The sequence below is a fragment of the Triticum urartu genome, chromosome 3, assembly GCF_003073215.2.
Source record: "Triticum urartu cultivar G1812 chromosome 3, Tu2.1, whole genome shotgun sequence".
NCBI lineage: Eukaryota > Viridiplantae > Streptophyta > Magnoliopsida > Poales > Poaceae > Triticum > Triticum urartu.
This window is the reverse complement of record NC_053024.1, coordinates 210,235,481-210,306,235: the sequence shown is the minus strand read 5'-3', so window position 1 is coordinate 210,306,235 and position 70,755 is coordinate 210,235,481. Positions and strand designations below refer to the sequence as shown.

The window sequence follows — 70,755 nt, the reverse complement described above, 5'->3', positions numbered from 1 at the left end:
CTTGTAATAATAACTATTTCCTTGATATAATATCATTTGGTATCAGTGAATTGATCCTTTGCAATCGTGGTTTCGACCATGTTCTTCTTTGATCCCATTTCTCGGACAAGTTAAAGCACTTGTCTTTTGCAAGTCATTACACCAGTCCAACCTCTACTTTGATCTACTGTCGAGTATTACCCTCTGGTATCTCGAGAATATCTAAGAACTGTGTTGCATCTTATGAGTCTTCATCAGCTATTATTTCTCACTGATTCCAATTTTTCATGGGTTCTGGGTTGTCGTCAACCGAGAACACTGATATGTGAACAGATTCCGCATTCTGGTTCGATAACCCTAAGTAATTTTTGTTGCCTATGAGTTTAATAATCCTTCAAGTCATTCCTAGCCCAATCGGCTATATCATTATCGTGCTGATTTTAACTGTGCTACCTGGTCCTTCTTCCTAGAGCACAAATTTCGACGGTGAGCTAATCTTATGTAGATTTTCCTTGTCATATAATTTCTCCTTGAAAAACAAACTCAATTTCGAGTTTGTGCCGTACTCATGGTTCCAATAGCCATTCGCTTCATCATTCCTTTGACTTGATGCCATCGCCGATCGATTACATCTTCATGAAATCTCTCGACAAATGTGTCATGATCATCATCGGCATTCTGAGCTCTTCCAGGATATCAATTGAATGCATGATGAGAAATACCATCCTTGCCCTCAATTATTTGTGTTATCATCGACCGCTTTATTGCCTTCCGTTCAACACAAACTTGTTCATGTTTTGTGTTATACCTTGAGATCCTTGCTATCTAGCATTTGTTCTTCTTTACCTTGGAGTATTACCATCTTTTATGTCAAGAATGTCGTGAGAATTTCACCACCTCTTAAAAATTCTTGATACAAGTGATACTTCTTCCCATCTCCCTTCATTCCTTAGTCCCGGCATTATTTCTAACCAGAATACTGACAATGGACTGTGATGTGAAATTTTCAAAACTTCTAGCAACCCTATTGCTTGTAAGTTAATGAATGATAGTTTCATTCTTTGTGTATTGGTTATCAAATCACCATACTAACATTGATCATGCTACCTAAGCCCATATTTCGGGTGCACCTTTCAACCAATGTTTGCTCTTGGATGTTCTCCTCGAGCATACATCATTATATCATTTGATCTGACAAATGTTATCTCCTTGTTCACATAATCGTGGAAATCCATATTTTTGGAAATCTCAATGAATTTTTGCTGAGTCCATCAGCCATCTCATCCTCTCCTTGGTTTAATGATGAACTCATGATTAAGAACTTGCTTCCATAGTTCATTTCCCGAGAATCTCGCAATGCCATCTCGTCAAACTGTGTTGCACCCATTCCTTCTGAGGCATCATGAGTCTGAGGTATCCTAACACCAATCAGATTTGAATCTTGGTCAGATATGATGGTTGGAACATATTTCCAAGAGTTATAATAATTGGTCTTTATATGAACCAGTAAGGTGAGGTCATGCCTAGCACACCTGGCCGAAGGACCTATTGTTATAGTTTCCTTTTTAGCAAGGTTATCCATTATTCCCCGAGGAAATTGTAACGCTTATTCTATACGTTGTTCCTGATGGATCCTTTGTGTTTCCAAAGTCTAATCTTCACCTAATGACCATGTTAATGCTATCTCGAAGCATGTCTGTGGTACTATGATTTTCAATAAGAACATTTGAAGCACAATGCTAAAATTTCTTTATCAATTATCCAAAATTATCCAAACACCGTTGTATGGGGGCTACCTCTTGAGCACTGCGTTGGTTTTCCCTTGAAGAGGAAAGGGTGATGCAGCAAAGTAGCGTAAGTATTTCCCTCAGTTTTTTAGAACCAAGGTATCAATCCAGTAGGGGACTACACGCAAGTCCCTCGTACCTACACAAACAAATAAGAACCTCGCAACCAACGCGATAAAGGGGTTGTCAATCCCTTCATGGTCACTTACGAGAGTGAGATCTGATAGAGATAATAAGATAAATATTTTTGGTATTTTTATGATATAGATTGAAAGTAAAGATTGCAAAGTAAATTGGAAACTTATATGATAAAAGATAGACCCGGGGGCCATAGGTTTCACTACTGGCTTCTCTCAAGATAGCATAAGTATTACGGTGGGTGAACAAATTACTATCGAGCAATTGATAGAAAAGTGCATAATTATGAGAATATATAGGCATGATCATGTATATAGTCATCACGTTCGTGACAAGTAGACCGAAACGATTCTGCATTTACTACTATTACTCCACACAGGGACCGCTATCCAGCATGCATCTAGAGTATTAAGTTCATAAGAACAGAGTAGCGCATTAGGCAAGATGACATGATGTAGAGGGATAAACTCAAGCAATATGATATAAACCCCATATTTTTATCCTCGATGGCAACAATACAATACGTGCCTTGATGCCCCTGCTGTCACTGGGAAAGGACACCGCAAGATTGAACCAAAAGCTAAGCACTTCTCCCATTGCAAGAAAGATCAATGTAGTAGACCAAACCAAACTGATAATTCGAAGAGACTTGCAAAGATAACCAATTATACATAAAAGATTTTAGAGAAGAATCAAATATTCTTCATAGATAAACTTGATCATAAACCCACAATTCATCAGATCTCGACAAACACACCGCAAGAGTTAGATCAAACAGATCTCCAAGAAGATCGAAGAGAACTTTGTATTGAGATCCAAAGAGAGAGAAGAAGCCATCTAGCTAATAACTATGGACCCAAAGGTCTGTGGTAAACTACTCACCCATCATCGGAGAGGCTATGGTGTTGACGTAGAAGCCCTCCGTGATCGATTCCCCCTCCGTCGGAGCTCCGAAAAAGGCCCCAAGATGGGATCTCTTGGGTACAGAAGGTTGCGGCGGTGGAAATAGGGTTTCATGGTGCTCCTGGATGTTTTCGGGGTATATGGATATATATATAGGAGGAAGAAGTAGGTCGGTGGAGCTGCGAGGGGCCCATGAGGGTGGGGGCGCGCCCAGGGGGGGCAAGCGTGCCTCCTTGCCTCGTGGCCGCCTCGCTTCTTTCTTGACGTCTACTCCAAGTCTCCTGGATCACGTTTGTTCCAAAAATAACTCTCCCAAAGGTTTCATTCCGTTTGGCTTCTGTTTGATATTCCTTTTCTGCGAAACACTGAAATAGGCAAAAAATAGCAATTTGCACTGGGCCTTGGGTTAGTAGGTTAGTCCCAAAAATAATATAAAAGTGTATAATGAAGCCCATTAAACATCCAAAACAGATAATATAATAGCATGGAACAATAAAAAATTATAGATACGTTGGAGACGTATCAATGGGTAATGTCATGAAATTCCTCTCCCCTTTCCTAAAGGGTTTTCTACGTTATATCCTGTCATGGATACCATTCTTTGCTTGTCCTTGTGAAGGATATACCCCTGAAAAATGTGTTTAAACACATTTTCCTTTCCATTGTTTTGTTTAATCTGATGGTCACCTTTTCCTTTTCATTGATTTGTTTAACCTTTCTGGTGATCTATATGATCTAAGCAGTAATATTCTCCTGCTTATGTAAACACCTTGGTGTACAACTCTGTCAGTAAGGACCTGTTACTATTGTTGATGACATTCCGGTAACCACCGACGGATGAGAACTTTGCCTATTGGTCTGCCTCGTTCAACGAGTAGGAAAATGGTTCTCTTCGTCCCTCGCCCTTGGTACCAACGATGTTGCCAACATAACTGACCGGATATTCTCTGACATGCCTTGCTATCATGGTCGTGCAAGCTGTTGCTACCTCTTGAGCACTGCGTTGGATTTCCCCGAAGAGGAGAGGATGATGTAGTAAAGTAGCGTAAGTATTACCCTCAATTTTTGAGAACCAAGGTATCAATCCAGTAGGAGGCTACGCGCGAGTTCCTCGTACCTACACAAAAACAATAGCTCAACGCAACCAACATGCTTAGGGGTTGTCAATCCCTTCACGGTCACTTACGAAAGTGAGATCTGATAGAGATGATAAATAATATTTTTGGTATTTTTGGTATAGAGACGCAAAGTGAAAAGTAAAAGGCAAAGTAAAAAAGCAAAGCAATAATAAAGTGATGGAGAATGCTATGATGAGAAAGAGACCCGGGGGCCATAGGTTTCACTAGTGGCTTCTCTCAAGAGCATAAGTATTCTACGGTGGGTGAACAAATTACTGTTGAGCAATTGACAGAATTGAGCATAGTTATGAGAATATCTAGGTATGATCATGTATATAGGCATCACGTCCGAGACAAGTAGACCGACTCCTGCCTGCGTCTACTACTATTACTCCACTCATCGATCGCTATCCAGCATGCATCTAGAGTATTAAGTTAAAAACAGAGTAACGCCTTAAGCAAGATGACATGATGTAGAGGGATAGTTTCATGCAATATGATAAAAAACCCATCTTGTTATCCTCGATGGCAACAATACAATACGTGCCTTGATGCCCCTTCTGTCACTGGGAAAGGACACCGCAAGATCGAACCCAAAGCTAAGCACTTCTCCCATGGTAAGAAAAACCAATCTAGTAGGCCAAACCAAACTAATAATTTGAAGAGACTTACAAAGATAACAAATGATACATAAAAGAATTCAGAGAAGATTCAAATATTATTCATAGATAGACTGGATCATAAACCCACAATTCATCGGTCTCAACAAACACACCGCAAAAAGAAGATTACATCGAATAGATCTCCACGAGAGAGGGGGAGAACATTGTATTGAGATCCAAAAAGAGAGAAGAAGCCATCTAGCTACTAACTATGGACCCGTAGGTCTGAAGTAAACTACTCACACTTCATCGGAGGGGCTTGGATGATGATGTAGAAGCCCTCCGTGATCGATGCCCCCTCCCTCGGAGCTCCGGAACAGACCCCAAGATGGGATCTCGTGGATACAGAAAGTTGCGGCGGTGGAATTAGGTTTTTGGCTCCATATCTGATCGTTTGGGGGTACGTAGGTATATATAGGAGGAAGGAATACGTCGGTGGAGCTTCGAGGGGCCCACGAGGCAGGGGGCGCGCCCTAGGGGGGGCGCCCTCCACCCTCGTGACCGCCTCGTGGCTTTCTTGACGGAGGGTCCAAGTCTCCTGGGTCTTATCTGATGAGAAAATCGCGCTCCCAAAGGTTTCATTCCGTTTGGACCCCGTTTAGTATTCTGTTTCTCCGAAACACTGAAATAGGCAAAAAAACAACAATTCTGGGCTGGGCCTCTGGTTAATAGGTTAGTCCCAAAAATAATATAGAAGTGGAAAATAAAGCCCAATATAGTCCAAAACAGTAGGTAATATAGCATGGAGCAATCAAAAATTATAGATACGTTGGAGACGTATCAGCTGTCAACGCCCTTCCTTGTTTTAACCCACATGGTGGGCCCATAACCCATAAGTTCCACATGATCGAAACCTGACTCTCTGTTGGGAAACGTAGTAATTTCAAAAAAATTCCTACGCGCACGCAAGATCATGGTGATGCATAGCAACGAGAGGGGAGAGTATGATCTACGTACCCTTGTAGATTGACAACGGAAGCGTTTGGTTGATGTAGTTGTACGTCTCCATGGCCCGACCTATCAAGCACCGAAACTACGGCACCGCCGAGTTCTAGCACATGTTCAGCTCGATGACGATCCCCGGACTCCGATCCAGCAAAGTGTCGGGGAAGAGTTCCGTCAGCACGACGGCGTGGTGACGATCTTGATGTACTACCGTCACAGGGCTTCGCGCCTAAGCACCGCTACAATATTATCGAGGACTATGGTGGAAGGGGGCACCGCACACGGCTAAGAATATGATCACGTGGATCAACTTGTGTCTCTAGGGGGTGCCCCTACCTCCGTATATAAAGGTTCAAGGGAGGGGGGCCGGCCGGCCAGGAGAGGCGCGCCAGGAGGAGTCCTACTCCCTCTGGGAGTTGGACTCCCCCCCCTTTCCTAGTTGGAATAGGATTCGTGGAGGGGGGGAAAGAGGAGAGAGAGGAGGAAGGGGGGCCGGGCCCCTCTCCTTGTCCAATTCGGACCAAGGGGGGAGGGGCACGCGTCCCATCTCTGGCCACCTCTCCTCTCTTCCACTAAGGCCCATATACCTCCCGGGGGGTTCCGGTAACCTCCCGGTACTCCGGTAAAATCCCGATTTCACCCGGAACACTTCTGATATCCAAACATAGGCTTCCAATATATCAATCTTTATGTCTTGACCATTTCGAGACTCCTCATCATGTCCGTGATCACATCCGAGACTCCGAACAACCTTCGGTACATCAAAATTCATAAACTCATAATATAACTGTCATCGTAACCTTAAGCGTGCGGACCCTACGGGTTCGAGAACAATGTAGACATGACCGAGACACGTCTCCGATCAATAACCAATAGCGGAACCTGGATGCTCATATTGGCTCCTACATATTCTACAAAGATCTTTTATCGGTCAGACCGCATAACAACATACGTTGTTCCCTTTGTCATCGGTATGTTACTTGCCCGAGATTCGATCGTCGGTATCCCATACCTAGTTCAATCTTGTTACCGGCAAGTCTCTTTACTCGTTCTGTAATACATCATCCCGCAACTAACTCATTAGTTGCAATGCTTGCAAGGCTTAAGTGATGTGCATTACCGAGAGGGCCCAGAGATACCTCTCCGACAATCGGAGTGAGAAATCCTAATCTCGAAATACGCCAACCCAACATGTTCCTTTGGAGACACCTGTAGAGCACCTTTATAATCACCCAGTTATGTTGTGACGTTTGGTTGCACACAAAGTGTTCCTCCGGTAAACGGGAGTTGCATAATCTCATAGTCATAGGAACATGTATAAGTTATGAAGAAAGCAATAGCAACATACTAAACGATCGGGTGCTAAGCTAATGGAATGGGTCATGTCAATCAGATCATTCACCTAATGATGTGATCCCATTAATCAAATAACAACTCTCTGTCCATGGTTAGGAAACATAACCATCTTTGATTAACGAGCTAGTCTAGTAGAGGCATACTAGCGACACTCTGTTTGTCTATGTATTCACACATGTATTATGTTTCCGGTTAATACAATTCTAGCATGAATAATAAACATTTATCATGATATAAGGAAATAAATAATAACTTTATTATTGCCTCTAGGGCATATTTCCTTCAGTCTCCCACTTGCACTAGAGTCAATAATCTAGATTACACAGTAATGATTCTAACACCCATGGAGCCTTGGTGTTGATCATGTTTTGCTCGTGGAAGAGGCTTAGTCAACGGGTCTGCTACATTCAGATCCGTATGTATCTTGCAAATCTGTATGTCTCACACCTGGACTAGATCCCGGATGGAATTGAAGCGTCTCTTGATGTGCTTGGTTCTCTTGTGAAATCTGGATTCCTTTGCCAAGGCAATTGCACCAGTATTGTCACAAAAGATTTTCATTGGACCCGATGCACTAGGTATGACACCTAGATCGGATATGAACTCCTTCATCCAGACTCCTTCGTTCGCTGCTTCCGAAACAGCTATGTATTCCGCTTCACACGTAGATCCCGCCACGACGCTCTGTTTAGAACTGCACCAACTGACAGCTCCACCGTTTAATGTAAACACGTATCCGGTTTGCGATTTAGAATCGTCCGGATCAGTGTCAAAGCTTGCATCAACGTAACCGTTTATGATGAGCTCTTTGTCACCTCCATATACGAGAAACATATCCTTAGTCCTTTTCAGGTACTTCAGGATGTTCTTGACCGCTGTCCAGTCATCCACTCCTGGATTACTTTGGTACCTTCCTGCTAGACTTATAGCAAGGCACACATCAGGTCTGGTACACAGCATTGCATACATGATAGAGCCTATGGCTGAAGCATACGGAACATCTTTCATTTTCTCTCTATCTTCTGCAGTGGTCGGGCATTGAGTCTGACTCAACTTCACACCTTGTAACACAGGCAAGAACCCTTTCTTTGCTTGATCCATTTTGAACTTCTTCAAAATCTTGTCAAGGTATGTGCTTTGTGAAAGTCCAATTAAACGTCTTGATCTATCTCTATAGATCTTTATGCCTAATATGTAAGCAGCTTCACTGAGGTCTTTCATTGAAAAACTCTTATTCAAGTATCCCTTTATGCTATCCAGAAATTCTATATCATTTCCAATCAGTAATATGTCATCCACATATAATATCAGAAATGCTACTGAGCTCCCACTCACTTTCTTGTAAATACATGCTTCTCCAAAAGTCTGTATAAAACCAAATGCTTTGATCACACTATCAAAGCGCTTATTCCAACTCCGAGAGGCTTGCACCAGTCCATAAATGGATCGCTGGAGCTTACACACTTTGTTAGCTCCCTTTGGATCGACAAAACCTTCCGGTTGCATCATATACAACTCTTCTTCCAGAAATCCATTCAGGAATGCAGTTTTGACATCCATCTACCAAATTTCATAATCATAAAATGCGGCAATTGCTAACATGATTCAGACAGACTTAAGCATCGCTACGGGTGAGAAGGTCTCATCGTAGTCAACCCCTTGAACTTGTCGAAAACCTTTTGCGACAAGTCGAGCTTTGTAGACAGTAATATTACCGTCAGCGTCAGTCTTCTTCTTGAAGATCCATTTATTCTCAATTGCTTGCCGATCATCGGGCAAGTCAACCAAAGTCCATACTTTGTTCTCATAAATGGATCCCATCTCAGATTTCATGGCTTCAAGCCATTTTACGGAATCTGGGCTCACCATCGCTTCTTCATAGTTCGTAGGTTCATCATGATCTAGTAGCATGATTTCCAGAACAGGATTACCGTACCACTCTGGTGCGGATCTCACTCTGGTTGATCTACGAGGTTCAGTAGTATCTTGTTCTGAAGTTTCATGATCATTATCATTAGCTTCCTCACTAATTGGTGTAGGTGTCACAGAAACAGTTTTCTGTGATGCACCACTTTCCAATAAGGGAGCAGGTACAGTTACCTCGTCAAGTTCTACTTTCCTCCCACTCACTTCTTTCAAGAGAAACTCCTTCTCTAGAAAGGATCCATTCTTAGCAACGAATGTCTTGCCTTCGGATCTGTGATAGAAGGTGTACTCAACAGTCTCCTTTGGGTATCCTATGAAGACACATTTCCCCGATTTGGGTTCGAGCTTATCAGGTTGAAGCTTTTTCACATAAGCATCGCAGCCCCAAACTTTAAGAAACGACAACTTTGGTTTCTTGCCAAACCACAGTTCATAAGGTGTCGTCTCAACGGATTTTGATGGTGCCCTATTTAAAGTGAACGCGGCCGTCTCTAAAACATAACCCCAAAATGATAGCGGTAAATTTGTAAGAGACATCATAGATCGCACCATATCAAGTAAAGTACGATGACGACGTTCGGACACACCATTACGCTGAGGTGTTCCGGGTGGCGTGAGTTGCGAAACTATTCCGCATTGTTTCAGATGTAGACCAAACTCGTAACTCAAATATTCTCCTCCACGATCAGATCACAGAAACTTTATTTTCTTGTTACGATGATTTTCAACTTCACTCTGAAATTCTTTGAACTTTTCAAATGTTTCAGACTTATACTTCATTAAGTAGATATACCCATATCTGCTTAAATCATCTGTGAAGGTGAGAAAATAACGATATCCGCCACGAGCCTCAACATTCATCGGACCACATACATCTGTATGTATGATTTCTAACAAATCTGTTGCTCTCTCCATTGTACCGGAGAACGGTGTTTTAGTCATCTTGCCCATAAGGCACGGTTCGCAAGTACCAAGTGATTCATAATCAAGAGGTTCCAAAAGTCCATCGGTATGGAGTTTCTTCATGCGCTTTACACCGATATGACCTAAACGGTAGTGCCACAAATAAGTTGCACTATCATTATCAACTCTGCATCTTTTGGCTTCAACATTATGAATATGTGTGTTACTACTATCGAGATTCATCAAAAATAGACCACTCTTCAAAGGTGCATGACCATAAAAGATATTACTCATATAAACAGAACAACCATTATTCTCTGATTTAAATGAATAACCGTCTCGCATTAAACAAGATCCAGATATAATGTTCATGCTCAACGCAGGCACCAAATAACAATTATTTAGGTCTAATATTAATCCCGAAGGTAGATGTAGAGGTAGCGTGCCGACCGCGATCACATCGACTTTAGAACCATTTCCCACGCGCATCGTCACCTCGTCCTTTGCCAGTGTTCACTTAATCCGTAGTCCCTGTTTTGAGTTGCAAATATTAGCAACAGAACCAGTATCAAATACCCAGGTGCTACTGCGAGCTCTAGTAAGGTACACATCAATAACATGTATATCACATATACCTTTGTTCACCTTGCCATCCTTCTTAATCGCCAAATACTTGGGGCAGTTCCGCTTCAAGTGACCAGTCTGCTTGCAGTAGAAGCACTCAGTTTCAGGCTTAGGTCCAGATTTGGGTTTCTTCTCCTGATCAGCAACTTGCTTGCTTTTCTTCTTGAAGTTCCCCTTCTTATTCCCTTTGCCCTTTTTCTTGAAACTAGTGGTCTTGTTGACCATCAACACTTGATGCTCCTTCTTGATTTCTACCTCCGCAGCTTTCAGCATTGCGAAGAGTTCGGGAATAGTCTTGTTCATCCCTTGCATATTATAGTTCATCACAAAGCTCTTGTAGCTTGGTGGCAGTGATTGGAGAATTCTGTCAATGATGCAATCATCTGGAAGATTAACTCCCATCTGAATCAAGTGATTATTATACCCAGACATTTTGAGTATATGCTCACTGACAGAACTGTTCTCCTCCATCTTGCAGCTATAGAATTTATTGGAGACTTCATATCTCTCAATCCGGGCATTTGCTTGAAATATTAACTTCAACTCCTGGAACATCTCATATGCTCCATGACGTTCAAAACGTCGTTGAAGTCCCGATTCTAAGCCGTAAAGCATGGCACACTGAACTATCGAGTAGTCATCAGCTTTGCTCTGCCAGACGTTCACAACATCTGGTGTTGCTCCAGCAGCAGGCCTGGCACCTAGCGGTGCTTTCAGGACATAATTCTTCTGTGCGGCAATGAGGATAATCCTCAAGTTACGGACCCAGTCCGTGTAATTGCTACCATCATTTTTCAACTTTGCTTTCTCAAGGAACGCATTAAAATTCAACGGAACAACACCACGGGCCATTTATCTACAATCATACATAAACAAGCAAGATACTATCAGGTACTAAGTTCATGATAAATTTAGGTTCAATTAATCATATTACTTAAACTCCCACTTAGATAGACATCCCTCTAATCATCTAAGTGATCACGTGATCCAAATCAACTAAACCATAACCGATCATCACGTGAAATGGAGTAGTTTTCAATGGTGAACATCGCTATGTTGATCATATCTACTATATGATTCATGCTCGATCTTTCGATCTCAGTGTTCCAGGCCATATCTTCATATCCTAGGCTCGTCAAGTTTAACCTGACTATTCTGTGTGTGCAAAACTGGTTTGCACCCGTTGTAGATGGACGTGGAGCTTATCACACCCGATCATCACGTGGTGTCTGGGCATGACAAACTTTGGCAATGGTGCATACTCAGGGAGAACACTTTTATCTTGAAATTTAGTGAGAGATCATCTTATAATGCTACCGTCAATCAAAGCAAGATAAGATGCATAAAAGATAAACATCACATGCAATCAATATAAGTGATATGATATGGCCATCATCATCTTGTGCTTGTGATCTCCATCTCCGAAGCACCGTCGTGATCACCATCGTCACCGGCGCGACACCTTGATCTCCATCGTAGTATCGTTGTCGTCTCGCCAATCTTATGCTTCCACGACTATCGCTACCGCTTAGTGATAAAGTAAAGCATTACAGCGCGATTGCATTGCATACAATAAAGCGACAACCATATGGCTCCTGCCAGTTGCCGATAACTCGGTTACAAAACATGATCATCTCATACAATAAAATTTAGCATCATGTCTTGACCATATCACATCACAACATGCCCTGCAAAAACAAGTTAGACGTCCTCTACTTTGTTGTTGCATGTTTTACGTGGCTGCTACGGGCTTTAAGCAAGAACCAATCTTACCTACGCATCAAAACCACAATGATAGTTTGTCAAGTTGGTGTTGTTTTAACCTTCGCAAGGACCGGGCGTAGCCACACTCGGTTCAACTAAAGTTGGAGAAACTGTCACCCGCAAGCCACCTATGTGCAAAGCACGTCGGGAGAACCGGTCTCGCGTAAGCGTACGCGTAATGTCGGTCCGAGCCGCTTCGTCCAACAATACCGCCGAACCAAAGTATGACATGCTGGTAAGCAGTATGACTTATATCGCCCACAACTCACTTGTGTTCTACTCGTACATATAACATCAACATATAAAACCTAGGCTCGGATGCCACCGTTGGGAAACGTAGTAATTTCAACAAAATTCCTACGCACACGCAAGATCATGGTGATGCATAGCAACGAGAGGGGAGAGTATGATCTACGTACCCTTGTAGATCGACAATGGAAGCATTTGGTTGATGTAGTCGTACGTCTCCACGGCCCGACCGATCAAGCACCGAAACTACGGCACCTCCGAGTTCTAGCACACGTTCAGCTCGATGACGATCCCCGGACTCCGATCCAGCAAAGTGTCGGGGAAGAGTTCCGTCAGCACGACGGCGTGGTGACGATCTTGATGTACTACCGTCATAGGGCTTCGCCTAAGCACCGCTACAATATTATCGAGGACTATGGTGGAAAGGGGGCACCGCACACGGCTAAGAATATGATCACGTGGATCAACTTGTGTCTCTAGGGGGTGCCCCTGCCTCCGTATATAAAGGTTCAAGGGAGGGGGGCCGGCCGGCCAGGAGAGGCGCGCCAGGAGGAGTCCTACTCCCTCTGGGAGTAGGACCCCCCCCCCTTTCCTAGTTGGAATAGGATTCGTGGAGGGGGGGAAAGAGGAGAGAGAGGAGGAAGGGGGCCGGCCCCCTCTCCTTGTCCAATTCGGACCAAGGGGGGAGGGGCGCGTGTCCCATCTCTGGCCACCTCTCCTCTCTTCCACTAAGGCCCACTAAGGCCCATATACCTCCCGGGGGGTTCCGGTAACCTCCCGGTACTCCGGTAAAATCCCGATTTCACCCGGAACACTTCCGATATCCAAACACAGGCTTCCAATATATCAATCTTTATGTCTCGACCATTTCGAGACTCCTCGTCATGTCCATGATCACATCCGGGACTCCGAACAACCTTCGGTACATCAAAATGCATAAACTCATAATATAACTGTCATCGTAACCTTAAGCGTGCGGACCCTATGGGTTCGAGAACAATGTAGACATGACCGAGACACATCTCCGGTCAATAACCAATAGCGGAACCTGGATGCTCATATTGGCTCCTACATATTCTACGAAGATCTTTTATCGGTCAGACCGCATAACAACATACGTTGTTCCCTTTGTCATCGGTATGTTACTTGCCCGAGATTCGATCATCGGTATCCCATACCTAGTTCAATCTTGTTACCGGCAAGTCTCTTTACTCGTTCTGTAATACATCATCCCGCAACTAACTCATTAGTTGCAATGCTTGCAAGGCTTAAGTGATGTGCATTACCGAGAGGGCCCAGAGATACCTCTCCGACAATCGGAGTGACAAATCCTAATCTCGAAATACGCCAACCCAACATGTTCCTTTGGAGACACCTGTAGAGCACCTTTATAATCACCCAGTTACGTTGTGACATTTGGTTGCACACAAAGTGTTCCTCCAGTAAACGGGAGTTGCATAATCTCATAGTCATAGGAACATGTATAAGTTATGAAGAAAGCAATAGCAACATACTAAACGATCGAGTGCGAAGCTAATGGAATGGGTCATGTCAATCAGATCATTCACCTAATGATGTGATCCCGTTAATCAAATAACAACTCTTTGTCCATGGTTAGGAAACATAACCATCTTTGATTAACGAGCTAGTCTAGTAGAGGCATACTAGTGACACTGTTTGTCTATGTATTCACACATGTATTATGTTTCCGGTTAATACAATTCTAGCATGAATAATAAACATTTATCATGATATAAGGAAATAAATAATAACTTTATTATTGCCTCTAGGGCATATTTCCTTCACTCTCATGTACCCCCTATTTCCATAGTTATTCCTCGCGTGTGGCCTCATATGTAATTCATGAGCCACCTTCTGAGAGATCATCAATTCTGCTATCAGACACAATACTTATTCCCGTTGCTTTGGGTCCCTTTCGCGCCCTGTTTCAGGCATCGAACGCTTGCCTGCCCGCTCGAAACTTCCCATGATACCTCCTTACTTTGCTCTCAATATTTTCATAAGTTTCAATTCGAGAGTTACTCTCCGCCACCTTCGTCGATGTTCTCGACCAGATAGTCAACCTTGCCGAGGTCTGTTCTCCCGGAATGCTCCTCCTTTATTCTTTTGTAAGTACAGTGAAGATCCTTAAGGAAGGACGACAACTTCATCATGATGACTTGAAGCAGAGAAATGAAGACATGAATGTAATGGATCGACCTCTTCGAGAAGAGAAACTAAGACCGAGAAGAATCGTTAGAATTTAGTAACCACATCTTTCCCCTTACTCGGCCTCTTAAAATCTCGGGACGAGATTTCTTGTAATGGAGGAGAATTGTGACACCCGGATAATTAAGCTACAGTGAACCTTTGCTAATGATGCCACGTCACTGCGATTACTGTTATTAATCTCGCGATGGTTCAAAAATGATTCAAATTCAAATTTAAAATATAGGCAAGCAACAAATGTTTTCAAAAATTAAAACTAAAATGTTCGAGAGATGACATATAATGCATATGTAATTATGCTGATGAAACCACATTTTGATAAAATGTTTAGATGTAAGAAATTAATTGAAATAGGGGCTAAACAATTACTTAAATGCTTTTAAAAAGAATAAACTATTACAAACCATTTTATTTTGGAGAGCTAAATTAATAGTTGCAAAGCCACAATTTGTAACACTAAATTAGGTGTCACTTTTGTATTTTATTAAAACTAAAATAAATAGAAACTAAAATAAATAAATAAATAAATAAAGGATAAATAAAAAGAAAACAAAAAGAAGTAAAATAAAAAGGAAAAGTGCCCCTGGCCCAACTGGGCCACAGCCCAGTTGGTCGCACACCCAGTCGGCCCACCACTGCCCCAATAACCCACTGCAACCGAACCCTAGACCCTCACACCTCTCGCCCCCACTCCCTATCTGCATGATCCCCTCGACCCCCACCCGCCTCGCGCCGCCACGGACGAGCGAGAGCGCTCCCGCTCGACCCCGCAGCTCCTCCCGCCGGCCACGCCCTGCGCCTCCCCCGAGCTCGCCTCATCCTCCCCTGCACCCACCTCCGCCACCACTCCCGCGCCAAAGCCATCCCCTGCCGTCGCCTCGTCGTACACGGCTGCCCGACCGCGCCCCCACCCGAGGAACCGCCGCCGACGCCGCCCGGAGCCACTCTGCCGACGCTCGTCGCCGACCACCGCCCCGTCGCCGGATCTTGCATCCCCGTCCTCCTTCCCAAAGGCCACCTCGAGCCTCGCGGCCCCCTGGTCTCTACATCGCCGGTGAGGGCCTCGCCCTTTCCCCGTCTCTTCCTCTGTCCCGTGTCTGCCGCGGCCCCCTCCACCACCTTCAATGCTGCTCGCCAGCCACTGCGCCCACCTCGCCTTGTAGCCGTCGTTGGCCGCGCCATGGCCCTGCCCGCTGCGCGCAGCGCACCATCACGCGCGCATGCGCTCGCGTCCTCGCGCCCGGATGACGTACCCCGCCCCGCTCCCCCTCTGCTTGACCTCGTCTGCCGGCAGCCGCTCACGCGCCCGCGGCCTCAACTGTTGCGCCGCTTCTGCTGCTACTGTGTGCCACCGTGCCGACCCGCCTTCCCCGCTGACGGCCGCCGTGCCCGCACCTTGCCGAGACCGCGCGCGCACGCCCTCTCACTGCTCCACGCCGGCGTGCTGTCCTGGCCCTGCTGCTCTCTGCGTCCGCCCAACCATGGCCGCCGGCACCCCATAGCCCCCCGCTCGGATGCCCGGTCGGGGCCAGCGCCCGAGACCCGCGCCCGCAGCGCCCGCCCCATTAAGGCCTCTAGGGCCTATGACAAGGGAGCCCCACCCAGAACGATTAGAAAAAAGAATTAAGAATAATAATAAATTAATACAAATATTAATTAATTAATTAACTAAAATAATTAATTAAATTAATTGTGTTTGATTAACCTAATCAATTAGCTAAACTAACTAAACATGTTTAGTTAGCCTTAGTCTATGACAGGTGGGTCCCACTGGACCCACAGGCCAGGTTTGACTCTCGTCAGCTGGGTTTGACCTGTTGATGTCATGGTGATGTCATGCTGACATCACCTTTCACTGTTCTGGATAATGTTTGATTTAAATAATTAAATAAACTTAAAAAATGCCTAAAACTTTGATAAACAATAGAAAATAAACCGTAACTCGGATGAAAATACTTTGTACATGAAAGTTGCTCAGAACGACGAGACGAATCCGAATATGCAGCCTGTTCGTCCGCCACACATCCCTAGCATAGCAAACACACAACTTTCCCCCTCCGGTTCATCTGTTCGAAAACGCGAAACACCGGGAATACTTCCCGGATGCTTTCCTCCTTCACCGGTATCACCTAGTACTACGTTAGGTCAAACCTAGCACCGCGTATTGCCATGTTATACTTTGTGATGCTTTGATTGCTTTGTTATTTATTGTGATTCCCCTCCGTTACTTCTTTTTGGTAGACCCCGAGACTACCGGCGACCCCCAGCTCGACTACGGTGTTGACGACCCTTCCTTCTTGCCAAAGCAACCAGGCAAGCCCCCCCTTGAACACCAGATATCTGATACGTCTCCAACGTATCTATAATTTTTGATTGTTCCATGCTATTATATTATCTGTTTTGGATGTTAATGGGCTTTATTTTACACTTTTATATTATTTTTGGGACTAACCTATTAAACGGAGGCCCAGCCCAAATTGCTGTTTTTTGCCTATTTCAGTGTTTCGTAGAAAAGGAATATCAAACGGAGTCCAGACATAATGAAACCTTCGGGAACGTGATTTTTGGAACAAATGTGATCCAGGGGACTTTGAGTGGACGTCAAGAAACAATCGAGGAGGCCATGAGGCAGGGGGCGCGCCTACCCCCCTGGGCACGCCCTCCACCCTCGTGGGCCCCTCGTTGCTCCACCGACCTACTTCTTCCTCCTATATATATATATATATATATCCATATACCCCGGGAACATCCAGGAGCACCACGAAACCCTATTTCCACCGCCGCAACCTTCTGTACCCAAGAGATCCCATCCTGGGGCCTTTTCCGGAGCTCCGCCGGAGGGGTCATTGATCACGGAGGGCCTCTACATCAACTCCATGGCCCCTCCGATGATGTGTGAGTCATTTACCTCAGACCTTCGGGTCCATAGCTAGTAGCTAGATGGCTTCTTCTCTCTCTTTGGATCTCAATACAAAGTTCTCCTCGATTCTCTTGGAGATCTATTCGATGTAGTCTTCTTTTGCGGTGTGTTTGTCGAGATCCGATGAATTGCGGGTTTATGATCAAGTCTATTTATGAACAATATTTGAATCTTCTCTGAATTCTTTTATGTATGATTGGTTTATCTTTGCAAGTCTCTTCGAATTATCAGTTTGGTTTGGCCTACTAGATTGATCTTTCTTGCCATTGGAGAAGTGCTTAGCTTTGGGTTCAATCTTGCGGTGCTCGATCCCAGTGACAGAAAGGGAAACGACACGTATTGTATTGTTGCCATCGAGGATAAAAAGATGGGGTTTATATCATATTGCATGAGTTTATCCCTCTACATCATGTCATCTTGCTTAAGGCGTTACTCCGTTCTTATGAACTTAATACTCTAGATGCATGCTGGATAGCGGTCGATGTGTGGAGTAATAGTAGTAGATGCATGCTGGATAGCGGTCGATGTGTGGAGTAATAGTAGTAGATGCAGGCAAGAGTCGGTCTACTTGTCACGGATGTGATGCCTATATACATGATCATACCTAGATATTCTCATAATTATTCGCTTTTCTATCAGTTGCTCGATAGTAATTTGTTCACCCACCGTAATACTTATGCTATCTTGAGAGAAGCCAATAGTGAAACCTATGGCCCCCGGGTCTATTCTCCATCATATAAGTTTCCAATCTATTTTATTTTGCAATCTTTACTTTCAATCTATATCATAAAAATACCAAAAATATTTATCTTATTATTATCATCTCTATCAGATCTCACTCTTGCAAGTGGTCGTGAAGGGATTGACAACCCCTTTATCGTGTTGGTTGCGAGGTTCTTATTTGTTTGTGTAGGTACGAGGTGACTCGTGTGTGGTCTCCTACTAGATTGGTACCTTGGTTCTCAAAAACTGAGGGAAATACTTACGCTGCTTTACTGCATCACCCTTTCCTCTTTAAGGGAAAACCAACACAGTGCTCAAGAGGTAGCAAGAAGGATTTCTGGCGCCGTTGCCGGGGAGATCTACGCCAAGTCAAGACATACCAAGTACCCATCACAACTCTTATCCTTTGCATTACATTATTTGCCATTTGCCTCTCGTTTTCCTCTCCCCCACTTCACCCTTGCCGTTTTATTCGCTCTGTCTTTCCCGTTCTCCTCTTTCTCGCTTACGTCTTGTTGCTTGTTGCCCTCATGGCTTTACCAAAAGGAGTTGATCCTCACCTTACAAGGTTGGAAGAAATCGAAAACAACGTTAGAAGTTTTATGTCCTTGCAGTTTGAGCATAATAATTTCTCTAGAAACGAGCTTAAAGAACAAAAAAGTTTTATCGGTTTCATGAATAAAGATCTCAATGATATGTCTAAGGAATTTTATGGTTTGAAATCTCAGCTTGCTCATCTTGAAAAATTAATTGCTGAAATCTCGGATAAGGAGGCCACCTTAGTTAATAAGATGGCCGCTAAACCGCAAAGTTTTCATGATAATAAGGATGAAGATCTAAAAGTGATTGATGTGTCCCCTATTAAATCCTTGTTTTGCAATATGAATCTTGATAATGATGGGACTGGAGATGAGTCAATTTTAGTTAGAAGGCGTCCCAATGATTCAGAGTTTTTAGATCTTGATGCAAAAATTGGTAAAAGTGGGATTGAAGAGGTCAAAACTTTAGATAGCAACGAACCCACTATCTTGGATTTCAAGAATTTAATTATTATAATTTCTCTTTGATAGATTGTATTTCCTTGTTGCAATCCGTGCTAAATTCTCCTCATGCTTATAGTCAAAATAAAGCTTTTACTAAACATATCGTTGATGCTTTGATGCAATCTTACGAAGAAAAACTTGAGTTGAAAGTTTCTATCCCTAGAAAACTTTATGATGAGTGGGAACCTAAAATTAAAATTAAAATTAAAGATCGTGAATGCTATGCTTTGTGTGATTTTGGTGCTAGTGTTTCCACGATCCCAAAAACTTTGTGTGATTTGCTAGGTTTCCGTGAATTTGATGATTGTTCTATAAACTTGCACCTTGCGGATTCCACTATTAAGAAACCTATGGAAAAGATTAATGATGTTCTTATTGTTGCGAATAGGAATTATGTGCCCGTAGATTTCATTGTTCTTGATATAGATTGCAATCCTTCATGTCCTATTATTCTTGGTAGACCTTTCCTTAGAACGATTGGTGCAATTATTGATATGAAGGAAGGGAGATTAAATTCCAATTTCCGTTAAGGAAAGGCATGGAAAACTTCCCTAGAAAGAAAATTAAATTACCATATGAATCTATTATGAGAGCCACTTATGGATTGCCTACCAAAGATGGCAATACCTAGATCTATCTTCGCTTTTATGCCTAGCTAGGGGCGTTAAACGATGGCGCTTGTTGGGAGGCAATCCAACTTTATTTTTATTCCTTGCTTTTTGTTACTATTTAGTAATAAATAATTTATCTAGCCTCTGTTTTGGTTGTGTTTTTTTGTGTTTAATTAGTGTTTGTGCCAAGTAGAACCGTTGGGAAGACTTGGGAAGTCTTTCTGATCTTGCTGTAAAAAACAGAAATTTTAGTGCTCACGAGAATTGCTGCCATTTTTTATTGGAGGGTGATATTTAGTTAATTATTTTTGCAGATGATTAATAGATAAATTCCTCACGTCCAGAAATTACTTTAGAATTTTTGGGATTCCAGAAGTATTCGAAACCTACAGATTACTACAGACTATTCTGTTTTTGACAGATTCTCTTTTTCACATGTTGTTTGCTTATTTTGATGAATCTATGACTAGTAATAGAGTTTATGAACCATACAAAAGTTGGAATACAGTAGGTTTAACACCAATATAAATAAAGAATGAATTCATTACAGTACCTTGAAGTGGTGGGTTGTTTTCTTTTATTAACGGAGCTCACAAAGATTTTCTTTTAAGTTTTGTGTTGTGAAGTTTTCAAGTTTTGGGTAAAGATTTGATGGATTATGGAACAAGGAGTGGCAAGAGCCTAAGCTTGGGGATTCACAAGGCACTCCAAGGTAAAATTCAAGGACACCAAAAATCCTAAGCTTGGGGATGCCCCGGAAGGCATCCCCTCTTTCGTCTTCGTCCATCGATAACTTTACTTGAAGCTATATTTTTATTCGCCACATGATATGTGTTTTGCTTGGAGCGTATTGTATGATTTGAGTCTTTGCCTTTTAGTTTACCACAATCATCCTTGTTGTACACACCTTTTGGGAGGGACTCACATGAATTGAAATTTATTAGAATACTCTATGTGATTCACTTATATCTTTTGAGCTGTACAATTTTTGCTCGATTGCTTCGCTTATATCTTTTAGAGCACGGCGGTGGTTCTATTTTATAGAAATAATTGATCTCTCATGTTTCACTTATATCATTTTGAGAGTCCTTTAGAACAACATGGTAATTCACTTTGGTTATAAATTGTAAATGCTAAGAGAAGTTGGATGCTTGATAGATGGTTTTGAGATATAAAGGTGATAATATTAGAGGTGTGCTAGTTGAGTAATTGTGAAATTGACGAATACTTGTGTTGAAGTTGGCAAGTCCCGTAGCATGCACATATGGTAAACGTTATGTGACAAATTTGAAGCATGGGGTGTTCTTTGATTGCTTTCCTTATGAGTGGCGGTCGGGGACAAGCGATGGTCTTTTCCTACCAATCTATCCCCTAGGAGCATGCGCGTAGTGCTTGGTTTTGATGACTTGTAGATTTTTGCAATAAGTATGTGAGTTCTTTATGACAAATGTTGAGTCCATGGATTATACGCACTCTCACCCTTCCATCATTGCTAGCCTCTTCGGTACCGTGCATTGCCCTTTCTCAGCTTGAGAGTTGGTGCAAACTTCGCCGATGCATCCAAACCCCGTGATATGATACGCTCTATCACGCATAAGCCTCCTGATATCTTCCTCAAAACAGCCACCGTACCTACCTATTATGGCATTTCCATAGCCATTCCGAGATATATTGCCATGCAACTTTTCACCGTTCCATTTATTTTGACACGCATCATCATTGTCATATTGTTTTGCATGATCATGTAGTTGACATCGTATTTGTGGCAAATCCACTGTTCATAATTTTTTCATACATGTCACTCTTACTTCATTGCAATCCTGGTACACCGTTGGAGGCATTCACATAGAGTCATATTTTGTTCTAAGTATCGAGTTGTAATTCTTGAGTTGTAAGAAAATAAAAGTGTAATGATCATCATTAGAACATTGTCCCATGTGAGGAAAGAATGATGGAGACTATAATTCCCTCACAAGTTGAGATGAGACTCCGGACGAAAAAAGGAAAAGAAAAGAGGCCAAAAGAAAAAAAGGAAAAAAGGCCCAAATAAAAAAAGAAAAAAAATAAATGAGAGAAAAAGAGAGAAGGGACAATGTTACTATCCTTTTTCCACACTTGTGCTTCAAAGTACACCATGATCTTCACGATAGAGAGTCTCTTATTTTGTCACTTTCATATACTAGTGGAATTTTTTCATTATTGACCTTGGCTTGTATATTCCAATGACGGGCTTCCCCAAATGCCCTAAGTCTTCGTGAGCAATCGAGTTGGATGCACACCCATTTAGTTTCTTTGATGAGCTTTCATATATTTATAGCTCTAATGCATCTGTTGCATGGCAATCCCTACTCCTTGCATTGACATCAATCGGTGGGCATCTCCATAGCCCATTGATTAGCCGCATTACTCTGTTCTTATGAACTTAATACCCTAGATGCATGCTGGATAGCGGTCGATGTGTGGAGTAATAGTAGTAGATGCAGGCAGGAGTCGGTATACTTGTCACAGACGTGATGCCTATATACATGATCATACCTAGATATTCTCATAATTATTCGCTTTTCTATTAATTGCTCGACAGTAATTTATTCACCCACCGTAATACTTATGCTATCTTGAGAGAAGCCACTAGTGAAACCTATGGCCCCCGGGTCTATTCTCCATCATATAAGTTTCCAATCTATTTTATTTTGTAATCTTTATTTTCAATCTATATCATAAAAATACCAAAAATATTTATCTTATTATTATCATCTCTATCAGATCTCACTCTTACAAGTGGCCGTGAAGGGATTGACAACCCCTTTATCGCGTTGGTTGCGAGGTTCTTATTTGTTTGTGTAGGTACGAGGTGACTCGCGCGTGGTCTCCTACTGGATTGGTACCTTGGTTCTCAAAAACTGAGGGAAATACTTACGCTGCTTTACTGCATCACCCTTTCCTCTTCAAGGGAAAACCAACGCAGTGCTCAAGAGGTAGCAATATCGCCTATTCTTCTCTCTACTGCTTGCATTAGAGTAGTGTATCATGTTACTGCTTTCCGTTAATCCTATTCTGATGCATAGCCTGTCCTTGCTACTACTATTGTTACCTTTACCTGCAATCCTAAATGCTTAGTATAGGATGCTAGTATTTCGTCAGTGGCCCTACATTCTTGTCCGTCTGCCATGCTATACTATTGGGTCGTGATCATTTGGTAGGTGATCGCGGGTATATACTTATATACTGAAAGTGCGTTATATCGACTAGAGGGGGGTGAATAGGCGATTTTTATGAAAGTCTTCAAAACGTGGGAGTTATGAAGACAAACAGTGAAGATTATGCCTATCACTATGCAGCGGAAGTTAGATTACACTAGGCCAGCCATGGTCAAGTATTCAATAGAGTGAAAGCACAATGACAAACAGCTGCAGTGTAATAAGGATCATGTAGGAAGAAGTTATGAAGCCAAACAGATCATACATTCACGTTGTGAAGACAAAAGATAGAGCAGGCATGCAATGGCTTCACAATGAGTAACAGTAAGAAAAAGGAAGTGAAGATGAAACCAGTGACTCGTTGAAGACAATGATGTGTTGGACCAGTTCCAGTTGCTGTGACAATTGTACGTCTGGTTGGAGCGGCTAGGTATTTAAACCTTAGGACACACAGTCCCGGACACCCAGTCCTGAACACGCAGCTCAGGACACCAAGTCCTCACCATATTCTCCTTGAGCTAAGGTCACAAAGTCCTCGCCCAATCACTCTGGTAAGTCTTCAAGGTAGACTCCCAAACCTTCACAAACTTCGTTCACTGGCAATCCACAATGTCTCTTGGATGCTCTGAACGCGACGCCTAACCGTCTGGAGGATTCACAGTCCTCAAGTGTAATAAGTCTTCAGATCACACAGACAAGAAGACTTAAGTGATGCCCAATTTACTCTGGCTCTGGGTGGTTAGGGCTTTTCTCCTCGCTGGGAATTTTCTCTCAAAGGCTTCGAGGTGGGTTGCTCTCAAACGACAAAAGCCGTGCACTGAATTCTGAGAAGCCAACCGTTTATGGTTGTAGGGGGTGGGCTATTTATAGCCACTTGGCAACCCGACCTGATTTGTCCGAAATGACCCTGGGTCATTAAGGAACTGACACGTGTCTCAACGATCAGGTTTCAAACTCTCATGGCAACTTTACTTGGGCTACAAGCAAAGCTGACTTGTCCAGCTCTGGACAAGATTCGCTCTCATTGTCTTCACTCGAAGACATAGGTTTTTAGTTTGGGCATCACTTCAGTCATTCTGACTGGTTCTCTTGGACCCCACTAAACAGTACGGTGGTTCCTATGACTCAACACAAAAGAAAAAGAACTACGAAAGATCTAAGTCTTCGAGCTCCATAGGCTTCATAACGTGTCTTCTTTTGTCATAGTCTTCAAAGTGAATATCTTCATATACCACCTTTAACTTCAATGTCTTCATACATTTTTGGGGGTCATCTCTGGTAGTAAAACCGAATCAATGAGGGACTTCTACCTGTGTTATCCTGCAATTCTTACGAACACATTAGTCCCTCAACTAGGTTTGTCGTCAATACTCCAAAACCAACTAGGGGTGGCACTAGATGCACTTACACATACATAATATGTGATACATGTGGTAACTAAAGTTGGGTCGGCTCGTAGAGTACCCACAAGTGATTCCGACATGGGGGCTGAAAGGACAGGTGGCTCCATCTAGGTAGTGGTGGGCCTGAGTTCCCGATGGCCCCCAACTGTTACTTTGTGGCGGAACGACAGGGCAAGTTGAGACCACGTAGGAGAGAGGTGGGCCTGGCCCTGGTCGGCGTCCGCGGTTATATCAATTAACACGCTTAACGAGATCTTGGTATTTGATCTGAGTCTAGCCACTGGTCTATACACACTAACTAACTACGCGGGAATAGTTATGAGCACTCGACGTCGTGGTATCAGCCGAAGCCTTCTTGATGTCAGCGACTGAGTGGCGCGCGTCGGATTGGACTGGAACACCTGCTCTTGTATTAGGGAGGCTAGGTCTGCTTCCGGCCACGTTCGCAACATGCAGGTGTGCAACGGGTGATGGACCCAGACCCCTGCGCCATATGATTTAGACCGGTGTGCTGACCTCTCTGGTGTGCCTAGGTAGGGCTGCGACGTGTTGATCTTCCGAGGCCGGGCATGACCCAGGAAAGTGTGTCCGACCATAGGGGATCGAGCGTGTTGGGAAATGTGGTGCACCCCTACAGGAAAGTTTATCTATTCTAATAGTCGTGTCCCTCGGTAAAAGGACGACCCGGAGTTATACCTTGACCTTATGACAACTAGAACCGAATACTTAATAAAATACACCCTTCCAAGTGACAGATACAACCCGGTGATCGCTCTCTCCCAGGGCGACAAGGGGAGGATCGCCGGGTAGGATTATGCTATTCGATGATACTTGGTTAACTTACCATCTACTCTCTTCTACTGCTTCAAGATAGAGGCTACCAGAAGCGAAGTCTTCGATAGGACTAGCTATCCCCCTCTTATTCTGGCATTCTGTAGTTCAGTCCACATATACTACCCCTTTCATTGATACCAATGCATATGTAGTGTAGCTCCTTGCTTGCGAGTACTTTGGATGAGTACTCACGGTTGCTTTGCTCCCCCTTTTCCCCTTTCTATACCCGGTTGTTGCGACCAGACGTTGGATTCCAGGAGCCAGACGCCACCGTCGATGACGACTCCTACTATATTGGGGGTGCCTACTACTACGTGCAGGCCGCTGACGACGACCAGGAGTAGTTTAGGAGGATCCCAGGCAGGCCTGCAAGAGGCCTGCGCCTCTTTCAATCTGTATCCCAGTTTGTACTAGCCTTTTTAAGGCAAACTTGTTTAACTTATGTGTGTACTCAGATATTATTGCTTCCGCTGACTCTTGTGTATTCGAGCTTATGTATTCGAGCCCTCGAGGCCCCTGGCTTGTAATATAAAGCTTGTATTATTTTAATTTGTGTCTAGAGTTGTGTTGTGATATCTTCCCGTGAGTCCTTAATCTTTGATCGTACACATTTGCGTGTATGATAGTGTACAGTCAAATCGGGGGCGTCACAACAGGGTCGCTCATTGCAACACTCGCTCACGAAGAAGCGAATCCGCATATTGTATGGGGAATTAGAAAAAAGAAAGAGTTGGGACTGATTGTAAGTTGATTGGTTTTTTCATTGCGTAGATCACTTTTTTTGGGCCGTCAGATCTCCATCCAACGGTCAGGATCACATTTTCAATGTTCATCTTCCTCCTCCCGCACCGCCTCCCAACCCGGCTCTGGAGCTCTAGAGCCTCCATGATTTTTAGCGACCGCCTCCATAATGATTTTGGCGATCTATATTTTGCATGTTCTATTAGAATTGCTCCTATGTGTCATTGTTGGATGCAAATGAGTGAGAGGAGGGAGCTTCCGCATGGGAAGGCATCCATGCCTGTGGCGGAGAGTGGAACAAATTGAAAAACGGGCCAAGAACATTCTCACTGGGCCAACTTCTATTATTGGGCCAAATCCAGACACCAAAGAAAATTCAAAGAATATGACGGGCTATGGCCCGGTTTAGTCCCTACAAGGATCCGCCCATGATCCATGCAACGTGATGAGGACATGACTACCTTGGATATGACCAAAAATATTGCATACATGCATATTTGTCAGGTGATTTCTAATGCAAACTATTCAATAATCTATTTATGTTATCCAGAACAAAAATACTTCACACACTTTTGTGTTTTGTCTAATTGCAGGTGTATGGTACATTTGTACAATCCACATATGAAGACAAGGGAAAAGGAGAAGTTTAGGTTGTGTTCAAAAAGTCCTCCCATGTCACTTTTGGGCCAAGAGAAGATAGAGTCCAAGTCTCTCACGTTTTGAATTCAGATTCGGACTGCACAGACATACCTGACTCAAAACGTCAACAACTTTTTCATACGGACTCCGAATTGGGTGATTCTTTTTTTGTTGGAAACTAGATCTCGTGCTCTTTCCAACCCAATTGGATTCACCTTCAAATTCATCCGGAGCGTTGAGTTACGGACGAAACAATCTGACGTTGCAGCAGAATCCGAGTCAAACTACAAGCCCAAAGGTGTTGCATCACCTCCACTTGGGCCCATGAGCCTTGTACGACCTAGGGTTAGTTTTAGGCTGCCTTGGGACGTCCTCCCACCTCCTTGGCCGCCACCCCTTGCTCCTATATAAGTAGATCCATCTAGTAGCTTTTTCCTTGGGTTTTGTTTAGATTAAAAGTTCGCCATAGCTGCAACTTCGCGTACTTCGTTTGTGTCCAACGACCAGACCAAGACGTCACAGAACCCCACCTTGATCAATAAAGCTTTCATCTTATATTTGCAATATCCAGATTGCAATCTCAGTTTCTTGCTTGTTCTTCGTTTGCTCGCAGGAAACAGGCCCTCGTGGTCAGGTTGATCGTGCTCCGGCGTGGTCAATAACCCCTCGGAAGTTGGTTTAGCGATTGCTAAGGCGCGACGTCTCGCATGTTCGTAGTCGGATCGTCAAGGTCGACTCCCACAGAAAACGATAGCCTCCATCTCATCGAAACATCGGGACACCCTCGCCTCTATCAAGTGGTATCAGTTTTCAGGTTGCTCGGTGAGAATTTCCAGTTTTCCTAGATTAGATTTATTTTCTTACCTATTGTCTAAGAAAAAGCCACAAAAAAAAGTTAGATCTATTCATCCTTGGTCCAAGCCAGTCTGAGCCTTTGCAATTTTCTTTTCATTGCTTGCATAGTTGAATTATCGGTTGCATCGTCGTGTCGAGTTGCTGGTCTTAGTGTCTAGTTCGTTTAGAGTTTCGAGTTCTGTTCACATTAGTCACGCCACCGCTGCATCATTATCTCTTCCGCTGTCCACCACCCATCCATCAATTTCCACCACGTGCTACCCACCATTCATTGTCATAATAATAGTTGAGATCGTTCACATCTTCACTTGATCCAATCTGCATCTTATCTAGTTTGTTTTGGAAAGAGGGAGAAAAAAGAGAGAAAAAAACGAGAGAAAAAAAGAGAAAATAAAGTCAAAAAAAGGAGAGAAAGAAAAAAAGTGTGAGGAAAAACAAGAGAGAAAAAAACAAAAAAATCGGCACAAACTTTTTCAGAGGAAAGTTGGAGACAAAGTTGTTGATATATCCTGCTTGGCTGTTGTTTCACATCATTATCTTTACTACCGTTGTGATCTTCACTTATATCTTGCTGTCCAGAGCTACTTAGTATCCTTCATTGATGCTGGTTGTGCTACGACGTGACCTCATTAGTGTTCTAGGCTCGCGTCTCTAGTTCGGTCTAGCCTAGGACCAGCACAGTACCGTCGTTGAGCGTTTATTCAACATTGCATCTCTGAATTGATTATTGCTAATCTTTTGCTACCATATATAGCCAACCCAGCTCCACATATTTCTACACCGTGTATACGCACGTTCCCCTGGCAATCGCTTTACGCAATCTTCGGAGTTATTTGACACCGCTGGTTGCCTGTCACCACCTGCCGCATGGTAAGAACTTGTAAGATATTGATATTTGCTTTACTGTGAGCACTTTACAACCACATCCTAGTAGTTCATAGGAACATTATTCTCGAATTTTGGTTCTTGTTTCTACTAATCATGACAGGTTCCAGAGATAGAAGTTCTTGGACGACGGACACATCTTCACTATCACAAGAGTTGGGACAACGCACACAAGCATATGGTCAGGTTATCTCTTTACTATCATTTGAGGGTAGATTTAATCCTGCTATTTATCTAGCTTGGGAGCTTGAAGTAGAACAAGTTTTTAGTCACCATGATTTTTCTGAACTTGAGAGAGTACGAGCTACCATTAGAGCATTTACTGGTTTTGCTTCTGTTTGGTGGAGTGTACATTGTAAGAAAAACATTGATAACCAACCCACAACTTGGAAAGTTTTGAAAGCTGTAATGAGACAACAATTTTTTCCTCCCTACTACCGTCGTGAATTGCGTTGCAAATTGGAGCAATTAAAACAAGGCAGTAACACTGTTCATGCTTACTACCAAGAGTTCAAATCTTATATGCATCATTGTGACATAGAAGAATCTGAGGATGATACAATGAATATTTTTTTGGTGGTTTGAACCATGATATTCAGGCAAGATTTCGGTATATTCCTCGTTGCATTACTGGTATGTATGTCCGTGCTTGTACCTTTGAGAGACAGATACAGGAGGATGCATTGGGTGACTACAACAACTACTATTCCAGTTCATGCTCACCATCGCCGGTTGGTTACTCCACTATTGCACCTACTAGAGCAGCCCCACCTCGGATTGTGAGCGCAATATCATCTCAAGAGTATGGTACATTGTCAACGTCCGTACCTACATCAGCTACATCTTTGCGAGGTAACAGTAAAGGTATTGATGATATAACTTCACATGAGAATGAAGCATGCCTAGTTAACTTGAATGCATCATGTGTTGAGTTACCTGTTGATTTGAGCACACCACCTATTTTAGAGACTCTTGTTACTGTCATGAATGCGTCATGTGATCAAACAACTGATATCAACAATTTTGAGTGCACCCATTGAATTAACTGTTGATGCAAAAGAACCAATGTTTAATCATTTTAATATGACCTCTAATCTTGATGATGATTCTGTGTCCAATGACTTATTGCATGTTTGCTTATTTAAGCATGTTGTAGCATGTAAATTTGATGCAAGTAAGGTTTATTCATCGAATTTAGGATGGTTTAATGATGAACATTGCCAATCTTTTGAAGAGAATAAGAGCTTCACTTATATGTGCAAACTGAGTTCCAGTATTTTCATGCCTTCTACTTCCTGTGATAATTTTTTGGCTTTAGATTTTATGAACAATGAAAGTTACTCATGTATACATGTGACATATGTGCAAAAATCAAGGGAAGTTAAAATGGATGACATATACATATACAACATGTACACCTTGTCTCTTTTGTTAGCCACATTTCAGATTAAGCAATGCCGAGGACGGCTTTATTTTCAAAAAGGGGAGGATGATGAGGACATGACTACCTTGGATACGACCAAAAATATTGCATACATGCATATTTGTCAGGTGATTTCTAATGCAAACTATTCAATAATCTATTTATGTTATCCAGAACAAAAATACTTCACACACTTTTGTGTTTTGTCTAATTGCAGGTGTATGGAACATTTGTACAATCCACATATGAAGACAAGGGAAAAGGAGAAGTTTAGGTTGTGTTCAAAAAGTCCTCTCACGTCACTTTTGGGCCAAGAGAAGATAGAGTCCAAGTCTCTCACGTTCTGGATTCAGATTCGGACTGCACAGACATACCTGACTCAAAACGCCAACAACTTTTTCATACGGACTCCGAATTGGGTGATTCTTTTTTTGTTGGAAACTAGATTTCGTGCTCTTTCCAACCCAATTGGATTCACCTTCAAATTCATCCGGAGCGTTGAGTTACGGACGAAACAATCTGACGTTGCAGCAGAATCCGAGTCAAACTACAAGAAGCCCAAAGGTGTTGCATCACCTCCACTTGGGCCCATGAGCCTTGTACGACCTAGGGTTAGTTTTAGGCTGCCTTGGGACGTCCTCCCACCTCCTTGGCCGCCACCCCTTGCTCCTATATAAGTAGATCCATCTAGTAGCTTTTTCCTTGGGTTTTGTTTAGATTAAAAGTTCGCCATAGCTGCAACTTCGCGTACTTCGTTTGTGTCCAACGACCAGACCAAGACGTCACAGAACCCCACCTTGATCAATAAAGCTTTCATCTTATATTCGCAATAATCCCGATTGCAATCTCATTCTTGCTTGTTCTTCGTTGCTCCAGGAAAAATAGGCCCTCGTGGTCAGGTTGATCGTGCTCCGGCGTGGTCAATAACCCCTCAGAAGTTGGTTTAGCGATTGCTAAGGCGCGACGTCTCGCACGTTCGTAGTCGGATCGTCAATGTCGACTCCCACAGAAAACGATAGCCTCCATCTCATCGAAACATCGGGACACCCTCGCCTCTATCACGACGCCCCTATGTAGTGGCGTCCTTGTATCTTATATCCATCAATGATTCCATGTCAATCTATGTAAAGGGCATATGCCTTTTTGATATGTGAATTTGTTTTCTTTACTTCATTTATTTATTCCATATGTATGCATCTTACTTAAACATTGATATGTTGCTCATACTACCATCCTCCATGCTTTATGTTTTGATAATATAGCAACTTGCCTATTCTGTTATATACAGTACAAATTTGTTTAACACCATTTTATTCAGGCCTGCCTGCCTGATTGCAACACTGAAGAAATGTCTCATCCATCTAACAATAATTTCAATAGGAATGTACTTACAAATATTTTTCTCAAGCTAGCTATTGCTACTGGTTACTAGCACGGGAATGAACAAGGCAATCACAATAGGAAACTGAAATGTTTGTCAAATTTGTATCTTATTATCTGCCAATGTCAATAAGTAGTAGGCACCTGACCTGATACGTCTCTACTAATGGTTGTTCACAAGTGAAATTGGAATGCTGAGAATACTATGAAACAACCACAAACACATGCCCATCCAGTTGATTATTGCACAAGAAACGGAACACATCTCCGGTCACTTTACTGGAAAAATAAGGCACAAACCACAAAAATAATGCATAGTTCTCTTGCATGTTACTACTTGTTTTTACAGTTGAACTATAAACTATTCATGCAAAACATAATAAACTTTATATGTAACTACAGTTTTTCACATTATATCATACAAGTACCAGATTATGATTCTAACAACTATTATTAAATGTTTATCCTGCATATTACTATGAATTCCCTCAACAATACACAGGGTATCATCTACTCCCTCCGTTCCTAAATACTTGTCTTTCTAGACATTTCAACAAGTGACTACATACGGAGCAAAATGAGTGAATCTACACTTTAAAATATGTCTACATACATCCATATGTAGTAGTCATTTGAAATGTCTAGAAAGACAAATATTTAGGAACGGAGGGAGTAGTTTGTAACACAACCTTAGCCGTCCCATGCTAAGTTTTCGAAGATAAGCGTATAGCAGTTACCAGCCTACGAACCCAACAGCAACAAGGTAAGGCAATCAATCAAGCCTTAGAAGGCGACATAGTGAACAGGCTATTTGAAACAAGATGCAGCAGGTTCATGACATTTTCTGAAACAAGCAGAGCTAAATAGACGAAACATTCAGCTGACACTTCCATGTTACGGTACAAATTTACACCCCGAAAAGTTGACACCCATTTGTGATCAACAAAAGAGATGGGCATTCTGATTCTCTTTCTCTTGTCACGGAACAATACATGCGTTTAAGCTGTTTCTCTACCAGGTGTCCACCAGCACATGCCATCACGTTGCATAACACACATTCCACAATGGTAGTTGTCAACGGAACAGCCAGGTGTGGGTCAGGTAAGCATAGTGGCTACTGGAACCTCTAGCTGACATCTCATGGAGTCACAGCTTCTGCCTTCCTCCATCTGTATCTGCAGAAACATCTAACTTGTCAACAGAATGAACGCATTCTGTGCAATGGCAACTGAACTTAATTGTAAGGCAAATTGAAAAATACTGCACCTTTAAGAACAGAATAACATATTGTACCTCAAATCCCTACTGATGCTTGTGGGTTAGTTTCATTGCTACCAGCCATTGGCATTCCCCTGTAAAGAAATTTGGCACACAACTCATAAAGAGAGGGAGAGAATGGGGAGGGAGTGCAGGGGAGGGAGGGGAAGGGAGGCAGATCATACTGCTCTTTAGCTTCAAGTTTAAGCAGATCAATTTGATTCTGTAGATCAACACAGGCAGCTTGAATAGCTATGTTTTTCTGACACAGTTCCTGCCATTCTACTGTCAAGGCATGGAGTTGTCCACCAGTGTTTTGCTGATCAAAAACAGAATATCACTTGCCTGTACAGTATGGTCATGCTGATTCACATTAAGGACGGGAGTTGACCAGTATGTTACCTGATGAAATTTCCTCTCACGGTTGACAGTTTCTATCTTTTCATTGTATTCCAGAGTCATTTTTTGTGTCCTACAAAGTACCATGTTATCGCATACTTCCAGCATTATAACTAGTATATCTACTTTTTAGAGACCATGTACACATACACAATAATAAAGCATACGCATGACATGAATACATTTAAGTGCTTCATAATCCAGTGGATGCCTAAGCTACATGAACACTGATTCATCACACACGTGAGACAGCTAGAAACACATTGGTTTTGCGTCACCTTCAATGTAGGATAGTACTGATGACACAGTCCACAAACCGAACAGTGTCAAATGAAATGCAAGGAAAACAGGACAAGATGCAAGTGATACAGCACTGTCAAGGACATATGGACAGAACAAATTACCTAGACAAAACTGATTCCATCTTTCTGTTCTGGAGCTTCCAAACCTCAACACCGTGCTTCAGCATAAGCTCCAGATTCTCAATCCTGTAACACTAACTTCATTTCAAAAAACAATAGAAGTATGTTTGACAATAATAGCAGACCATAGATGATGAGAACCATATGCATATGGTGAAACACAAAAACACCTAAATAAAGTGCATACTACAATTGAGGCTAAGAAATTCAAAGCCTATGCCGATCATATGTATAAAGAAAAATCGAAGAATGCATTGTCTACAATGTGGTTATTATTGTCTACAACTACGAGCAATACGCTACCTCCCATTCTAACGATGATTACTATAGTACGTATAAGAGAATCAGCTCTTGCATAACCGTAACAATTTACTTGTCATTTCAAACAGACTGCGGAACTCTTTGTTAAAGAGTCTGTCCTTTTGAATTTGATTTTTATTTCATCATAAATATTTGGAAACCTATACTCTTCGCGGTATTGAAAGCTTACAGACTATAACGGTGAATGGAACAACATTGGTATAATTACTAAAAAGACAGACAGCAGGACATGCCACAGCAAGACACTGGCCAATGTGATGTTGTCATGATCTGGTGCAGCAAAGTGCAACCTACTGCTTGAACTATGGCAGTCATTCGTAGTTCAGTATCATGTGGGTTTAGCTTATTACTCAATGCAATTTTGAATGGGAAAAGTTTAATGAATGTCCTGACCACAGACCCAAAGAAATCCCTATGGGAGCTATTTTGCTTTAATACAACTTCATAATAACATTCATATTCATAACTTAAAAATGTTACAAACAGACTGCCATAGTGGCCACACAGAGCTATCAATGTGCATGTCTATTATAGCAATGTTGATTCAGAACACATGATTCCTCAAATGCAAATATGCATAAGCAGCCTTACCGCACAATTTGATGCTGCAGCTGGCTCTGGGCATTCCGTAAAGCCTGCCTCCAAGCAACAACATCATTCCTCTTGTTCGCTGGGGGTGGCTCCAAACCATAGCGGGACATCTCTATGGTAGCAGGTGGCTTGCCAGCTCTAACACGTTCGTACTCTTTCGCAAGCATAGGATGATTCTAAAACAAAAATGCTAAATGAGAACATGACATGTTTTACATTCAAACAACAAATCCAAATGATCAAAACAAGCAAGAAGTAGGTCTAATGTTTTACAATATATGCATACAAGAAAAACGCTGACCATTTAAAACGTACATGCAAAAGCATCTATTGTGCAACAAATTTACAGTTTGTCAACACTTGTTTGTGTTAAGTAACATCAGATGTGCAATTTATGTTGGGCATGTCCGTTCATGTATGTATACGAAACACTTGACTACTCAGCTTACTGAACTGCTAACATATATAAGGTGTTGCAAACAAATGAAGAAAAAACCTAACTACACACACTAATAGTTCTGTTCAGAGACACATCCAAACATATCATAACTGCTCAATGAGGTCCAACATAGATGTAGTTCCTAGCTGGTTTTTAGTTTGCAAATACTTCCAGCTGTTCATTAGGCAACAGTAACACCAAATTTGTGTTTTAGTTGCTTACCGGCACTGGCATTAGAGAGTGTGACACATGACTGAAAGAGGAGAAACTTTCTAAAACATGGTACAAACTCCCCATGTTCTATGTGCATGGTGCTAATACAACGTCTATTTTAGATAGTAAGAACTCTGCAATTCAAAGTGAGAATGTCTTTTCAATCTAGCTGTCGTTCAGCTACGTGTGAGGTTTTTCTGTAATAAATTGCTCAGTGTATGCTCCAAGCACTAAAATTTACCACCTCTAGTCATACAATTGAATATCTAAATAGTGTGTTAATCTTGGTGCAGATTACTTGTAATTTTAGCTTCATGCATACAGCAGAAGGCATGAGCTAATGTACAAGATTTTGTAATGGTTGCACCTGCTTATACAATACAATATATAGTACTAGTTTATATAACACCGAGGACAATATGTGCATGCTTTCAGCTTAGTGGACGTGTGCAACTATGAAAAATAATAATATTTTAAGCAGGGTCAGCCTTTTCTCCGGCCATTACAATATGAAAGAAATGAACTTCATACTAGCTAAACAACGTGACAGCCAACACTAGGGTCCGAAAATTCAACAGCATCTTCATCAAACAATACAGAAAAATTACTTTATTTTGTACACAAATCAATTAGAACTAGGCAGCATTCATAGTGTTGTTCTCTAATGTTCAACAGCAAAAGGTGCATATTTCATCTTCAATGGTTCAACGTTGATCCCATTAAAACAGCTATTCACTGTTGATAGGGAAAACATCCAGCGGTAATTTGCTCTTGAAATCAAATTTGTGAAGTACTTTTCAACTAAATTGTCTGATACAGATTTATAGCAATAGCACAGAGTGATTGGTTGAATGAAAAATTGAGAACGTAAGATATCCTTAAGTATACACCAACCATATAAGACTGAACCAACATAGTTGAGTCCTTTCTTCTGGGTAACTAAATGTGGTATTCTGCAATGTTGTTCCCCGAGTACGCATCCGACAGGGAAAATTTATTTCAGACGAGTTCTACCTACAACTCCCAATTCCATATGACAACCTATCAGCCTACAGCTCCCACTTGCATATGACAACGTACTAGCCTACAACTCCCAATTGCATATGGAAACCTCTTAGCCTACAGCTCCCAATTGCATATATAGTCCTCGAAAGAGCTACTCCCTCCGTTTCAAAATAGATGACTCAACTTTCTATTAACTTTAGTACAATGTTAGTATAAAGTTGGGTCATCTATTTTGGAACGGAGGGAGTATTTCCCAGCTAAAGTCGTGATGATGCAGGAATAATTTGTAAATAACCTAAACATTAACTATGTCGAAACTCCAAAAGCTAAAATAAAAAAGAAATAAAACCTCAGTGCATCCCTTCTAAGTAGTATACAAGTATAAATCTTCGACGGCTTGGCCCTAATTGTCTCCTCAGATCGCTAAGCGTTGGATCAGCGTCCTAAAAACAATAGAGAGGGCGCAAGAACTCACCTCGAATCCAATGATGGGAACGGGGGGCAAGTCACGGAGGAAGTCGGCGGGCTTGCGGTGAGCGCGGCGCATCTCCTCCTCGACGAGGCGGTCAACCTCGCGCTTCACCGCCGGGTCGCCGTAGTCCCCGTCGATGTAGGGCAGCGCGTCCACCGTCTCAGCGTCCGGAGGCGGGCGCCAAGGCACACCCGCAGCCTCGGACGGTGGCGCCTCCAGCATAAGCACCTCCCTCGTCGCCGACGAGGCCATCACGGCGGCCGCGCGCGAGCAGGTAGCCGCGAGCCAGAGAGAGGGAGAGAGGGAGCGGGCGCGGTGTAGGTTAGGGCGTCGCGCCGGGGATCAATGGGGCTGGAGGAAGAAGCTCAACGCGCATGGGCCGCTTTGCGTTTTGGGCTACGTAGGTCATAAAATGCTTTCAACAGAGAGCGCGCGTTCGTGGGTACCACTCGGCGGCGTTTAAGGCCCAGTTCTTTGGGCGGCTTTTCCATAAAGCCGTTTCACCCAGCCTCTTAAGCAGCACTTTCATATTTTTTTCGCTTCTCAACTACTAGTAAGGGATAAACTCCACTAAAAAATAGTAAGGGATAAACGACCACGTGACACATGCGGTAAGTAATCCAAACAATTAAAAAATAAGGAATAAACGAGCTTAGATTAAAAGAAAATTCTCGCAGAAAAAGAAATTTTAAAAAATAAAAAATGTTCATATTTTAATAGTTTATAATTATTTAAAATATCATGATTTTAAAAAATGAATGTGATAAAAATAAAAACACAAAAACCAAACAAGACGGAGCAAAACCTAGCGGAAAAACATAGAAAAATAAACACAAACAAAAACTATCCTGGAAAAACCAACCTTCTAGAAGGATCTCGAGACGGCAGGGAAAAATCTACCTATGCCAGCCCATATAGGAGACTATTAGAACATATGCCTGTGCGTTGCAACGGGAGAGATATTTCTTTGCGAGAAGCAATGGAAGAGATAATTGATATGTCCATAAAAACGATCTCCATAGCGGTGCGACAAAGAAAGGAGTTGTGGTCTTCTCGCGGGTCATATTTGTCCCGCGAGATCTTGATAGTGATGGGTTAGTCGGCGTGGCGGCAACCATCAAACTCGTGCCTCTTTTTCCTCCGGGTCCGCCTCTGTCTCGGGGTTTTGTCTACCTCCTCACTTGGTAGCTATGCGCCATTCTCTCTTACGATGGCATAATCGGATGGATTACTAATTCTAGCTCATAAATTCCGTTTTATTAACATATTTAGTGCATAACCAGACATCAATGTCCCTTCTTTATTAGGGTTTTTTTCTCTTTGATTATTTCAACGCTCACGTGCCCATAATATTTTTATTTGAGCCAAACCAAAATATTCTCTTTTATTGGGCCAAGAAAAAAATTGCTCCCTCGGACGACCCACTAGCGGAGTGCGCCTAAGGCCCAATACTGCCTGTGCGACGGAGCAATTTTTTTCTTGGGCCAAATGTGTGGGGGCTACTATATGACGCTAGTTGCATAAAATAGCGCGTGGGATGCACATCAGTTCGTGTATGGACCGGCACACTGGTAGGCTCTAAGACGACTTGTGTTTGTAAGGCGCGAAAAAATCCAAAAATGATGAGTTGAAGGATCGAAATCATGCCCTCAAAGACCTGGCTATGTGTTGCTAGCCACTCGAAGAGACGAGTCCGACCAACGAATGGCCAGCTCAAACATTTAATATCATACTCCAATGTCAGATTGAAAACACTTTTTTTAAAATATAAATTGCTGAATATTCTTGGAAATATGAATAATTTTGAAAATCCCAAACATTTTTCTAAAATTCTTTAAAAAAATAGACAACAAGATTTGAAACATTCAAAATTCCCAATTTTATTTGAAAAAATGAACTTTTTATAATAACTTGAAAATTTGTAATTTATGATTTTTTAAAAAAGCAACATATTTTGAACATTCAGAACAATTTTTTAAAATGTGTTTCTTTAAACTCGGCCATTATTATGAATTTGCAAACATTTCACTAAAACAAGTTTTTTTTTTGTATTTGGAACATTTTTAAATGCAATATTTTGGAAAATCTTGAACAACTTTGGAAAAGACAAAGAAAAAATGGAACATTTTTTAAATCTGAACCAATTTTGGAATGAAAATATGGATTTAATTTTCAGAACATTTTTCAAAACAGAATATATTTTAAATTCTAAACATTTTAAAATATTCATTTTTGTTGATATTATGAAATTTTTTGAAAATTTTGAAACAAAATACAACACAAAACAAAAGAAAATAACGGGGCTGTCTTTGTTGGGCCACACTGTGGCAGCCCATGTACGAAATTCTGGCGGCGAATAGAAAAAAAATCTTTTCGATGGTGAACGGATGAAAAAAATTGTAGAAACGCATCTTGCTTTATTAGTAGATATAGATATATATTGCCTCAAGCTATGAGCCTACATATTGCTTAAGGCGCCAAATAGGAAATTGCAACCAAGCGAGCAGAGAGGCGTTCACACACACAACATGACTAGGCTCTGGCTCACAACCTCTTTTCTCTTACTCACAATCATGAAGCCTTTCATGCTTCGGCCCGTCCATGAGATTTTGGGTTTCTGTCTCTCGCCATCTGTAACGATGGTGGCACTGGTTGCGAGCCATCGTCCTCTGCTACAGACTCATATGCCATGTGCTCGCCCCATGCAGCGGTGAACTAGCGATTGCAGCACTAGTCGCAACAAACGATAACCGACTCGGGTGTTGCCCTAACGTAATGGCGACTCTTGTGGAGAAGTATTTGAGACTCCCAACATCACTTGACCAGTCGATAGATTCCCAATTCGAACATATTGTCACCAAGATGAAAAGATGATAAGGAATAGAGGGTACTAAGTAGTGAAGGAGAGAAGTTCTAGTAAAATCAATGTGCCAAGCATACCCGATAAGAGTTTTTTAGCTGTCCGTGAAGATGTGCAAGAAGATTATTGTTGGTACTAAAACCGTCAGATCTCGGGTAGGAGGTCCCGAGCTGTGAATCTGAGAACCATGGGTAACAGGAGACAAGGGAAACAATGTTTACCCGGGTTCGACCCTCTCGAAGAGGTAAAATCATACGTCTTGCTTTGATTGTGTTGATGATGGAGTATCGAGTACAAGATGATCTACCTCGAGATCGTATGTTGTGTCCTAAACCCTAAGGGTAATAATTGTGAGTGTGTCCCTATGGACTAAAACCCCATGATTTATATATGCATCGGGGGTATCTAGGGTTACATATGGTCGGTTGCCAATTAGGAATAAACACACCGACGGTTGTAGTTGTCCTTGAAGTACACGCCAAGTCTTCGGTAGTGTCCGTCTTGATCACACCCGAATTCAAGGCTTCTGGAGTCCTTCCTTGTTGAGATCGGCGGGCCGTAAGCTCGGCCCATGGACTATGGGCCACCTAGGCAAGTACCCCCTAGTCTAGGACACCGCCAGTAGCCCCTGAACCTGTCTTTGAAGCCGAGGACGAAAATTCCATCCCCGGACTAATGTTTCTGGCTTGAAGTCTTCGGCTTAGCGGGTGAGTTCTTTCTCTAGCTGGCTTTAATGCAGATCTGAGATCTTTCTTATTCAAAGCAATTTTCGAGCTTCCCCTTAACGGGATTGCCCGTTGACCACATGTTGAAAGCGCAGGTTTACTCCAAGAGGAGGGTGAACGGGAGATTTTCAGACATTCGTGAAACTCAGATGAATTTGAAAAAGATCAGAGTGAAGGAATAGAAACGAGAGCGAGACTAATTCATCACAGAAACATAGAGCATGTATACAAGATACATACAAGTGAAAAACATGTAATCATACAATCATATAAGCATATAGAAGATGAACTGAAGAAATAAGAAACAACATGATGAAGTCTTCAGTTCAAATTCTTCAGAAAGTAGATCACAGATTCTTCAGTAGAGGAATAACTAAAAGTAAAGGGTAAGGAATTTGAAACCAGGTAGGCTTGGTGATGACACGGTGATTTGGTAGACCAGTTCCAGTTGTTGTATCAACTGTACGTCTGGTTGAGGCGGCTGAGATTACACTTAGAAGACACTAAGTCGTCACTGTATTCCTCTTGAGCTAAGGTCACAGTAGACCTCGCCCAATCACTCGTGGTAAGTCTTCAAGATAGACTTCCAAAACCATAACAAACTTGTTCAGCGCCACGCCATAATTACTCTTGGGGGCTTAGAACGAAGAATGGCAGTTGATAACCCACAAGTACAGGGGATCGCGACAATCTTCGAGGGTAGTATTTCACCCAAATTTATTGATTCGACACAAGGGGAGCCAAAGAATATTTGTGAGTATTAGCAGTTGAGCTGTCCATTCAACCACACCCGGAGAACTCAATATCTGCATCAAAGTGTTTAGTAGCACAATAGTATGATAGTTTTGATAGTAGTAGTAGTAACAATATCAATAGTAATGGTAACAATAACAGTAGCAGTTTTGTAGTGATTGTAAAAGCAACAAGAACAAAAGTAACTTAGCAAAGATCAATATGCAAAAAGCTTAGGCATTGGATCAATGATGGATATTTGTATTGGATGGCATTCATCATATAACAGTCACAACCTAGAGCGGTAGACAATAGCTCCAATTCATCAATGTAATGTAGGCATTTGTCCTATCCTCCCATGGCAGTGGTGTCCATAAGGAAATCTAAGGGATATTAAGGCCTCCTTTTAATAGAGAACCGGAACAAAGGATATAATGATTTTTTCATGTAGGACAAGTAATATGGAAGAAAAACTGCGTCCAAAAAGTCCACGAGGGAGCCACAAGCTCGGGAGGCGCGCTCCCAGGCTTGTCACTTCCTGGTGCACTTTCCTGATTGTTTATTATTTTCCTAATTCTTCATATATTCTGAAACGATCAAACAATACTTTTATGGAACTTTTGGAGTCGGTTTGCTTACCACGTACCTACTCCTTTTCAGGATTGTGTAGCGTTCCGGAAGGTCTATTCACCAGTACCGTAAGGTGCTATACAAACGTTTTTTGACCCCTTTCCGCGACGGCATTTGGAATCGTCGGCTAGTGAGTAGCTGTGATAGGGGGTCCTTCCTACACGACCCAGAAACCGTCGGGGATAGGCGAGCGACTACTGACAATCGCCATAGAATAAACGTATGAGAAGCCGCCCTAGTCCCACACGTTACATCTCGATGTTATCTTTCTGATCAGAGAGACATCCCAAACGATCACACTGCTTCATGTGAAAAAAGTGGACATCAACATTTAATCTACTGATATGTTTGTGATAGATCGCACATGGTTCAAGAATGTAAAATGTGTGCGGTGCGTCTACTAATGCCAATGTGTCCATTTTTATAACTGTGTGCAATTGGTATTCCTATCACACACGCACACTGGTCTGAATCATTTGTCGTATTACCATGAATCACACGCATATGAGACGAAACCGTGTGTGCGTCCGTCGGGCATCGCGAACGCTTCACGTCAAAGAACCGGTTGTTCTCTATTTTCCATCGCACACGTTGTTTTCTTTCAAACCCTGTGCACATTATTTTATTCGCTCGTGTATAATTTTATTTTTCCCTATAATTTATTATTCGAATTGGAAATTTTGAAATATGAAACGTGGAATTCAAATTCTCAGCACAATGGTTCAACAACAAATCCATAAATAAAATTCTCAGTACAATATGTTCAGTATTTACAAAATTAGACAACAATTAACTATGATGAACCACAATATTTAGAGGCGGTAAAGGTGAAGAGACAAGTGCAAATTATTTTGACTGCCGATAGTGTTGAAGAAGCGGAATGCCCATAATGTGCCTTCCTGCATGCCATAGGCATGAACAACTTTTGTCCAACCCCTTGTGACGATCGCCTACCATCCTTCACCGCCTCCAGGAAGACTTCTAGATCATTATCATGGTAGCATTAATTATATACTTTAACCTTAGTTGCCTCCACTCCGGTCATATAGTTTACAAGGTAATCATCAGTAAATAGCTTCGGAAACCACTGAAAAGAGGAAAATATCGGATACTGAGGTCTAATAGTGTAGCTTGTTGTGGGCAGGGGGAAAGGCAACAGATTACTTACCATCCTAAAGTTCACTGTTGTCTTGGACAAAGTGTAAATAAGGAGCTTAATTCCCATCACCCGTTTCTTTCGCCTAATAATCTTTGTTAGTTTCATCACTTGACACATGTTCATGAATATCTCATTGCCCAATACACAAAAGGGATCGAAGTGTGGATCAGTACCGCTCATATATGTACCTACAAGCAACCAGTAAATGTTATAAGCTAAACTGAGATTGCACAAATGATGTAAAATACAACTACCTATGTCCTTAAGTACAAGTATTTCTAGAGATTTCAATATGAACTACATATGGATGTATATAGAATTATAGATATAGTTTAGATTATAATCTAGGTTCACTCATTTTGCTCCTTATGTAGTCTATATTGGAATCTCTAAAAATACTTATATTGAGGAACAGATGGTGTATAAGACATGGGATGTAGCTAACCTCGACGACAAACAACATCATCGCCCATTATAGCCCTGTTTAAGTACATGGAAAGCCAATGTTAACTACAACAGGGTTAACATCCACCAAAAATAGCAAATGGTAATAAAACGACATCATCTGTAGTGATATCTTCATTGCGAAAGAGTAGCACGATAGCAAAGGGACGAATTAAAAAATGGATACAACTGTTAATTGCAATAGGCTTAATAGCATCCTAAGTCATGTTTTGTAAGTTTGTAGCCATTAAAATACAACTGTTTAGAAACGGATACAACTGTTAATTGTAACAGGCTTAATAAACATTGAAATCGGTACTGATAAAAATGCAATTGGCAGAGTTAAACATCACAAGACAGGTGCTGCTAGAGTAGAGAATGGCCCAGTTGTCTATAAAAAGGTAGGGAAAATTGCTAAAACGTGTTAGGTATGTTTACTTCAACATGATTAATACATCGACCATACAAAACATAGCCATTAATTGCAACTGGTATTGGTAAGATTGAGCTGGTGAGTTCGTACTTGGAAGTCCTAAGAGATAGTTGCTGGTGAAGGAAATATGCCCTAGAGGCAATAATAAAGTTGTTATTTATATTTCCTTATATCATGATAAATGTTTATTATTCATGCTAGAATTGTATTAACCGGAAACTTACTACATGCGTGAATACATAGACAAACAGAGTGTCCCTAGTATGCCTCTACTAGACTATCTCGTTAATCAAAGATGGTTAAGTTTCCTGACCATGGACATGTGTTGTCATTTTATTAAAGGGATCACATCATTAGAGACTGATGTGATGGACAAGACCCATCTGTTAGCTTAGCATTAATGATCGTTTAGTTTTATTACTATTGCTTTCATCATGACTTATACATGTTCCTCTGACTATGAGATTATGCAACTCCCGAATACCGGAGGAACACCTTGTGTGCTATCAAACGTCACAACATAACTGGGTGATTATAAATATGCTCTACAGGTGTCTCTAATGGTGATTTTTGAGTTGGCATAGATCGGGATTAGGATTTGTCACTTCGTGTATCGGAGAGGTATCTCTGGGCCCTCTCAGTAATGCACATCACTATGAGCCTTGCAAGCAATGTGTCTAAAGAGTTAGTCACGGGATGATGCATTATGGAACGAGTAAAGAGACTTGCCGGCAATGAGACTGAACTAGGTATGATGATACCGACGATCGAATATCGGGCAAGTAAAATACTAATGACAAAGGGAACAACGTATGTTGTTATGCGGTTTGACCGATTAAGATCTTCATAGAATATGTAGGAGCCAATATGAGCATCCAGGTTCCGCTATTGGTTATTGACCGGAGATGTGTCTCGGTCATGTCTACATAGTTCTCGAACCCGTAGGGTCCGCACGCTTAACGTTCGATGATGATTTGTATTATGAGTTATGTGATTTGATGTACCGAAGTTTGTTCAAAGTCCCGGATGTGATCACGGACATGACGAGGAGTCTCGAAATGGTCGAGACATAAAGATTCATATATTGGAAGGTTGTGTTTGGACACCGGAATTGTTTCGGAAAGGTTCGGACATTTTCTAGAGTACCAGGGGTTACCGGAACCCCCCGGGAGTTAATGGGCCTTCATGGGCCCTAGTGGATAGAGAGGAGGCAGCGGCCAGGTGGAGGCGCACGCCACCAAGCCCAAACCGAATTGGACTAGGGTTGGGGGGCGTCCCCCCTTTCCTTCTCTCCTCCTCCTCTTTCCCTCCTTCTCCTAGTGGGAATAGGAAGGGGGGGGGACGAATCCTACTTGGACCGGGAGTCCAAGTAGGACTCCCCCCATGGCGCGCCCCCCTTGGGCCGGCCACCTCTCCTCCCCCTTTATATACATGGGAGGGGGGCACCCCAAAGGCACACCAAGCCTTCTCTTAGCCGTGTGCGGTTCCCTCCTCCACAATTACACACCTCGGTCATATCGTCGTAGTGCTTAGGCGAAGCCCTGCGTCGATAACTTCATCATCATCGTTGCCATGCCGTCGTGCTGACAGAACTCTCCCTCGTCCTCAGCCGGATCAAGAGATCGAGGGACATCATCGAGCTGAACGTGTGCTGAATGCGGAGGTGCCGTACGTTCGGTGCTTGGATCAGTTGGATCGCGAAGACGTTCGACTACATCTACCGCGTTACTAAAACACTTTAGCTTTCGGTCTACAAGGGTACATGGACACACTCTCCCCGCTCATTCCTATGCATCTCTTAGATAGATCTTGTGTGATCGTAGGTAAATTTTTTGAAATACTGCATTCCCCAACAGTGGCATCCGAGTCAGGTCTATGCGTAGATGTTATATGCATGAGTAGAACACATTGAGTTCTGGGCGATATGAAGGAAATATGCCCTAGAGGCAATAAAAAAATTGTTATTTATATTTCCTTATATCATGATAAATGTTTATTATTCATGCTAGAATTGTATTAACCGGAAACTTAGTACATGTGTGAATACATAGACAAATAGAGTGTCACTAGTTTGCCTCTACTTGACTAGCTCGTTGAATCAATGATGGTTATGTTTCCTAACCATAAACATGAGTTGTCATTTGATTAACGGGATCACATAATTAGAGAATGATGTGATTGACTTGACCCATCCATTAGCTTAGCATGATGATCGTTTAGTTTGTTGCTATTGCTTTCTCCATAACTTATACATGTTCCTATGACTATGAGATCATGCAACTCCCGAATACCGGAGGAACACTTTGTGTGCTACCAAATGTCACAACGTAACTGAGTGATTATAAAGGTGCTCTACAGGTGTCTCCAATGGTGTTTGTTGAGTTGGCATAGATCGAGATTAGGATTTGTCACTCCGATTGTCGGAGAGGTATCTCTGGGCCCTCTCGATAATGCACATCAATATAAGCCTTGCAAGCAATGTGACTAATGAGTTAGTTGTGGGATGATGCATTATGGAACGAGTAAAGAGACTTGCTAGTAACGAGATTGAACTAGGTATTGAGATACCGACGATCGAATCTCGGGCAAGTAACATACCGATGACAAAGGGAACAACGTATATCGTTATACGGTTTGACCGATAAAGATCTTCGTAGAATATGTGGGAGCCAATATGAACATCCAGGTTCCGCTATTGGTTATTGACCGTAGACGTGTCTCGGTCATGTCTACATAGTTCTCGAACCCATAGGGTCCGCACGCTTAACGTTCGGTGACGATCGATATTATGAGTTTATGTGTTTTGATGTACCGAAGGTAGTTCGGAGTCCCAGATTTGATCACGGACATGACGAGGAGTCTCGAAATCATCAAGACGTAAAGATCGATATATTGTAAGCCTATGTTTGGACATCGGAATGGTTCCGGATCAGTTCGGGCATTTCTGGAGTACCGAGAGGTTACCGGAACCCCCTGAGGAGTATATGGGCCTTATTGGGCCTTAGTGGAATACAGGAGAGGAAGGGAAAAGGTGGGAGGCGTGCCCCCTAGCCCAATCCGAATTGAGTGGGGGCCGCCCCCCTTTCCTTTCCCCTCTCCTCCCCTTCCTTCTCTCCTACTCCTACTACATGGAAGGGGGAATCCTACTCCCGGTGGGAGTAGGACTCCCCTAGGGCACGCCATAGAGGGTCGGCTCCCCCCCTCCTCCACTCCTTTATATACAAGAGAGGGGACACCCCATAGACACACAAGTTGATCATTGATCCCTTAGCCGTGTGCGGTGCCCCCCTCCACCATAATCCATCTCGGTCATATCATCGTAGTGCTTAGGTGAAGCCCTGCGAGGGTAGCATCATCATCACTGTCATCATGCCGTCATGCTGATGAAGCTCTCCCTCGACACTCAGCTGGATCGAGAGTTTGTGGGACGTCACCAAGCTGAACGTGTGCAAATCGCGGAGGTGCCGTACTTTTGGTACTAGGATCGGTCGATCGTGGAGACGTACGACTACATCAACCGCGTTGTCATAACGCTTCCGCTTATGGTCTACGAGGATACGTGGACAACACTCTTCCCCTCTCGTTGCTATGCATCACCATGATCTTGCATGTGCGTAGGATTTTTTTTGAAATTACTACGTTCCCCAACAGTGGTATCAGAGCCAGGTTTATGCGTAGATGTTATATGCACGAGTAGAACACAAAGGAGTTGTGGGCGTGGGTATATACATATTGCTTGCTGTCACTAGTTGATTCTTGATTCAGTGGCATTGTTGGATGAAGCGGCCCAGACCGACATTACGCGTACGCTTACGCGAGACTGGTTCTACCGACGTGCTTCGCACACAGGTGGCTAGTGGGTGTCTATTTCTCCTGCTTTAGTTGAATCGGATTCAATTAACAGGGTTCTTTCTGAAGATCAAAAAGCAATCACTATACCGCGTTGTGGTTTTTGATGCGTAGGTAAGAAATTCTTGCTCAGCCCGTAGAAGCCACGTAAAACTTGCAACAACTAAGTAGAGGACGTCTAACTTGTTTTTGCAGGGCATGTCGTGATGTGATATGGTCAAGACATGATGATAAATTTTATTGTATGAGGTGATCATGTTTTGTAACACAGTTATCGGCAACTGGCAGGAGCCATATGGTTGTCACTTTATTGTATGAAATGCAGTCGCCATGTAATTGCTTTACTTTATCACTAAGTGGTAGCGATAGTTGTAGAAGCAATAGTTGGCGAGACGACAACGATGCTTCGATGGAGATTAAGGTGTCAAGCCGGTGATGATGGTGATCATGACGGTGCTTTGGAGATGGAGATCAAAGGCACAAGATGATGATGGCCATATCATATCACTTATAGATTGCATGTGATGTTTATCCTTTATGCATCTTATTTTTCTTAGTTCGACGGTAGCATTATAAGATGATCTCTCACTAAATTTCAAGGTATAAGTGTTCTCCCTGAGTATGCACCGTTGCTACAGTTCGTCGTGCCGAGACACCACGTGATGATTGGGTGTGATAAGCTCTACGTTCACATACAACAGGTGCAAGCCAGTTTTGCACACGCAGAATACTCGGGTTAAACTTGACGAGCCTAGCATATGCAGATATGGCCTCGGAACACTGAGACCGAAAGGTCGAACGTGAATCATATAGTAGATATGATCAACATAGTGATGTTCACCATTCAAAACTAGTCCATCTCACGTGATGATCGGACATGGTTTAGTTGATATGGATCACGTGATCACTTAGATGATTAGAGAGATGTCTATCTAAGTGGGAGTTCTTAAGTAATTTGATTAATTGAACTTTAATTTATCATGAACTTAGTACCTGATAGTATTTTGCATGTCTATGTTGTTGTAGATAGATGGCCCGTGCTGTTGTTCCATTGAATTTTAATGCGTTCCTAGAAAAAGCTAAGTTGAAAGATGATGGTAGCAACTACACGGACTGGGTCCATAACTTGAGGATTATCCTCATTGCTGCATAGAAGAGTTACGTCCTTGAAGCACCGCTAGGTGACAAACCCGCTGCAGGAGCAATGCCAGATGTTATGAACACCTGGCAGAGCAAAGCCGATGACTACTCAATAGTTCAGTGTGCCATGCTTTACGACTTAGAACCGGGACTTCAACGACGTTTTGAACGTCATGGAGCATATGAGATGTTCCAGGAGTTGAAGTTAATATTTTGAAACAAATGCCCGGATTGAGAGATATGAAGTCTCCAATAAGTTCTACACCTGGAAAATGGAGGATAATAGTTCTGTCAGTGAACATATATTCAGAATGTCTGGATACCACAACCACTTGACTCAGCTGGGAGTTAATCTTCCTGATGATAGTGTCATTGACAGAGTTCTTCAATCACTGCCACCAAGCTACAAGAGCTTCGTGATGAACTATAATATGCAAGGAATGGATAAGACGATTCCTGAGCTCTTCGCAATGCTAAAGGCTGCGGAGGTAGAAATCAAGAAGGAGCATCAAGTGTTGATGGTCAACAAGACCACTAGTTTCAAGAGAAAAGGTAAAGGGAAGAAAGGGAACTTCAAGAAGAACAACAAGCCAATTGCTGCTCAAATGAAGAAACCCAAGTCTGGACCTAAGCCTGAAACTGAGTGCTTCTACTGCAAAGGAACTGGTCACTGGAAGCGGAACTGCCTCAAGTATTTGGCGGAGAAGAAGGATGGCAAAGTGAAAGATATATTTGATATACATGTTATTGATGTGTACCTTACTAATGCTCGCAGTAGTGCCTGGGTATTTGATACTAGTTCAGTTGCTAACATTTGCAACTCGAAACAGGAGCTACGGATTAAGCGAAGATTGGCTAAGGACGAGGTGACGATGCGCGTGGGAAATGGTTCCAAAGTCGATGTGATCGCCGTCGGCACGCTACCTCTACATCTACCTTCAGGATTAGTTTTAGACCTAAATAATTGTTATTTGGTGCCAGCGTTGAGCATGAACATTATATATGGTTCTTGTTTGATGCGAGATGGTTATTCATTTAAATCGGAGAATAATGGTTGTTCTATTTATATGAGTAATATCTTTTATGGTCATGCACCCTTAATGAGTGGTCTATTTTTACTAAATCTTGATAGTAGTGATACACATGTTCATAGTATTGAAGCCAAAAGATGTAGAGTTGATAATGATAGTGCAACTTATTTGTGGAACTGCCGTTTAGGTCATACTGGTGTAAAGCGCATGAAGAAACTCCATTCCGATGGACTTCTGGAATCACTTGATTATGAATCACTTGGTACTTGCGAACCATGCCTCATGGGCAAGATGACTAAAACTCCGTTCTCCGGAATAATGGAGCGAGCAACAGAGTTATTGGAAATCATACATACTGATGTATGTGGTCCAATGAACATTGAGGCTCGCGGCGGATATCGTTATTTTCTCACCTTCACAGATGATTTGAGCAGATATGGGTATATCTACTTAATGAAACATAAGTCTGAAACATTTGAAAAGTTCAAAGAATTTCAGAGTGAAGTGGAAAATCATCATAACAAGAAAATCAAGTTTCCGCGATCTGATCGTGGAGGTGAATATTTGAGTTTTGAGTTTGGACTTCATTTGAAACAATGCAGAATAGTTTCGCAACTCACGCCACCTGGAACACCACAACGTAATGGTGTGTCCGAATGTCGTAACTGCACTTTATTAGATATGGTGCGATCTATGATGTCTATCGTTGATTTACCGCTATTGTTTTGGGGTTATGCTTTAGAGACGACTGCATTCACATTAAATAGGGCACCATCTAAGCTTCAACCTGATAAGCTCGAACCCAAATCGGAAAAATGTGTCTTCATAGGATACCCAAAGGAGACTGTTGGGTACACCTTCTATCACAGATCCGAAGGCAAGATATTCATTGCTAAAAATGGATCCTTTCTAGAGAAGGAGTTTCTCTCGAAAGAAGTGAGTGGGAGGAAAGTACAACTTGATGAGGTAATTGTACCTACTCCCTTATTGGAAAGTAGTTCATCACTGAAATTAGTTCCAGTGATTCCTACACCAGTAAGTGAGGAAGCTAATGATGATGATCATGAAACTTCTGATCAAGTTACTACCGAACCTCGTAGGTCAACCAGAGTAAGATCCACACTGGAGTGGTATGGTAATCCTGTTCTGGAGGTCATGTTATTTGACCATGACGAACCTACGAACTATGAGGAAGCGATGATGAGCCCAAATTTTGCAAAATGGCTTGAGGCCATGAAATCTGAGATGGGATCCATGTATGAGAACAAAGTATGGACTTTGGTTGACTTGCTCGATGATCAGAAGGCCATAGAGAATAAATGGATCTCCAAGAAGAAGACTGACGCTGACGGTAATGTTACTATCTACAAAGCTTGACTTGTTGCAAAAAGGTTTTCGACAAGTTCAAGGAGTTGACTATGATGAGACCTTCTCACCCGTAGCGATGCTTAAGTCCGTCCGAATCATGTTAGCAATTGCCACATTTTATGATTATGAAATTTGGCAAATGGATGTCAAAACTACATTCCTTAATGGATATCTTAAAGAAGAGTTGTATATGATGTAACCAGAAGGTTTTGTCGATCCAAAAGGTGCTAACAAAGTGTGCAAGCTCCAGCGATCCGTTTATGGACTCGTGCAAGCCTCTCAGAGTTGGAATATACACTTTGATAGTGTGATCAAAGCATATGGTTTTATACAGACTTTTGGAGAAGCCTATATTTACAAGAAAGTGAGTGGGAGCTCTGTAGCATTTCTGATATTATATGTAGATGACATATTGTTGATCGGAAATGATACTGAATTTCTGAATAGCATAAAGGATACTTGAATAAGAATTTTTCAATGAAAGACCTCGGTGAAGCTACTTATATATTGGGCATCAAGATCTATAGAGATAGATCAAAACGCTTAATTGGACTTTCACAAAGCACATACCTTGATAAAGTTTTGAAGGAGTTCAAAATGGATCAGGCAAAGAAAGGGTTCTTGCCTGTGTTGCAAGGTGTGAAGTTGAGTTAGACTCAATGCCCGACCACTGCAGAAGATAGAGAGAAAATGAAAGGTGTTCCCCATGCTTCAGCCATAGGCTCTATCATGTATGCAATGCTGTGTACCAGACTTGATGTGTGCCTTGCTATCAGTTTAGCAGGGAGGTACCTATGACGCCCTCGATTTGACCGTACACTAATCATACACGCAAATGTGTACGATCAAGATCAAGGACTCACGGGAAGATATCACAACACAACTCTAGACACAAATCAAAATAATACAAGCTTTATATTACAAGCCAGGGGGCCTCGAGGGCTCGAATACATAAGCTCGAATGCACAAGAGTCAGCGGAAGCAATAATATCTGAGTACAAACATAAGATAAAAAGTTTGCCTTAAGGAGGCTAGCACAAAAGTAGCAACGATCGAAAAGGCAAGGCCTCTTGACTGGGACCTCCTAACTACTCCTCGAAGTCGAACTCCGCGTAGAACCATCCCCGGGATCCTCTGGCTCCTGGACTCCATCATATGATCGCAATAATCGGGAAAGGGGGAAAAAGAAGTAGCAAAGCAACCGTGAGTACTCATCGAAAGTACTCGCAAGCAAGGATCTACACTACATATGCATCTGTATCAATGAAATGGATAGTATCTATGGACTGAACTGTAGAATGCCAGAATAAGAGGGGGATAGCTAGTCTTATCAAAGAATATGCTTCTGGTAGCCTCCATCTCGAAGCAGTAGAAGAGAGTAGATGGTAAGTTCACCAAGTATCATCGCATAGCATAATCCTACCCGGCGATCCTCCCCTCGTCGCCTTGTGAGAGAGCGATCACCGGGTTGTATCTGGCACTTGGAAGGGTGTGTTTTATTAAGTATCCGGTTCTAGTTGTCATAAGGTCAAGGTACAATTCTGGGTCATCCTTTTATCGAGGGACACAACTAGTCGAATAGATAAACTTCCCTGTAGAGGTGCACCACATTTCCCAACATGCTCGATCCCCTTTGGCCGGACACACTTTCCTGGGTCATGCCCGGCCTCGGAAGATCAACACGTCGCAGCCCTACCTAGGCACAACCGAGAGGTCAGCACGTCGGTCTAAATCCTATGGGCGCAAGGGTCTGGGCCCATCGCCCATTGCACACCTGCACATTGCGTACATGGCTGGTGAGCAGACCTAGCAACCTCCATTACAAATGAAGTTGCGTTACGCGGTCCAACCCGGCGCGCGTCGCTCAGTCGCTAACGTCAAGAAGGCTTCGGCTGATACCACGACGTCGAGTGCCCATAACTGTTCCCGCGTAGTTGGTTAGTGCGTATAGGCCAGTGGCCAGACTCAGATCGAATACCAAGATCTCGTTAAGCGTGTTATTTAGAAGTAACTGCGGACACCGACCAGGGCCAGGCCCACCTCTCTCCTGGGTGGTCTCAACTTGCCCTGTCGCTCTGCCACAAAGATCCACCTAGAGGGCCGTCGGGACAAAGGTCCTTTCAGCCCCCAATCTATGAATCACTCGCGGGTACTCTACGAGCCGACCCGTCATTAGTCATCACATGTATCATGTATATGTATATAAGTATATACCCGTGATCACCTCCCTAGTGATCACGGCCCGATAGTATAGCACGGCAGACGGACAAGAATGTAGGGCCACTGATGATAAACTAGCACCTATACTAAGCATTTAGGAATGCAGGTAAGGTATCAACAACTGTAGCAACAATGACAGGCTATGCAATAGAATAGGATTAACGGAAAGCAGTAACATGCTACAGTACTCTAATGCAAGTAGTAGAGAGAAGGATAGGCGATATCTGGTGATCAGGGGGGGTTGCCTGGCTGCTCTGGCAAGCAGGGGTCGTCAACAACGTAGTCGACCGGGGCACCAGCAGCGGCGTCGGTCTCATAGTCTACCAGAGAGAAGAGGGGGAAGAAACAATGAATACAATGCAAACAGATACATATCGATGCATGACATGACAAGTAATGGTGCCAGGTGTGCCCTAACACAGTAAGAGGTGAAACCGGCGAAGGGAGAAAACAACCGGGAAAGTATCCCTGGTGTTTCGCATTTTTGGACAGATGATCCGGAGGGGGAAAGTTGCGTGTTCGCTATGCTAGGGATGTGTGGTGGATGAACGGGCTGCGTATCCGAATTCATCTCGTCGTTCTGAGCAACTTTCATGTACAAAGTTTTTCCATCCGAGCTACAATTTATTTTATATTAATTTTAAAAGATTTAAATCATTTTAGGATTTATTTAATTATTTTAAATCAATATTATCCAGAATAGTGTTTGCTGACATCATCATGACGTCAGCAGTCAACAGGGCATTGACTGGATCAAACTGACGTGAGGATCCCAGCTGTCATGGACTAGTTTAATTAAGCAGGTTTAGTTAGACTAAATATGTTCATTAGGCTCATTAAGATTAATTAATTAAGTTAATTAAGCGTTTAACTAATTAATTGATTATTTTCTAAATATTTTTTAAAATTTCTTTTTCTTTTTTTATCTAAACAGGGGCCGCGTGGGGCCCCCTGGCAGTGTCATAGTGGCCAGCTGGGCGGGCTACTGGGCGCGGGTGCCCGCCCGAACAGGCACGGGCGTGAGGGCGCGCCGTGGCCGGGCCAGGGCTGCGCCGGCGACGGCGACGGCGGCGACAGGGACATGCGAGGGCGACCGGCGAAGGGGAGGTGGGGCTGCGGCAGTAGCGGCAGAGGCGGAGCCGGAGCATGCGGGTGGGTCGAGTCTGGTCGACAGGGAGCAGCCGGCGCGCGGGGTGTGCACGGGAGCAGGCAGGCGCGAGGCAAGGCGGGGGAGCACAGGCGGCTGGGTAGCAGCAGGGTGCGGCCGGCCGGAGGCGGGCGTGGCCAGGAGCGGCAGTGCGTGCACACGGGGAAGCCAAGGTGCGGCCGAAACGAGTTGTGGGCGGCACCGGAGCGGGCAGGAGCAGGGGACGGTCAGGCGCCACGGCTGCGGGCGTGGGTGGCGCGGCTGGGATCGACGGGCGCGAGCGGCCAGGGCCAGGGCGCGGCCGGCGGAGGGCTTGGCCGCGGCTGCGGGCGAGCGGGGCGTGCGCAGGGGGGAGGTGCAGCGGGCGCAGGCGCACCGGAACAGAACCGAGGCGCGGCGGATGCTGGCGGCATAAGGCGGGAGCAGCAGCGAGCGGTCGGGCGCGTGCGCGTGCGTGCGCACGGGGACAGGGGGAGAGGACGAGAGGCCAGGGGAGCTCACGAGGGTTGAGTAGGGTTCGGGCAGCGGGGGTCGAGGAGGAGGACGGGGTCGACGGCGGGGCAGCTCCAGCGAGGCCGTGGCGGGATGAGGCGGGGAGGTCCGACGCCATCGGGGGGCGGCCTCGGGCGACGGAGAGGTCTGGCGGCGTCGGGGGCGGCTTCGGACGACGGCGAGGTCCGGCGACGGTGGCGTGGTGGCGCCGGGGACGCGCCGTGCCGTGTCGGCAAGGTGGCGGCAGGGTCAGCGCGGCGACGGGCGACGCGGTCGTCGGGGGCGAGCGCCCCCGATCCAGTACGTGGGGGGGAGTGGGGAATCGTGGGTAGGGTTTCGAGGTCCAGGGGATAAGGAGAGGAGTGGGGTGGGCTAGCTGGGTCGGCCGATCTATTGGGGGGGGGGGGTTCCCTTTTTTATTTTATTTTTCTGCTTTGCCCTTTTCTTTTTATTTATATTTTTCTTTTCTGTTTTCTTTTATCTTAGTTTTTTTATAAAATACTAAAGTTGTACCTAAAATAGTTTTAAGAAATATGCCACTACCACAATTGACTTGGCACCTAAAGTAAAATAGTGTGTAATGGTTTATTATTATAAAAGCTTTTGAATAATTGTTTTTGCTACTATTTTGTTCATTTTTTAGTATTTAAACAATTATAAAAGTGTGATTACTACACCATAATTACCTGTGCATTATTAGACTCACTCCGAACATTTAGTTTTAATATTTCAAAAGTTTTATTGTTTGCTTTATTTTGAATTTGAATTTGAATCGGTTTCGAACTAACGCGAGATTAGCAACAGTAAAGGAAGGGATGTGGCATCATTAGCAGAGGGTTGATGTAGCTTAATTATCCGGGCGTCACAGTACCAAAGTAATCCAGGAGTGGATCACTTGACAGCGGTCAAGAACATCCTGAAATACCTGAAAAGGACTAAGGATATGTTTCTCGTATATGGAGGTGACAAAGAGCTCGTCGTAAACGGTTACGTCGATGCAAGCTTTGACACTGATCCGGATGACTCTAAGTCACAAACCGGATACGTGTTTTTATTAAATTGTGGAGCTGTCAGTTGGTGTAGTTCCAAGCAGAGCGTCGTGGCGAGATCTACATGTGAAGCAGAGTATATAGCTGCTTCGGAAGCAGCAAATGAAGGAGTCTGGATGAAGGAGTTCATATCCGATCTAGGTGTCATACCTAGTGCAACGGGTCCAATAAAAATCTTTTGTGACAATACTGGTGCAATTGCCTTGGCAAAGGAATCCAGATTTCACAAGAGAACCAAGCACATCAAGAGACGCTTCAATTCCATCCGCGATCAAGTCAAGGAGAGAGACATAGAGATTTGCAAGATACATACAGATCTGAATGTTGCAGACCCGTTGACTAAGCCTCTCTCACGAGCAAAAAATGATCAGCACCAAGAGTCCATGGGTGTTAGAATCATTACAATCTAATCTAGATTATTGACTCTAGTGCAAGTGGGAGACTGAAGGAAATATGCCCTAGAGGCAATAATAAAGTTGTTATTTATATTTCCTTATATCATGATAAATGTTTATTATTTATGCTATAATTGTATTGATCGGAAACTTAGTACATGTGTGAATACATAGACAAACAAAGTGTCACTAGTTTGCCTCTACTTGACTAGCTCGTTGAATCAATGATGGTTATGTTTCCTAACCATAGACAAGACTTGTCATTTGATTAACGGGATCACATCATTAGAGAATGATGTGATTGACTTGACCCATCCGTTAGCTTAGCACGATGATTGTTTAGTTTGTTGCTATTGCTTTCTCCATAACTTATACATGTTCATTTGACTATGAGATCATGCAACTCCCGAATACCGGAAGAACACTTTGTGTGCTACCAAATGTCACAACGTAACTGAGTGATTATAAAGGTGCTCTACAGGTGTCTCCAATGGTGTTTGTTGAGTTGGCATAGATCGAGATTAGGATTTGTCACTCCGATTGTCGGAGAGGTATCTCTGGGCCCTCTCGATAATGCACATCAATATAAGCCTTGCAAGCAATGTGACTAATGAGTTAGTTGTGGGATGATGCATTATGGAACGAGTAAAGAGACTTGCTAGTAACGAGATTGAACTAGGTATTGAGATACCGACGATCGAATCTCGGGCAAGTAACATACCGATGACAAAGGGAACAACATATATCGTTATACGGTTTGACCGATAAAGATCTTCGTAGAATATGTGGGAGCCAATATGAACATCTAGGTTCCGCTATTGGTTATTGACCGGAGAGGTGTCTTGGTCATGTCTACATAGTTCTCGAACCCGTAGGGTCCGCACGCTTAACGTTTGGTGACGATCGGTATTATGAGTTTATGTGTTTTGATGTACCGAAGGTAGTTCAGAGTCCCGGATTTGATCACAGACATGACGAGGAGTCTCGAAATGGTCGATACGTAAAGATCAATATATTGGAAGCCTATGTTTGGACATCGGAATGGTTCCGGATGAGTTCGGGCATTTTCCGGAGTACCGGGAGGTTACCGGAACCCCCCGGGGGAGTATATGGGCCTTATTGGGCCTTAGTGGAATATAGGAGAGGAAGGGAAAAGGTGGGAGGCGCGCCCCCTAGCCCAATCCGAATTGGGTGGGGGCCATCCTCCCTTTCCTTTCCCCTCTCCTCCCCTTCCTTCTCTCCTACTCCTACTACATGGAAGGGGGGAATCCTACTCCCGGTGGGAGTAGGACTCCCCTAGGGCGTGCCATAGAGGGCCGTCCCCCCTCCTCCACTCCTTTATATACGGGAGAGGGGGGCACCCCATAGACACACAAGTTGATCGTTGATCCCTTAGCCGTGTGCGGTGCCCCCCTCCACCACAATCCACCTCGATCATATCATCGTAGTGCTTAGGCGAAGCCCTGCAATGGTAGCATCATCATCACCGTCATCACGCCGTCATACTGACGAAGCTCTCCCTCAACACTCAGCTGGATCGAGAGTTCGTGGGACGTCACCGAGATGAACATGTGCAGATCGCGGAGGTGCCGTACTTTCGGTACTAGGATCGGTCGATCGTGAAGAGTACAACTACATCAACCACGTTGTCATAACACTTGCGCTTACAGTCTATGAGGGTACGTGGACAACACTCTTCCCCTCTTGTTGCTATGCATCACCATGATCTTGCGTGTGCATAGGAATTTTTTGAAATTACTACGTTCCCCAACACGATAATAGTCATACTGCTTACTAGCAACGTCTTACTCTGATCCGGCGGTATTGTTGGATGAAGCGGCCTGGACTGACATTACATCACCGCGTTCATGAGACTGGTTCTACCGACGTGCTTCGCACACAGGTGGCTAGCGGGTGTCTGTTTCTCCAACTTTAGTTGAATCGAGTTTGACTACGCCCGGTCCTTGTTGAAGGTTAAAACATCACAGTTGATGAAAAATCGTTGTGGTTTTGATGCGTAGGTAAGAACGGTTCTTTCTAGAAGCCCGTAGCAGGCACGTAAAACTTGCAACAACAAATTAGAGGACGTCTAACTTGTTTTTGCAGGGCTTGGTGTAGTGTGATATAGTCAAGACGTGATGAGATATAAATTGTTGTATGAGATGATCATGTTTTGTAGAAGTTATCGGCAACTGCTAGGAGCCTTATGGTTGTCGCTTTATTGTATGAAATACAATCGCCATGTAGTTGCTTTACTTTATCACTAAGCGGTAGCGATAGTCGTAGAAGCAATAGTTGGCGAGACGACAACGATGCTATGATGGAGATCAAGGTGTCAAGCCGGTGACGATGGTGATCATGATGGTGCTTTGGAGATGGAGATCAAAGGCACAAGATGATGATGGCCATATCATATCACTTATTTGATTGGATGTGATGTTTATCCACTACTACAGGATGCTGCTAACGCGACACTATGACCAGAGACCCTTCGAGAAACTGTGTGCGATGCAATAATCGAAAACGGTGCTGTATGAAAACCGTCAGAAATGTGTAAAACATTTGCGATGACGGATGCATCAAATAGGGTTCTGGTTTTAGTTGTGTGAACGATGAAGGGCATACGGTTTAGTTCAATTAACTGTTTGTGATGAGGAGGAACAAAAGAAATGGGCAGCCAGATGAAGGCGTGTGCGATACACAACATACGGTTCACTCGGATGAACTATTTGTGATTAGGCAACACAAAAGAAACGGTCAGCCCGATCAAGGTGTGTGCGATGTACAACATACGGTTCACTCGGATGAACTATTTGTGATTAGGCAACACAAAAGAAACGGTCAGCCCAATCAAGGTGTGTGCGATGTACAACATACGGTTCACTCGGATGAACTGTTTGTGATTAGGCAAGAGAACAAAAATGGTTCAATATAACAAGATGTGTGTGATACGCGACAAACAGGTCTGTAATCAGAAATGTGTACGAAGACCGATAATAATGCAGACGATTGCTTCTAATAAGACGTATGTGATATGCTCTGTCTACACAACATCTATTAGCCATTGTGGGATGGGCAGTCATCCGTATACGCCATAAGGATGTGAAGAGACATTCCTATCAGCAAGGACTAGTTGTTCCTCCAGTAGTTCATGTAAGAAAACTATCAAGTTAAGTGTGCTCAGGCTGGAGCAGCCATCGGATGGGTGGCCGGATGGGAAGTTGTGTCGATGTTAAATTAGGTGATGGGATGGGTCATTTCGGTCAAATGACCCAAATGCCCCATTCCCTTAGCTAATTTAACCTCGAGGTCCTTGTTTTTTTATTTTTTTATTTTTTAACACATGTTAAAGAAGGTCTACCGCATTACTTTTTGACAATGTGCGATACGTGGCATACAGTTGATCCATCCGACCTATTTGTGATGGAATAGGCCGTGTGTGTTGTGGGCAAACGCTTGCTAGTATTCAACCGTTTGGGATTGATGAATTCATCACCGACGGGTTCCCTAGTGTGGTCCGTGTTCATCTGATCATCATCTACTTCTTGTGCTAGATCGATGCTAAGTTTCCATTAATTGATGGAATTTTATGAACACGCCACCATTTCCTACCATTTCCTCACTTGTTTCCCGCCACCCTGCTATATTGCGCATAGGGGGCACACGACGCACGGAGGCGACAAGCGCAGCCTATAGCACATCCACCTTTTCCAAGCATGCCAACCCACCAAAGCGCCGCCTCTGCCATCAAACTCGTCGACAAGGAAAATGAGCAGGCGCCACAGCTCGTCGAGGCCAAGGCACTCCCCGGCAACGCGATGGACGATGCCATGATGCGCGTCATCACCAGGGTTGAGCAGACCTTTGGCGCATGGCGCTTGAGCGTCGCGGATCAAGATAAGCATGTCAGCGCCGACAGGCTGCAGCTCGCCGCACAACATGATTGATGGCACGCCGTAGAGCAAGCTAGGCGCGTCCGTGCCGATAGGCTACGGCTCGCCGCATGGCGAGACCGTTGGAGCGCCGCAGAGCGAGAGGCACGGCGCGTCGCACAACAAGAGCGGATCAAGCGGTGCTTGCCTGCCATCGACACGGCATCGCAGCTGGGTACACGTCCCATCAGTACCCACATTCCTTGCCAGGAGTGGGCAGAGGCCCTCAGCGCCGTACTTGCACTAGAGCCGGCCGCGCCGTACTTGCACCGGACGCCCACCATGCTGTTTGCATGGGTGCCGCCGTTCGCCTTGTCCGCGGCCCGCTGGATGCCAACGCGCTGGTCCGTAGGGTCGACCGCCTCCTTGGCCCAGGTGTCCACCTGGGCGCAGTAGAGGAACATGGCCGTCGCATCCTCGAGCTGGTGATCTCCGATGAAATAGCCAATTTGGAGCTCGAGATCGCGCTCCAGATGTACCGCGAGCGTGTCGACTGCTTGGACGAACGCCTGCATGAGTTCAGGCAGAGCCAAGAGCTACCCTAGGCAAGGGCTGCTGGTCATGGTGTCATGGACGCGTTTTATTTTGAAAAGTCATTTCGACATGGATAGCTATGTATTCACAATAATCATAGTATTGCTCTGTTTATTGCTCTGTTTCAATGTGTGTACTCTGTTTTCCATTCTTATATGCTCTTTTTCAATGTGTGTGTGTGTGTGTGTATGCTTTCCATTCTGTATATGCGGATGATAACAACTAGATTCAAATTAGTATACAAAAATAGATAGAAAATGGAATTCATAATATATATATATATATATTAATTGTTCATTAGATCATCATATAATATATATAATATCATCACATATACGTGATGATACTTAACTACTAGGTACAATGCATAAAATTGAAAACGATCAATACTAAAACTAATAATCCCTCTTAGGGCCAGTATTCCGGCAGCCCCTCGCCGGTAGCTCCCTGGTGCGCGGCGTCTTCCCAGTGCGGAGGCAGTACTCTGATTCCTCCGCCTCGCAGCACTTGACGTACCGATCCGCCTCTTGTTGGCGGACGCGCGCGACCGATCTTGCCATTTTGTTCGGCGCCCACCGGAGCTCCTCATCGGTGGCACGCTGGAGCTTATCGGCCCACCTCCAGGCAGCGACGAGGCGCCCAGCGCCTATGACCTTCCTCACGAAGTACCCGTCTTCGTACACCTCCTTGGCACGACGAGGCGCCCGCCCCCAAAGCTCCGCCGCCTCCTTTTTCCAGACGGCATCACGGGCTTCACAGGCCGCCTGGTACCTGGCTTCCTCCTCCGCCATCTCCTTCTTGAAGGCCATTTGCTTGGCTTTCTCAGCCGGTGGCAGCGACTTCCATAGACAAAGATTGTACTGGCCCCAAAACCAATCCAAAGTTGGGGGGTCAGGCGCAACCTCGTCAGGCGGCACGTAGGGGTCCTCGTTGCTGCTAATCGAGTGAGCGTCCTCGGGGGCAACGACTCCTCGTCGGTGCGTGGGCAGATCGGCGGCGCCATGGAAGAGATTTGAGAGAGAGAGAGAGGGAAAGCGAGGGGAGGATGTAATGATAATGCAGGCGGGACGACATGAGCAAGGTAGTATTTATTGGCGGCCGGAATATAGATCGACGGAGGCAGTATAAACGTTGGTCACCGGAATTTATGAGTACTGTAGTTTGAATTACACACAATTCCCGCAGCAAAATCCATGTGTGAACATAATAGCCAAAATCCATGTGTGAACATAATAGCTGACGGTTTCCAATGCAGAACCGTGTCTGATTAATGATCCCCACCATTCACCTACCAAACCTCGAGCCGCGAGATAGACTGCCAATTGTGTGGGGGCCGGTTGTCTTGCCAGATCTTTACATTTTCTTTTTTGAACACCAGATATTTACATCGTCTGATGATTTTTTAACTCGCACACAAGTACACAAAAATATGATTTTTCAAACCGTTTTGGTTAGGAGTTTCATGTAGATGTAGTTCAAATTTGAATTACAGTCATTAAATGGTTAGAAAATCACTTAAATGTCTTTAAAAGGTCAAATCACCCCTGAAAATTTCCAATTTTTCACATGACAGTTGTATTAGTGCACGTTAAACATAGGAAAAAAATTTAAAGGCAGTAAGAGGAAGCTATCTCCCGTCCGTCAGCAAACATGCATTGTTCCCTCTAGGAACCACGAACATTCTAGTGAGTTGCTCCGGTTTGTGAGGGGTGTGTGTCCAAACTTTCGTCAAACAAGCCAATTTTTTACCACATCATCTCGGTAGCATGACATTAAATCAAGCAAGGTTTCATGTTTTTCTGATCATTTTTTATTTTTTTGGAATTAAAATGCCATGGCATGCACTCCATGCATGTGTCCATGCCATGACACCAATATGTTTGAAATTTCCTTATAATTTACTGCACATGGAATTAATTCGCACACAAGTACACAAAAATATAATTTTTCAAACCGTTTTGGTTAGGCGTTGCATGTAGATGTAGTTCAAATTTGAATTATGGTCATTAAATGGTTAGAAAATCACTTAAATGTCTTTAGAAGGTCAAATGACCCGTGAAATTTACCAAATTTTCACATGACAGTTGCACGTTAAATGTAGGAAAAAATTTGAAGGCCGTAAGAGGAAGCTATCTCCCGTTCGTCATCAAACATGCATTGTTCCCTCTTGGAACCACGAACCTTCTAGCGAGTTGCTCCGGTTTGTGAGGGGCGTGTGTTCGAACGTTCGTCAAACATGCGAATTTCTTTACCACATCATCTTGGTGGCATGACATTACATCAACCAAGGTTTCATGTGTTTCTGATCATTTTTCTATTTTTTTGAATTAAAATGCCATGTCACTCCATGCATACGTATGCATGTGTCCATGTCGTGAGACCAATATGTTTGAAAATTCCTTCTAATTTACTGCACATGGAATTAACTCGCACACAAGTACACATATATGATTTTTCAAACCGTTTTGGTTAGGTGTTGCATGTAGATGTAGTTCAAATTTGAATTACGGTCATTAAATGGTTAGAAAATCACTTAAATGCCTTTAAAAAGTCAAATGACCCCTAGAATTTTCCAAAATATCACATTACAGTTGTAGTAGTGCACGTTAGACGTAGAAAAAATTTGAAGGCCATAAGAGGAAGCTATCTCCCGTTCGTCATCAAACATGCATTGTTCCATCTCGGAACCACGAACCTTCTAGCGAGTTGCTCCGGTTTGTGAGGGGCGTGTGTCCAAACATTCGTCAAACATGCCAATTTATTTACCACATCATCTTGGTGGCATGACATTACATCAATCAAGGTTTCATGTGTTTCTGATCATTTTTATATTTTTTGAATTAAAATGCCATGTCACTCCATGCATACGTATGCATGTGTCCATGTCGTGAGACCAATATGTTTGAAAATTCTTTCTAATTTACTGCACATGGAATTAACTCACACACAAGTACACATATATGATTTTTCAAACCGTTTTGGTTAGGCGTTGCATGTAGATGTAGTTCAAATTTGAATTACGGTCATTAAATGGTTAGGAAATCACTTAAATGTCTTTAAAAGGTCAAATGACCCCTATAATTTAAAAAAAATTCACATTACAGTTATAGTAGTGCACGTTAGACGTAGGAAAAAAATTAAAGGCCGTAAGAGGAAGCTATCTCCCGTTCGTCATCAAACATGTATTTTCCCTCTCGCAACCACGAGCCTTCTAGTGAGTTGCTCCGATTTGTGAGCGGTGTGTGTCCAAACTTTGGTCAAACATGCCAATTTTTTTACCACATCGTCTTGGTGACATGACATTACATCAACCAAGGTTTCTTGTGTTTCTGATTTTTTTAATTTTTGGAATTAAAATGCCATGTCACTCCATGCTTAATTGTGTCATAGCCGTTAGACCAATATGTTTGAAAATTCCTTCCAATTTACTGCACATGGAATTAAATCGCACACAAGTACATGAAATATGAGTTTTCAAACCTTTATGGTTAGCTGTTGCATGTACATATAGTTCAAATTTCAATTACGGTCATTAAATGGCTAGAAAATCACTTAAATGTCTTAGAAGGTCAAATGACCCCTGAAATTTTCCAAAATTTGACATGACAGTGGTATTAGTACTACAAAATTTCTCGTTCATTTAAAACACCATCCGTTGGCACTTTATTCCAAATTCGTCTTTCATAGCTAATAAAAAATATCTACAATATCACACACAGTTGTTTTCCAGGAACCGTTTGCGATGAAAATATCTGGATCTATTTAAGTCTCCCTCCTTAAGCTTCGCCGACTCGTCTGCTCTAGTGCTGGGAACCCCCGAATCCACGAATCCCGATCCACATTCCTGCACCCCCTTCTTGCAAAGATGACGCCATGGAAACGCTTTGTAAAGGCCCGTACGATGGCCGTGTCCCCCCCCGAGTGCCGCTGCCTACGCCGAGAGTGCCGCCGCATCCGCATTGAGCGTGGCCGCTTCCACCGAGAGGGCGTTTGCAGCAGCCGACAGGGCAGCTGCAGCAGCCGAGACGACTGCAGCTGTACTGCGACGACGACTACAAACGCCGAGAGTGCTCGAGCTGCCGTCCGTGCCGTCCGTGCCGCTGATGTCGCCCTGGCCTGGGTCGAGGCCATCCACGGCAAGATCGAGGATACACACGCCAAGATATTCCGGGCCACCTAGGACTCCATCATGCAACCCACGTCTGAAAAGGCGGCGGTGGCCATGGAGCACCTGCTTCCTCATGAGGTCGCCGAGTGGGAGCTGGAGATGCAGGAGGCGGCGGAGATCGAGGAGCGCCGGGAGGAGGAGTTGCGCGTGGCCGAGGTCGAGGTAGAGAAGAGTCTGTCCGTCGAGAAATCGGCGGTGGAGTACCAACGCGAGCTCTGGCGCAGCCACTACTACGAGTACTACAACCTTGAGGGCGGCGCCGAGGACGAGGACGAGGATGCGGTCGACTCCAGCAGGGGGGACGCGGAGTCCACCAACGGCGGCATGTCGCCAGGACAAGTCATCGACATCTCATCTCACACCAGCGATGCATAGGCCGGCGCGGCGGCGGACTTTAAATTATGCGTACTTAGGCTTTGTTTTTAATGCTAGTCTTTTGTTAGAGCAATGTTTAGGTCAACTGGCTCTGTGTAATTACTAAAATTTCTCGATTCAGTAAGTGTGGTCTATCTGCTGTACGCTCTTTTGTGTGCCCAAATTAGCAAGCGATGTTAAATTATGCAAGACGTACTCCTACCTCTTGAGCACTTGCGTTGGTTTTCCCTAGAAGAGGAAAGGGTGGTGCAGCAAAGTAGCGTAAGTATTTCCTCCTCAGTTTTTGATAACCAAGGTATCAATCCAGTAGGAGGCTACGCGCGAGTCCCTCGCACCTACACAAAACAAATAAATCCTCGCAACCAACGCGATAAGGGGTTGTCAATCCCTACACGGTCACTTACGAGAGTGAGATCTGATAGATATGATAAGATAATATTTTTGGTATTTTTATGATAAAGATGCAAAGTAAAAATAAAAGCAAAGTAAAAAGCAAAGGAAATAACTAAGTGTTGGAAGATTAAAATGATGAAGATAGACCCAGGGGCCATAGGTTTCACTAGTGGCTTCTCTCAAGAGCATAAATATTTTACGGTGGGTGAAAAATTACTGTTGAGCAATTGACAAAATTGAGCATAGTTATGAGAATATCTAGGTATGATCATGTATATAGGCATCACGTCCAAGACAAGTAGACCGACTCCTGCCTTCATCTACTACTATTACTCCACACATCGACCGCTATCCAGCATGCATCTAGAGTATTAAGTTCAAGAGAATGGAGTAATGCTTTAAGCAAGATGACATGATGTAGAGGGATAAACTCATGCAATATGATGAAAACCCCATCTTGTTATCCTCGATGGCAACAATACAATACGTGCCTTGCTGCCCCTACTGTCATTGGGAAAGGACACCGCAAGATTGAACCCAAAGCTAAGCACTTCTCCCATTACAAGAAAGATCAATCTAGTAAGCCAAACCAAACTGATAATTCGAAGAGACTTGCGAAGATAACCAATCATACATAAAAGAATTCAGAGAAGATTCAAATATTGTTCATAGATAAACTTGATCATAAACCCACAATTCATCAGTCTCAACAAACACACCACAAAAGAAGATTACATCGAATAGATCTCCACAAGAGAGGGGGAGAACTTTGTATTGAGATCCAAAAAGAGAGAAGAAGCCATCTAGCTAATAACTATGGACCCGAAGGTCTGAAGTAAACTACTCACACTTCATCGGAGAGGCTATGGTGTTGATGTAGAAGCCCTCCGTGATCGATGCCCCTCCGGCGGAGCTCCGGAACAAGCCCCAAGATGGGATCTCGTGGATACAGAAAGTTACAACGGTGGAATTAGGGTTTTGGCTCCGTATCTGATCGTTTGGGGGTACGTAGGTATATATAAGAGGAAGAAGTACGTCGGTGGAGCAACAGGGGCCCCATGAGGGTGGAGGGCGCGCCTGGGGGGGGGGTAGGTGCGCCCCTACCTCGTGGCTTCCCTGTTGGTTGATTGACGTAGGGTCCAAGTCTCCTGGATCTTGTTTGTTCCAAAAATCACATTCCCAAAGGTTTCATTCCGTTTGGACTCCGTTTGATATTCCTTTTCTTCGAAACCCTAAAATAGGCAAAAAAACAACAATTCTGGGCTGGGCCTCCGGTTAGTAGGTTAGTCCCAAAAACAATATAAAAGTGGATAATAAAGCCCAATAATGTCCAAAACAGAAGATAATATAGCATGGAGCAATCAAAAATTATAGATACGTTGGAGACGTATCAAGCATTCCCAAGCTTAATTCCTGCTCGTCCTCGAGTAGGTAAATGATAAAAACAGAATTTTTGATGTGGAATGCTACTAGGCATAATTTCAATGTAATTCTTCTTAATTGTGGCATGAATATTCAGATCCGAAAGATTCAAGATAAAAGTTTAATATTGACATAGAAATGATAATACTTCAAGCATACTAACTAAGCAATTATGTCTTCTCAAAATAACATGGCCAAAGAAAGTTCATCCCTACAAAATCATATTGTTTAGTCATGCTCCATTTTCGTCACGCAAGAATGCTCTCATCATGCACAATCCCGATGACAAGCCAAGCAATTGTTTCATACTTTAGTAATCTCAAACTTTATAAACCTTCACGCAATATATGAGCGTGAGCCATGGATATAGCACTATGGGTGGAATAGAGTATAATGATGGGGGTTATGTGGAGAAGACAAAAAAGGAGAAAGTCTCACACCAACGAGGCTAATCAATGGGATATGGAGATGCCCATCGATTGATGTTAATGCAAGGAGTAGGGATTGCCATGCAACGGATGCACTAGAGCTATAAATGTATGAAAGCTCAACAGAAGAAACTAGTGGGTGTGCACCCAACTTGCTTGCTCACGAAGACCTAGGGCACTTGAGGAGGCCCATTGTTGGAATATACAAGCCAAGTTCTATAATGAAAAATTCCCACTAGTATATGAAAGTGACAAAACAAGAGACTCTCTATCATGAAGATCATGGTGCTACTTTGAAGCACAAGTGTGGAAAAAAAGATAGTAGCATTGTCCCTTTTCATTTCTCTTTTTTGGGCCTTCTTTTTTTGGCCTTTCTCTCTTTTTTGGGACAATGCTCTATTAAATGATGATCATCACACTTCTATTTATTTTACAACTCAATGATTACAACTCGATACTAGAACAAGGTATGACTCTATATGAATGCCTCCGGTGGTGTACCGGGATATGCAATGAATCAAGTGTGACATGTATGAAAGAATTATGAACGGTGGCTTTTCCACAAATATGATGTCAACTACATGATCATGCAAAGCAGTATGACAATGATGAACGTGTCATGATAAACAGGATGGTGGAAAGTTGCATGGAAATATATCTCGGAATGGCTATGGAAATGCCACAATAGGTAGGTATGGTGGCTGTTTTGAGGAAGATATAAGGAGGTTTATATGTGAAAGAGCATATCATATCACGGGGTTTGGATGCACCGGCGAAGTTTGCACCAACTCTCAATGTGAGAAAGGGCAATGCACGGTACCGAAGAGGCTAGCAATGATGGAAAGGTGAGAGTGCGTATAATCGATGGACTCAACATTAGTCATAAAGAACTCACATACTTATTGCAAAAATCTACAAGTCATCAAAAACCAAGCACTACGCGCATGCGCCTAGGGGGATAGATTGGTAGGAAAAGACCATCGCTCATCCCCGACTGCCACTCATAAGGAAGACAATCAAAGAACACCTCATGTTTCAAATTTGTTAGATAACATTTACCATACGTGCATGCTACGGGACTTGCAAACTTCAACACAAGTATTTCTCAATTTCACAACTACTCAACTAGCACAACTTTAATATCACTACCTCCATATCTCAAAACAATCATCAAGCATCAAACTTCTCTTAGTATTCAAAACACTCATAAGAAAGTTTTTACTAATCTTGAATACCTAGCATATTAGGATTATTTAAGAAAATTACCATGCTATTTAAGACTCTCAAAATAATCTAAGTGAAGCATGAGAGATCAATAGTTTCTATAAAACAAATCCACCACCGTGCTCTAAAAAGATATAAGTGAAGTACTAGAGCAAAACTATATAACTCAAAAGATATAAGTGAAGCACATAGAGTATTCTAATAATTTCCGAATCATGTGTGTCTCTCTCAAAAGGTGTTGCCGGGGTTTCTGATCCACGGGCACCTATGGGACCGGCGGACCGGGTCCCTTTTGGTTCGGCGGGGGGCGGAGGTCGCGCAAAGAGCAGATCGAGGCGAAGCAAGCGGGCGGTTGGTCGTGCCAGGAGTAAATCGAGGCGAAGCACGCGAGCGATTTACCCAGGTTCGGGCCGCACGGATGCGTAAAACCCTACTCCTGCTTTGTGGATTGGTATTGATTTCTAGCTCGGGAGCGAGCGTGAGTGTGTGGAATTTCTGACCTCGCGAGAGCTCTCGAGATGGCCGACCCCCCTCTACGTTGCCCCGGGCCTCCTTTTATATGCTCAAGGGGTTACCGACATAGGGCAACGGAGGGCAAAAGTGGAAAGGGTGCCGTGGATAGGCACAGCTAGGTGCTGTAGTAGGCACAGCTAGCTGCTACAGTGTTATCATACCTAACCCTGACGACAGGGGACAAGGGCATTAAATGACCGTCTGTGTCGCCTAGACAGCACCGAAAGGGACCGCTAGGGACGCCACCGTCTCGCCACGATGGTTGTCTTGTCAGCGCCTGCGTGCCACCGCACGCCCCTAGCTGCACAGCCCCCTGCCACGTGCGCTCGGGAGGGGCCCCAGAGCGACACGTGGGTGGATGTGCTGGAGCGCGGGTGTGGAGTGGGGGCTTGCCGCGGCAAGCGCCTTGCCGCGGCCGTCGTCTTGTCGCTTCCGGGAGCTTGTCGCTCACCGGGCCTTGTCGGGGCGCGTAGCATGCCGCGGCAAGTTCCTTGGAATGCCTCGGACGGCCTTCCCGGCAAGCGCCTCTTGCCGGGGCCTTGGGACGCTTCTGATGGCCTTCCCGGCAAGCTCCTCTTGCCGGGGTCTTGCCTTCTTCCCGACAAGCTCCTCTTGCCGGGGTCTTGTCTTGAGTACTTTGTTCTTGAATGGTATTCAAAGGGACCACGGAGGTTCTTGGCGGTGACCTGGCAGGCCTTGCCGCGGGACGCTGCGACTGCCCGTGCACAAGTTCGGGGTAGTAAGGGTACCCCTACTTTAGTACACCGACAGGTGTCTACAGAAAAGATGATTGTGGTAAACTAAAAAAGCAAAGACTCAAATTATACAAGACGCTCCAAGCAAAACACATATCATGTGGTGAATAAAAATATAGCTCCAAGTAAAGTTAGCGATGGAAGTAGACGAAAGAGGGGATGCCTTCCAGGGCATCCCCAAGCTTTGGATTTTTGGTGTCCTTAGATTATCTTGGGGGTGCCATGGGAATCACCAAGATTAGTCTCTTGCCACTCCTTGTTCCACAATCCATCAAATCCTTACCCAAAACTTGAAAACTTCACAACACAAAACTTAAAGTAGAAAATCTCATGAGCTCCGTTAGCGAAAGAAAACAAAAGACCACTTCAAGGTACTGTAATGAACTCATTCTTTATTTATATTGGTGTTAAACCTACTGTATTCCAACTTCTCTATGGTTTATAAACTATTTTACTAGCCATAGATTCATCAAAATAAGCAAACAACACACGAAAAACAGAATCTGTCAAAAACAGAACAGTCTTTAGTAATCTGTAGCTAGCACAAGATATGGAACCCCAAAAATTCTAAAATAAATTTCTGGCCGTGAGGAATTTATATATTAATAATCTTCAAAAATAATTAACTAAATAGAACTTTCCAAATAAAAATGGCAGCCATTCTCTTAAGCGCTAAAGTTTCTGTTTTTTACAGCAAGATTAACAAGACTTTCCCCAAGTCTTCCCAACGGTTCTACTTGGCACAAACACTAATTAAACACAAAAAACACAACCAAAACAGAGGCTAGATAAATTATTTATTACTAAACAGTAGCAAAAAGCAAGGAATAAAAATAAAATTGGGTTGCCTCCCAACAAGCGCTATCATTTAACGCCCCTAGCTAGGCATAAAAAGCAAGGATAGATCTAGGTATTGCCATCTTTGGTAGTCAATCCATAAGTGGCTCTCATAATAGATTCATAAGGTAATTTAATTCACTT

General features: G+C 43.4%; 1 protein-coding gene across 2 annotated transcripts; it reads right to left on the bottom strand.

Moving 5' to 3' along the window:
• Positions 1–32,001: 32,001 nt before the first annotated feature.
• On the bottom strand, positions 32,002–36,732 carry LOC125543633 (pre-mRNA-splicing factor SPF27 homolog). Of its 2 annotated transcripts, none has more exons than XM_048707044.1 (7): positions 36,360–36,732; positions 34,228–34,403; positions 33,298–33,381; positions 32,897–32,966; positions 32,680–32,813; positions 32,504–32,589; positions 32,002–32,412 (listed from the first exon to the last, which is right to left on the bottom strand). In XM_048707044.1, the coding sequence occupies exons 1-6, from the start codon at positions 36,606–36,608 to the stop codon at positions 32,532–32,534; spliced, it is 771 nt and encodes a 256-aa protein (XP_048563001.1). In that variant the 5' UTR covers positions 36,609–36,732; the 3' UTR covers positions 32,002–32,412; positions 32,504–32,531. The 2 variants fall into 2 exon arrangements, with proteins under 2 accessions (XP_048563001.1, XP_048563000.1); XM_048707043.1 differs by having other exon boundaries at positions 32,531–32,589; positions 36,360–36,731.
• Positions 36,733–70,755: the final 34,023 nt, after the last annotated feature.

Bases quoted from the DNA above. Each gene is read 5' to 3' on its own strand.
- LOC125543633 (XM_048707044.1), bottom strand. From the start codon at position 36,608: ATGGCCTCGTCGGCGACGAGGGAGGTGCTTATGCTGGAGGCGCCACCG. The intron at 32,814-32,896 runs GTAACATACTGG...GTTTTTGATCAG, and splicing joins GTGAGAGGAAATTTCATCAG to CAAAACACTGGTGGACAACT. The intron at 32,590-32,679 runs GTATGATCTGCC...ATTTCTTTACAG, and splicing joins AAACTTGAAGCTAAAGAGCA to GGGAATGCCAATGGCTGGTA.